The sequence below is a fragment of the Strix aluco genome, chromosome 14, assembly GCF_031877795.1.
Source record: "Strix aluco isolate bStrAlu1 chromosome 14, bStrAlu1.hap1, whole genome shotgun sequence".
NCBI classification, from domain to species: Eukaryota; Metazoa; Chordata; class Aves; order Strigiformes; family Strigidae; genus Strix; species Strix aluco.
Window position 1 is genome coordinate 19,138,388 of NC_133944.1, and position 72,089 is coordinate 19,210,476.

General features: G+C 45.3%; 2 protein-coding genes across 2 annotated transcripts; one reads left to right on the plus strand and one right to left on the minus strand.

The window, feature by feature from the left end:
• Positions 1-29,617: 29,617 nt before the first annotated feature.
• LOC141929622 (uncharacterized) lies at positions 29,618-48,612 on the minus strand. The gene is made up of 6 exons (XM_074839355.1): positions 48,473-48,612; positions 46,137-46,479; positions 45,611-45,666; positions 40,357-40,523; positions 40,008-40,130; positions 29,618-32,628 (listed from the first exon to the last, which is right to left on the minus strand). The coding sequence occupies exons 1-4, from the start codon at positions 48,610-48,612 to the stop codon at positions 40,376-40,378; spliced, it is 687 nt and encodes a 228-aa protein (XP_074695456.1). The 3' UTR covers positions 29,618-32,628; positions 40,008-40,130; positions 40,357-40,375.
• Positions 48,388-52,001, plus strand: IRX5 (iroquois homeobox 5). The gene is made up of 3 exons (XM_074839420.1): positions 48,388-48,859; positions 50,058-50,463; positions 50,740-52,001. The coding sequence occupies exons 1-3, from the start codon at positions 48,611-48,613 to the stop codon at positions 51,504-51,506; spliced, it is 1,422 nt and encodes a 473-aa protein (XP_074695521.1). The 5' UTR covers positions 48,388-48,610; the 3' UTR covers positions 51,507-52,001.
• Positions 52,002-72,089: the final 20,088 nt, after the last annotated feature.

The window sequence follows — 72,089 nt, forward strand, 5'->3', positions numbered from 1 at the left end:
TTCCCTATTCAGAATATATGTATAAACACAGTGCCAGTGTCCAAAGAGCATTCTGTTTAATGACAGTTATGTAATTCACAGCCCTATTTCATGCATCACTGTTACAATTCAAATAGGAATAAGTCTTCATGCAACATAATACATATATATTTATTACCTGGATATATATTAGATACTGGAATGCTGAACTGTTTCTCAGTGGGATCTTGACAGCACTCAGGAAGCCACGACTTTGCCCATTCTCCATAAATAAATGGGAATGAATTGGAGGAGACACCTGTCTCCTTCCACCTGCCCATTTAACTAGAAAGGTTCACAAAGCTGGCAATCAATCCCTACGGTTCAAATTATTGCCAACAACGTCAACAAGATGCTAAAAAGTTTACTCAGAGTGACCAACCTAACCACACTCATTTGCTTTGTCATTCTCAAATCCCTTCTTAAATGACCCAATATTTCTTCTATTATTCACATTTGGCAATGGTACTATACCAAGTGGGAGTAAACTGCTATTTGTTTCAACTTTACACTGTTTATATCAAGCTAATTTCTCAAAGGTATTTGAAGAAATGTTCTTTTCCCAGATACTGGATATACTCAACTATCTATCTGCGAGCAAAGATAATAAGGTATCTGAGCAAGTCAGCTATTTTACTCTTTCCTGTTACCTTAAAAAAAACCAAACCAAAACAAAAAAACAACCCACAACACAATAAATGCTGAAGCTGAGTGCAAGGAGTAAGTTCAAAAGTGAAATGTTCCCCAAATCCAGTAGGTATCTGTAACAGCAGGTTTCACTTAAAGTGGATATCACTTTACTGGTTTTAACAAACTTCAAAGTAAGTGTCCTAATGCTACTCATTTTGTGTGTCTGTTTTACATCAGTCACAATTCTGTATCACGGTTTCACTTCTGCCTGATACTTATCATAAATTTTTGTAACTGGAAAGCACACTTAGTGTATGGATTAAATTAAGAATGGTTTTACAAAGCAGCATGATAGCAGACATTTATGTTATTAACTCACTTTTTTACATATCTGATGATATGTTGTTAGGGCATGTTAAAATATGGTATGGTAATCCATACCACATACATCAGCAAGATAAACACATTTAACTGAAATAGAATCAGAAATCAGTTTTATGGGGCTCATTTTCAAGTCACTGAAATATAGAAAATTTTTTTCAAAAAAGACTATTAATTTTTAATCCAATATAACACTTTAATTCAATGGAAAATGGCTAATTTTAATAAAACCGACTGTCAGAAGTGGTGGTGAAATCTTACACACACAGAAAGTTAGTCTCCTAGGAATGCAGCCTGGGAGCAATACCTTGAATACTGAAAAGGTGTTCCCCAACATGGAAATTTTACACAGCCTGTACATGGAGTGTTCTGGATGATTTCATAGCCCTTGGTCTTTTTCACTTTGAGAAGCAAGACCATGCGTAATGTCAGCATCTGCAAGGCTGTTTAGGAGAGTTAAGCACACACCTGCCAGTGAACTCCATGAACCAAAGTTTCTTTGTTCCTTTAGAAAAAGTCAATCTCACAAGAAATGTTGTGGGTCTATGTTCTATAAGGATAAGAAACAACAAATGAAGAAGGATCTGGGAGTAGGGGGCTGCCCTGATTCTCAATTATAACTCATTATTATACCTCAGTCTTCGACCCCTCAGTCCTCTTCTAAAACTAACATTGTTGAGTTCCCCCAGTGACCTTGCTGTTTTGGGATAGTGAATGGCCAGCACAAAAAGTACAAACTGGATTTAAGTAGCTGACATTATGGACAAGAGAGTTAACACATCTGACCCATGAGGCACTTTGTGTTCAGACATAGCCTTGAAGAAGTGATAACAACATAGTGAGCAATAGGGAAAAGGCACACCACACGCTCTGCTAAAGGGACACAAAATCATCCCATTTTTTCAGTCACGCTCCAGGTGCCAGCATCCCTCAGTGCACATATCCACTGGCAGGGGAAAGCAGCGGAGGTACATTTTGCTCCATTTCCTATGCCTTTGATTCAGTCTAGATGGGATATTCATTGCTGTCATTCAAAAATTTCCCTTGTTTCATCTTGAAACAGTTTTTCCAAGGCTAAGGAGCATGTCACTCTAAGCAGTTGTTCACAAAACAGTTTTAACCTGGAGAACTTTTTTCCCAACCATCTCCCAGAATGTAGGCTCATTAACAGATGGCGTAATTAAATCTACTGTAAAGCCTGTAAATTTGCTAGAAATACTTGATTCTGCCTGGTCCAGCTATCCCATTTCCAACTCCTCCAGGACATGCACGCAGTATACACACAGTTGCTGGTCACAAAGGATCAGTAATTGTCATTTGTAGAAGGGAAGGTAAAAATCTTGGTGATCCCAGGAGCAAATGGTCTTATCAGATGCATTTCCAAGGCAAAATTAAATTGTTCCCTAAGGTTGTAATAAAAACCAGCCATTGGAGCTTATTTTTGGATCAATGAAATGCTCCTACAGTATAAAAAAGAAAGGCTGAACTCCATTAACGGAAAAATTTTAGCAGGCGCACACATATTTGAGCTGCAGGACTGAATTGTATTCGCCTCTCCTCTTCCCCCTTAGTACACGGGTCTTCTCCCTGGAAGCAGACAGAGGTCTCAAAGGCTGAAAGTCTCCTGTTCAAATGCATACGCTGTGCCACAGTGCCATACATATTTGTCTGCCTTTATCACAGTTATGCCTCTAAGGACTTATGTGGAGGGACCTAATGAATAACAGACTGCACCGAGGCTGCAGTGTTTAATGCCAGCTCTGACACCAGCAATACTTGACCACAGGCTAGTTGTCCTCCTTCCTTCAAGTACACATAGGGGGGGAAGAAGAAAGACGACTCTTCCTCCTTGCAGAGGTCCTAAGTGCTGCAGTTTCCTCTGCAGTACAGGTGAAACAAAGGACTACTTTTGACTTCAAAAAGCTAACAAAATCTAGGTAGCCATCACTGCTGTTTGCCTCCATCCAACACCCTTTAACTCAAGTTGCTGCTCAAGCACTGGCTGATTGTACAACAACAGGAACACAGCCATACTGTGAACATGCAGAACACACAATAGCAGGAATTGTAATTATTTTCCTCTGCCCTCCTCCAGGTATGCACAAGTACGGTATTTCACTGTCAGACATCAGCAGTTAGACACAACCAGAAGTCATAGTTGCCCCCATCCAGGAGGGATTATGATTTATTGTAATTTTTAAATTATACAACAGTTATTTAGTCATTTTAGAGTACAAACAACTACTTTAATAAGCTTACAGATAAGTTATTACTGTGGTGGTGAACTCCTTTGAAACAGTAATTTAATTACTCCCTCCCTTGAAAAATCTACAACATCTAGCATACATAAAAGGAGGTATCTCATGTACCAACTTGTCCAACAGTTATAAAGACATAGGGAGACATGAAAAGAAGATGCTGAAATATGTATAACCACAGAGTTCCACAATAATAGGAGTCAAAACGATAAGATATCAAGGATCTTCGCAGTCTTTAAATACCGCTAGAGGCCACATTAAAAAAAAATTTTTTCAACTGTCGGTATCAGTACTTTGACTCCTATTTAGACTGAATGTTTTTCAGGGGCAGATTCATCTGTCTTAGTTGTATGCTGCTCCACATACTGGGCCCCTAACCCATAACTAGTGCTCCCAGATGAGTTACTGCAATATCTATATCAACATCTATCTACATAAATGAAAGAACACTAATAATAACGATAAATCAGTTGCAGGTTGTACCCCCTTTTCTTACAGCACATCTACACCAGCAGCAACATGCCTTCAACAAACATATCCCAGGTAGAGTGAAACCACCTAGAAGAGGTCCACAAGGTATGCAACTGCAGTAGTACCGGGCTCACCAGGCGCTAACCGCCCAGTTCTACGGCCCACTCAGATACAGCGTTAGTAGAAGCCAGCGTGGCTCTATCCACACCACACGTCAGACCAGTAGTTATGGACCTCCTTTTTCAGCTGCCCTTTGAGATTCTGTTTCTGCAGCCTGTTCTTAAGGATTACTTTTTTTCTGTCCCACACCAAGCTGCAGAGTCATGTGAACAGGTGGGAACACAAAGATACTGTAAGATAAGGACAGCAAACTTGCACAACTGACATAAGGTGCAAGATCAAAGAGTAAAGACAATGCTTTCAAAAGCTGAGATTTATCTACTTCTACAGTCCCATTAAAGCAAAGAATTTCTACTGCTACACAAGTAGGGAATTAAGAGAATAATTTGCAGCCCCTTTTAAAATTCAACACCAATGCCAGACTTTATTTTGGAGGCTGGTTTAGGACAAAAGCAATTGTCACCATCAGCATTTGAATCCATTCCAGCAGAAGTCAGAGATGTGCATCCACCCCAAAACACGGCTGAATTTCTCAGCTACATCATGGCTAGAATCGACAAACAAGACTGTATAGACAATCCTGTGCTACATAAAACACAGGCTACCCAAATGACACCCCCCCCCCCACCCCCCCCCCGCCAAGGTTATATCCCTGTGCTACACTTACAGTGTAACATAATTTCCTGGCTCAGGCACTATTTCTGGTGCCCATATGCTTTGCACTAACCACCCACACCAAGAGACTTACTGTTTGGAGATACCTGTTTGCATGTGTAATTCATGACATGTACACTACATCAGTAAGAGTTAACATGTACTAAGTGCATAAATGCTTAACAAAGACAAATACTGCTTTGTGCCCAAAAGGAGGGAGACAGACACTTTGAAAGCAGATATGTTCCTCTGAAAGATAAAAGCACATTACAGTAAATATACATTCCTATTAAGAAGGCATGCTATCATTTATAAGAATATATTTAAGAATTCGGGTAACTTATGTGCAAGTTTATATTTTCTTTTAAAAACAGGAAATTCCATTGTCATTCATCGCTAGGTCTTGAATAAAAACTACTAATGATTTGGACCACAACATCCTGCCTATCAGTGTACATGAATAGGAAAAGTAGTGCTAGACAAGGGACTTAGCAGCCCCTGACTACATGATGCACCCTCACATTAAGCTCCTCAGCCACAGACACCACGGGATACACAGTCCTTGGTGTACCCATGGAAAATCTCTGGGGAACAGCTGCTAGCTTTTAATAAAAGGAAGGGAAAGTGATGCAACTGTGAGACAGTAAATGTCTTTGGCAAATGTCCAGTATCGTTTTCCCTGGGCTTTTGTTATCTTACAGTCTGCAAACCTTATTTCTTGTTCTTACTATCCATGCATCCAACATGGCTCACCAGGAGCCTTGAAGGACTTGAGTGGCTGGCATGAGGCAAATAAGCTGCTCCATCTTTAGGGATAACCCTGAATTCAGAATTCAGTATCTATTTTGATCAATGCACCAATAAATGCTCAGTCTTACACTGACCATTGAGACGAGTGCTCTAGCTGCACCTGGACTCCAGCAAAACTCCAAATTCAGCACGTTAGGAACTTCATCAGATATTCCAGGTGCTTTCCTTAATGAGCTATTGCCGACTGGACCCCGTTCAAAACAATCTCATTCATAACTCAGCTGCCATCAGGTACTAGGGAAAGCAGCAGACTTTCAGTGACTTAGTCAAACAAGATAGTTGCCCAGACCCCGATAACTTTATCAGTGGAGATCTTGTTGCAAATTCTCTCAGGGGCCCCATAAACTTAAATGACTCTTCAGATAAGGATCAGCAGACTTCCACGTGATGCTAACCTCAGAGAGAAGCATGTTGGGAAGGCGAGTCAATCACAAGACACTCTCTCCTCCCACCTGTAGGCAATCCAGTACCACAAGATACAGAGAACTGGTCAACAGCAAAGTTACTTCTTGCCCCAAACACCCGTAAAATTACAGAGAAAATAAACGAAAGTTATCCAAAGGGAACTGTAGCAATTAATTATATTTTTTATATTTCAAGTATATAGTGGTAAAATGGAGAGCTTATGCAATTCATTTGGATGCAGGGCCTCCATCTGTCCCAGAGACAAGAGCTCCACTTAGCAGTACCTTGTAAGATTAGGTACTTGCAATATGACTTCAAAGAAATTCTTGACAAGTGTTTTGTCAACATTTCTGAAAACAATATTTAAAAATGAACCTTCTGTAGAAACAATATATAAACAAACAAACCTGGTAGGATGAAAAACTAATCTTAACGCTTAAAAAATAATTAAATGAGGCAAGGAATTCTGGATTTGTTCGAAGAACTAAACATTAAAAAAAATATTCTACTTTCCAGGTGAATTTTACTAGTAATTTTTACACATTTGCAGTTTTCAAAAGCCTGCAAATACTACCTTACAGGATACGGTAAAAGAGAAAGACTAGATCCATTGGTGGAAGCTGAGCATTTGATACACATTTTAGTTTCTTTTTTTAAACTCAAGTAGGATAGTTCGCTGACTGTGTAATAGTTCCTCCCAAGGTAATTTGCTATGATGCTAAAAATGGTCCCAGAATATCAGAGGCAAGATTTTTATTTTATGATAAAACTAAAAAGCGTATAAATTATGGTTGGCAAAATAACCAAGGATAACACTAATTTATGTAAATATGTACTATACAATACAAATAAATATTCATTTTTGAGGAGCATATAATAAGATTAAAAATCCCGCTGATTAAAGCAAATAGCCTTTTTAATGTATTTTGAGTTAGATGGAGAACGTTTCCAACATGAAATAGAATTTTGCTAAATTCAAAATATAAATAAAATTAAAGAATTAATTAGAAACAACAAGCTGTATTTCTGATCACAGCCAAGAATACAAATCAGATAAGATAAAAAGGAATTTTATATCAAGTATTGTCTATCACCCACCTCATCTGCCTGTGTGATCACAACTTCTGGGATGCTGCTGCTGCTGTCATCTTTTCATCTTCATGCTGAGCTTCTTCTGTTCCTCCATGAACCAATAGATCCGAAGAACCACAGTCTAGCACTTCACCAACCAACTCCTCATCTTCGGGAAAGCCAATGCTGACTAAAGTCTAACGTCTTCTACAAAGGCTGACAGGGACTCTTTGTTAGCACCGTGCGCACTGTCAGAGGTTACCTGAGCCTCGTCAAAGGTCTGGTGTCTCAGGATGACAAACTTTGTTCCCTGTTGAACAAAGAAAAGACAAGACATAAAGGGCCTTTCAATAGGACACTGACTTCTTTAGCTTTGCCATGAACTATATTTGATACATAAGGGATTCTAAGCATGTATGATGCCGGAGACTATAACATTTCAAAGCTTGTACAGTATTTTTCTCAGGGAAAGGATACTGCAAAACAAAATTATTACAGCAACATTCATCTATTTCCACAGAGAAATCCTTCACACGCACCAAAAAAAAGAAACTGCATACATTCTGTATCAAATAAACCAGCAAGTCTCAGCAAGAGGAAGAATTTTTTGAATGCGCTCACTACTACCACAAGACTCGGACTAGGCTCCCAAGTCAGAGCATTGCAGGGCTTTCTCCCCCGCTCCAAAACACCTGGTGCGGGCTGCTGCTCACGGCGGCAAGCTGAGCTGCAGCGCTGTAATCCATCAGGGAAACAAGTTTGGCTGTCTAGGAGGGATGTCAGAGGGGTATTAGTACTACAGCTAAACTCATCTTATTAGCATTGTGTTTATATACAAAATATAACACATTGCGCATCCAAGTAATTCAAGCTCAGGGCACTGTTATTAAACTCCTTCCTTTCCCACATATTTGATGTTCCATGTCCCACTAAATTCCAAGTTTCAGCGTTGGGAGGATTCTCATCTAGAGCATGTAGCGTACATCTCTTCAGTCTGCAAACTTTTATTGCTGGACATGTGAGAAAACACATTGTTTTTTAAAGCAATACAAAGATGTATGCTATGCAACCCTGCTATCCAACATTGGATTATAAAGAGAAATTATTTCATTACAATTATTATTCTATCGTTTCTACTTCTGGCCTTGGAATAAAAGAACTTGACATTATCTCCCCCCCACACACCCCCCCAAATTGGCAGAGTATGACTTTACAAATGACACAGGACATAATTTACTACAAAAGGGAAATGTTCTGTGACTAAAATGACATAATGTTGATTTCCATGCAAAACATGGCCTCAAGGATTTACAGAAAAGACAAGAATGACCACATGTAAGTCTAGAGTTTCACTTAATAAATCTGTGTAGCAGATTTACACTGGTCGGTTATATACCCCAGAAAAGCCATGATGATCACCGCTCACTCAAGAGACCAAAATTGACATCTACATTTGGGAAAAGTTCAGATCTTTGGGGACAGCAGAATAACCTTGAATACATGGAAAACTCAATATAATGAGTGAGTTCCTCTTTCATAACAGTAAATTAGCAAGGTCTATATGTTCACTCCTTTATATGTGCTGTCTAGCATCAAGGTTACTGGTCAAAAACCAGCTCTGTTTAAAATCTGAACAGCGGGTACCATTGATCTACTACATATTTTCATGGTACAACTTGCAATTATGTCATATCTTGACCCACAAAATCAGTATAAACTCAGACTAGATCCATACAGTATTTCCTCAGGATGCTGCAGATGCCCAGACACTTCTGACATGTTCAGAAAAGCAACACACAAATTGCAGGACCAGCTCAACTTCTTAGAAACAGGTCCAGTTGAGTTCCTGCCATCCACCAACACAGATACCAGAGAGCAAGGTCTCCCTGGGCTCTGATGTGCAATACTAATGTTGTAGCTGTGATAGAGTAAGGCTATGAGTAAATAAAAGCTTGTAGGAAGAAGTACTGTCTTTTACTAATTAACTGATGTAGCAAGTTCTGAACCGGCAAGCTTCTGGTCATGGAAGTCCTCCTCCAGTTCTGGAGCTGAAATGTCAAGCTGAAGACAGCAAGGAATGCCTGCTCTGAAGGAAAAGCTTCCTAAGGAATTGAGGACAGACTAGTGCTGGGTTGCTACCAATAGGTTTCCATCTTTCCTCACTCTCAAGTGAAAAGAAAAAAAAAAAAGCAATGAAGCAGGAGTGTTTAAGAAAATTTCACAGCAGAGAAAGAGGAGGAGAAAGAAACCTTATGCCAGTTAGGTAAAAGCTCTCTGGGCTGAACACTCCCTGTGGCCTGATCAGCAGCAAATAGCTGCTTGAGTGGAGCCCTTGGCTTAGCTGTCTCAGTCGAGGTGTCCTCACAGCACTCTGGTGCCCAGCATTTCACCACAGAGCATCACCAGCTACGCGCTCATAGGCGGTAACTGGTGCAAGCTGGAGAAAAAGTAGCAGTTTCCCTGTAACTAGAGACAAACTACATACATCAGGTTCAAAGGAGCATGATGCCTGAGAGATACTCTGCTTGCATATGGTAACAGCGGGCATCTGCCCAAAATCTCCCCTTGCACAGGGGAAAAAAAAGGAAAATAGCGATTAAAACTGTGCTACATTTGGATCTTTTGTCTTTAAAGAAATGTCTTGGCCTCACCACAGACAATCAGGTAAGAGCTATGTCTTTACATTTGACTGTAACTTTAGAACAAACTGGTAAAAGCATCATCAGGGAGACTTTAGTGGGTAATGCATTAATTTTTCAAATGCCTAAACCCTAGACCATTTTTTTTCCTAGATGACAAAAAATACTAAGCAGAACCTGCTTCTGCGCATGGGCTTGATGTCATGCTTAACCTGCAACAAACAGCATCTTATTTTTATTCATCTCAGTGAGGAAGTATTTTCAGACAGAAAGCACACTTTTCTTAAAGACCTATTCAAATGTACCAGAAAATACCTTCCTAATTACAAGCTATTAATTCCATAGTCTGTTTTGCACATGAATTGCTACTGAAAAGCATCACAAAAACCTGCATTGGGCACCTCAGATACATAAAGTAGTTTAAACTAAATTCCAGGCTTGTGTAAATGTATTATTTACACCACTTCTGATCATGTAATCTGTTTTGATGGGCAAGTTCACTGTTAAATACTAGCAAATCATATGCCCTTACATCTCCGTGAACGATCCCATTTGCTGTCAATTGTGTAATAGGGGCAACTTTCTTACTAGTCAAGCGGAAAAGATGGGAAGGGGGGGGAATCCTGCGCCCCCAGTGTGTCATGGCACTGGAGGAGTGAGCATTAAATTAGAGTGAGAGGTTATAAGTCTGACAGAAACCTGATCTGTATTCCCTAATTATGGAGGCTCACTTCCACAAAACTGACACAAATGTTAAGCCAAATTAAATGTTGTCTAATTAACTATCATATACAAGACTTCAAAGTGGGATATCTACATGTTATTTAGCGAAGTAACTGGAACACGAGGACTCGCGAATTATCAGTCAAGGCAGAGCTGCCATCCCAGCTAACAGTTACAAGGTTAAGCCATTTCATTCCCACGCATCCCTCCTGTTAGTGCACTGCTTGTAATATTTACAGAAAAAGGCAGAGCAGTAAACAGTGTCACACAGTGAGGTGGGGGAGTTGGTAGGGCACGATTCAATGGCACTTCTCTCCCCGATGAGCTGCCAGAAGCCGTTATGAATGGCCCAGCTGATGGGTTGATGACTGATAAAGAGGAAAAAAAAAAACCATCGGTGCTGGTAATTCATGAAAAACTACACAGTGCCATGACAACTACAAGTGCCAAGTGACAGCTGTCAAGGTAAATGGAGTTTGGCAATCTTTCTTTCTTAAAGGATCATCTACACATACGTGTTATTTTGGTGGGGGAAGGGAAGAATTTAGCATGCAGATTTTCCCATCTATTCCCTCTCTTGGGACTGAGAGGAAAAAACTAATTTATGATGCTCTTAATTTCAGTGGAATCACTCTGTATTTTGTATGGAAAAGATAGAAAAGTGTTTACTTCCTTTCTGATCACTGTTCTTGTGCAGTGCTAAGACCTTCACATGGCATCAATACAAGGAAGAGCCTCGAGTATGGGTGAGGCTGTTTAACTAGGTGACAAGGTGACAAGGGCTCTGGCTGGAAGAGCCCTGGGTGCAGAAAGGGAGAGAGGTGGAGGCAAACCACTGCTATGATGCAGTATGGGAGAGCAGCAAGAGATGCCCTTAATGTGGGCTGCATTATCTGTAAGAGAGACATCCATCCAGATTAGTCTCAGTACTAATGGATCCTTACCATAGTCTAGAACTAGGAGGAGCTGAGCAATAGACAAAGCAACATCTCGGTGTGGGTCAGCAGGCCTTGGCAAGACTGTTTTCCCACCAGAGGGGGGAAAATCTCGGCTGCCCCTCTGTGTGGGTAGCGGGGCTCAGCCAACATGGATCCGATTGATTTGAAGAGGTTTTGTTCGTATCACAGAAGGAAACAGCTGCAACAGTCCGAGCAAATCAGGCACCATTTCCCATACAAATCACTTCTTATCCTGTCTTAACTTCCCAAAAACATGATTTTGTTTGTTTAGGAGTAGCCACATTAAAATGCAATAGCCAAAGCACTGGAAAATTGATTTGTGAAAATTTTAGAAGATCTACATCCAGCCATGATTAATGGATAACACTGATCATACACAATACACAGAGCTCTACTGTTTACGTGCTCTTGGAGCATGGTACGAAAGGCATGTCAAAAAAAAAAAAAGGAATATTGGGCAAGGAAAGTGTGAACAAAGCCTGCTATTAACATAATTCTCCCTAATTGTTTTACAACTCTTAAATTGACAGCATAAAAGGCTCTGCTATTATTACCAGCTGTAGTCTATCTCTCTCTATCCACCCTAAGCTTCCAAACACTCTAGTTACTCAAAAACAAATTGAGCTAAACATTCAAGCTGAAGTCAAACAAAAAGGAGGATCTTGGAAGTTTAACACCCACCTACCCCCAAGAACAAATACAACCTTGCAAGGACCTATCTTTTCGTGTTATCTCCACTAACAAATCCCTCTAGGCTGATTAAAGTTTGCATTGAGCATTTCCTTGAACTGCAAGTCATAAAATTCCTGGGGCCTCATTCCTACCAGACTGCAGCCAGAGACATCTTTCCACATCACTGTCTTCATGAGGTTGTGTGTTAGGAGCTCGTTCTCTATTTTCACTAATCATCCTGTAGCCTGAGGAAAACCAACGGTGCTACAGGACCCAGCTTTAATACTAAGCACTTGGACTTGCCCACTGGCCACTCCACAGCGGCTTCTCCTGCAAGTCAGCTGTGGGGCCGAATCCTGACTCTTGCCCCCAGACAGGAGGGTGGCATCCAAGTTCCACCGGTACCACACGATCACTTCACAGAAAACAAGCTATATTATATTAAATGTAACATCAATGTTGCATGAAGAGTGGTTGAGCACAAACTATTAATAGAGGGGAGCCCACAGGCTAATTACAAAAGATGAAGCTCATCTCCTCTTCCCATCAAGGTTCAGAATAACTTCAAATGTCTGTCTAAAGAAACCTGTCTGAATGGGATGCTGCTGACAGCACATGAGTGAGATCATGGCCTGGGGAGCAGCTGAAGAGGTTTTTTCATTCTCTTATGCCCCCCCAAGTGATTATTTCCCCATTGTTGGTAACACAGGGATAAAGAAGTGGTGCAGGTCTGGACATTTTTATATATGCTGCTGCAGCTTTCCATTTCTCAACACGTCATGCTTACCAAAACTAAATAAATACATAAAATTGAAACCACTTTTGCTTTTAAATAGATGTTCTATAAAAACAACGTCTGACTGCGCAAAGTGGAGCAAGAAGGGAATAAGGAGAAGACACCTATCTGGGGAAGTGAAATAACAATGAAGAAACAGACAGCATAAAAATGAAAACAGGGGTCCATTTTTTGAGCCAGGCTAGAGTTTGCCTCCTCTCACAACCCTGAGACTTCCAAGATCAACACAAACATGCAAGCCTTTTACACCTGAGTATCAGCATACGTGACCTGACTTGTCAAACAAAAGAAACGTTAAAAAAATAAAAGCATTTTCTCAAGGGAATCAAACACACCCTTGTTTCCCCTTTCACTGCAGCCCTATGCTCAACTGCAGGGCCTTGCCACAGGGACCTCTCCTCTCCTTCCCTTCTCACACACACACCTCCCTCCTCCTTCCCACCTCCTCCACCCTGTGAGAGCTGCAGTCCTCTGCCTACCCCTGCCCACACCGTCTCACAGCTGACAGCCCCTCCTAGATGCATACACCCTCACCCTCCTTCCCCTAACATAAGAGGATCTAAAAATCTTCCTCTGTTGTGTGTTTGCCAACCATGCCAATCATTTAAACTCTGTTAAGGCAGGGATAGCAGACTCGCCCATTGTTCTCTTCCCCATGCTTGAGATCCTACATCTACATTGGATAGCAGACTCGCCCATTGTTCTCTTCCCCATGCTTGAGATCCTACATCTACATTGTACTGGAATTACTCAGGAGAATGTCAAATAATGGACAACTAATAATAGCATAATCCAATATCCAAAGTGCTTTGGAGAACAGACCACTGACAACTCTCAAAATCCCTCTGGACCCATCAAATACATTTGGTGTTATGACTGAAAACACTTTTTTCAGCCCAATGAGCAACTTACTGACATTTGGGGTTCCCTGGCTGGTCTTTCTTTTCCTCCACCAGAAATTTTTATCCAGGCTCTGAGCTCTATAGCTTTCTCCAGACTCCCCAGATATCCAGCAACCTGATCAGGACCCAGATCAGATCATCCAGGTTCAGGTCAACCCTCCTGTGTCCCCGTGGTGCCTAGGGCTTTCTAGAAATGCTCTGCTCACTGCTAATGTTTCTTAACAAAACAAGTAAGTATTTTTCTGTCTAGCAGGTTGCAAACAAATGTGGCAACCCACTGCTGATCTGCAGGTTACAGTTGGGAATGATGAGAATAATATTTTTTCAATGAAGGACCCAGAAAAGGTCCTTTCCCCGTTTGCAGCCAATATCTTCTGAATGATATCCCAGTTTAAAATATCGCTTCTATTTGGATTAGAGATTCAATGCAAAATTAGTAACAAGGTATTTAGACGATATTGCATAATGACTCAAGTTGTGGTACAAGAAACTGTGGGAGAAGAAAATTGGGTCTTCAGATCATTCAGAAAAGAAAAAAAGTTTTTAAACAAATTTTAGAAATATATAGCTGGGAGTTTGTTTTTGCCAATGAGCATTAAAGAGGGGAAGCTGAAGAATTCTCATGCATTTGACCCTTTTATAAAGACACAGCAGTCTACTGAAATTTTGAAATAACTTCAGCTTACAGTTTGCACAGACAATCCCAAGATCTAAGACACATAACATAGCATGTACAACAGAAATCTGTTAATATCTGTAGTATTAAGAAAAAAATGGCTGTTTGAAAGCCTTCCTGCAGTGAAAAATTGCTAAGGTCACCAGCCACCAGTATACACTCTGTAGGAGACAGAGGAAACACACTGCAGCCAACCAGCAGTCCTCGTGCTAGTACCTGGTGGCTGAAATACTCTTTTCTCTTGAAGCAAGAAGCAAATAAAGTGTGTCCCTTTTACCTTGTTCTTCAGAACATCATTGTTTTAGATTTTACCTCAAGACAGCAACACTACTGTGAGAATTCCATATCCATGGGATCGCATTACAAAGGAAGCCCAAGGCCAAGCTTAAGGAAGGCTGTGCAGTGATCTTCTGTAAAAACATCCTGCCCAGCTTCAGCAATCCTGCCAGTAGAGCAAATTTTGTACCCTGAAAATGTGTTTTCTTAGTGGCCATGATATCATCCCCCTTTTGGCCTCCTCCCTCTCTCCCTCCGCCTTCTCCCTTTCTCCCCTAATCTAAGATTTCTCAGTATTGTTCTGTGCAATTTTTTTCCTCCTCTGAACACTGCAAGCACAACAGCCTCAGATCATCATATCTTTCAGGACATACACTTAATTTGGTTTTTTTTTAAATTTTAGAGAAACATACCTCAATGTTTACAAATTAATATTTTCAATTTATAGATAGCATGTCAGTCCTCCTTGGCATGAACTCAGAATTTCTATGGAGAATAACATACCAATCCATGCACTTTTCATTCTTGCGCAAATGATGTGCCTCTCCTTTTCCACCCCCCCCCCCCCAAAAAAAAAGATTTAATAGCAAATCTCAGCCACCCAAAGAAGTTTGTAACATTTTATTACAAACTTATTTCAACCTACAATTACCAAATAACTTAATTGTCATAATTATATATGAAGCTTTACTGTAAATTAAGATTAAACTGGGGTGCTGAAATAAATGCTAATATATTTAATTGTGGGATGAATTATCTTGGCTTCATTGCTATTCCTCAACAGCAAATCTTCCAAATAAGCATGACTGAACAATGTCTTTACATAGAGTTACCAAGGCTCATCATGCAAACAAAAGCAATTTAGTGTTTCAAGCAGAGGGCACATTTTCTCTGTGTACCTTGACTTCTAGTGAATAGCTACTAATTTCCATGGGAAACTAAAGGTTTTTCACTTTTACCTTCAAAGTTTAAAATTAATCTGGTAATGGTTGAAACCTATTCTCTTCCAGCTCATTACTGGTAGGCACAAGGAGATCCTCCTTGAAGCAGAGAGATTGGAAGAGGGCAGGTCTGTCATATATCATGTTTCTAAAGTTGAGAAGTTACAGCCCTAACAGAGCAAAAGGCAACAAGAAACAGTTATCAAACACGCTTCTACCTCTGCTCCATCTTGTCCAACTCTGCAGCAAGCTGCCTGTTCCAGTACTTATCTTTCTAGAGCTGAAACTGAATTCTAATTGAAGTTAATAAAGGATATTACAATGTACATGGGAAGAGGTAACTATCAAACAGCTTGTCCCTCATAACCTCTTTCAATGTTTGAGCACAGATCTCTGCCACAACAGCAACGCTGTGTATTAGCCAGTGCCTGATCTATGCTGTTAGCTTGTTTAGTGTATGTTAAAGGTAGGTATGGTAAATTTGATTTGCAACCCGTCTCGTCTCATTTACGTGATGAAGCCATTGCAATAAAATACTTCTGACATATTACACTGGCCTATGACACGATGCCAATGGAAAGTGACATGCCCCACCATGCTGAATATGATAACATTTATCTGAATAACTAATATCTCCTAATAATTCTAAATTTAGCCAGAAAACATAGGAAGATAAAATACAGATTGAAAAAAAAATACCTCTTTTCTCAGCATCTTCCTCATCTCCCTTCAAAATCAGCACAGGGCTCAGCAGGTGGGGTCAAGACACTTTGAAAAAACATTGGGAATTTTTTATATATCTTTTCAAAGCAAACATACATGCACAGTTGATCATAAAATAGAAACATTTCCATATTTATTTTCAATATTCTTCATGAATTTTCTTTTTTGCAAGTCCTGGAATAGCAAAGAGTAGATTTAGGTCCATGATAAAAAATGAACTTGTCAGCCATGGTCTTTATCTCAGCTCCGGATAGTCAAGACCCAGGCCTCAGAAGTTGTACATGAATCAACATTAAGACTTCATGGACATGCAGCATTTTCCTCTAAAAGACCTGAGAATACTTTATAAGCACTAATGAATTAAGTGTCCAGCACTTCTGTGAGATAGGGAAACACCATCCTTCTTTTATGGACTGTGGGCAGAAAGAGGTTAAGTGATTTGTACAGGGTCACAAAATAAATCTGCGTAAGGCAGAGCAAAACTCATGTATTCTGTCTCCAAGTCACGAGCTCTGGTGCGAGACCATTCCTCATCTCCACCTCGATCATGCGAGGGCTAGTGCTAGAGTCACCAGGTGTTTGAGACACAGAACCTCTCATGCACACAATCCTCATCTCCTCCTAATTACTCAGATTTTAGAAACATTCCCACTTTTACATACTTTTGTCCATGACAAAATTTTACTAGCCTTAGAATTCGCAGAAAGGTCAAAGTAATTATGTGTAAATGTGTCATACGTGTTATAACACCCTACAGAAACCAGTCAGGACTTTCGAAGGCCAAATGATGAGGACTCTGTAGGAAACAAGAGAAGGCTCCATCAGAACCACTGTAGCCTGGTTGTCGTCTGCAGATATTTCCCTTGGAGACATGCATGTTTGCAGACCACGTAGCGGATCCCAAGAAAGCAACAAACCCCAATTCTGAAAAATATTTTTTTTTTCTCACCAGCTCCAGTAATGAGATTAAAGGAAATTTTAAATTGAATACCCAGGGCAAGAAACCAACTTCCTGGTACTCCAATGTATTAAGCAACGTAATCTCACAGAGGAAGTGGTAGAGCCCAGATTGCTCAGAGCACTTTAAACCAGACAGGACCAAACAATTAGTTCCCTTGTCCTAACCGAGACAGACAATTTCTCACCTGCAAACGGGCATTTTTCCAGCAGACAAGCTCAGCCTTTAACAAGATAGGATTTTTTTCCCCTTTGTGCACTTAGAAACATGACAAGGCAGGCACAGCCAGTGGAAGGGCATTTGGACTGCCAACAAGGATCCTATTAGCTTCCCCAGTGCACCCACTCCAGCACTTACCACGAGCAGATAGGTTCACACACTGGGAGGTGGGACACACTTGTAGATAACAAAATTTGTTAGAGAAGCAAAGCAAATCCACATAATCTTAAGTGAAAAAGCTCATCCGTTAAGTGCCCATGTGATGGTGTGCACGCACTCAAGCGAGATTCTTTTAAACAATTTTTATTAACTGTCTTGCCATATTTAATTGAAAACATTTTCATTCCTCCAGTTTTGTTAAATAATCCATTACCTAGGAAAGACCAGTTTAGATTTACATTTCAGTTTGAAAGAACAGAAGAAATCTACTTGTAATATGCTAGAAAAAACAGAGCAGAAGAAAGAGTGACAAAAATCAGAAAAAAACCAAAACAAAACAAACCACCAATGCTGCTATTCTCGCTCCTGGCAAGCCCAATATATTTAAAACACATGCAGAAATTCAGAACTACTTACAAAGTGGACTTGAGCTGATGCTGGTGAATATCAAATGAACTATGAATGGTTTTGCAGTATGTAAAAGACATACTAGGAGACTGCTACGATCTGCCAGACAAAACCAGCCGTAGTAAACTGATCCCGAGAATCTCAGGGACCCAGCTGCAGCACTAAACCCCACCAAGCAGTGTGGGTCCTGTTACACCCAGCTAAAAGGTTGTGGCTTCAGATGTTTGGTCTTGCACAAGATTTTAGAAACCTGAAAGAATTTCTCAGATGCTTTTTCCAACAAATGTTTTAGCTGGGAAGGAAAAGAAGGGAAAGCAATTTACGTGATGCTACCTGGTTGGTTGGGTTGGGTTTTTTAAACTTAAAAATGGTCACTGTGCATTATTTACTATGACTTTTTCATCATAAAGTTTTGTCACACCAATTGTTCTCAAGCCACAAGGACACTTGCACTAAAGCATACCTTTGCTGGGGAAACATGCATTGCCTGCACTCCCACATGCATGCTCCTGCAAAGGTAATTCTTGTTTGGGGACTGCAAGGAGAGGAAACAGTACGATAAGACCAACTGTGAGACTTACAATAATGGGAGTTTTCTACCACATTGTTTTTGCACATTCTACTGGTCACATTCCACAGATTATCTATTCAATCATTATTTTATTTTTCTTTAAAAATATTCACTGTTAGATGGCAAAGAAGATCAGAAACAAAAATCTAAGAACTATAGAGCATCCTGTGCTGTTGGTGTCCAACTCAACTGGAAGGTCCCCTGGTGCACTGCCAGAAAACATCACCTTTCTTCTGTCTAAGCAGCTCTGACTAGGTAAGGCCAAATAAAATGTGGGACCAAAACCCACGACTACAAATAACATTAGCCAGCCAGGAAAAGAGAACCCTCTGCTTTGGCAACATAGGTTGTAAATGGGTCCTTTGCATGCGGGCTGTCTAAAATGGCACATTGCACCAGCATGCTTAGTGGCATTAAAGACACCTAAGTGCAGCAAATAAATGAAAACAGAGCAGACAGCACTGTTGAGGGAGGTCATCTGACTTCAGATGTAAAATTGAGGCTGTAAACTGAATTTGGCAAAAGCCAAAATGGGAGACAAACCCAAAATCTTTTTATATCTTTTATTTACAAGCTACTGAGCTATAAAGTGGGAAGTGCAGCTTCTTTCCATGTATTTCCAGAACTGTGCTGAAATGCAGACTGAGGGCACTGCACACGCAGGTGTTTTTCAATACCTGAGATAAACGGAGCCCAACCATATCCTCCCACCTTTCAGCTTCAGAGGGGCCTTGAACTGCAGCCCCACCGTGAGCTGCTCAGAGCTGAGCACTTAGCCGTATGATCAGCCCAATAAATGGTTTTATTATCTCCTCTCCCCCACGGGCACCTAAACCACTACCAAATCCAGCAGACAGGGCTCTGAAATTCCCCCCCACACTTGCACATCTCCCTGCTGACAGGCTACGTGCGTGGCGGTTGCACAAAGGCCAGGGGTGAGGAGGTACAGCTCCTCCTGTAGTGCTGCCCTGCCTCAGCCATCGCTCTTCTCCACAGTGGCACCCGCAGCATCCCCAGGGCTGGTGGATCCGCCTGCCCACAGGCTGTGCCTGAGGCACGGTGTCCTGTCCTGCAGCAGCAGGGCCGAAAGCAGGAACACAGCACAGCCGGAGGTACCTCATCCTGGCCTCCTACTTCAGCCTTCTCTGTTTCAGAGAGCTCAGCACAGCCGTACGCAGCTGCAGGAGAAGCCAGGCTCACTCTGCCACAGAGCTCACCATAGGGTTTATACCACAAGCACCTATCCAACAAGCCATGGGTAAAAAAGCCATACGTCTTTGCTTTCCCCCCAACCCCAAAACAAACCCACCATCAGAAAGTGATTCTGCATGGCTTCAGCAGGTAACCCAGAGGCAAAAGCCCAGCCAAGCCCTCCTTTCAGTTCACTGAGACTTCACCCACCTTGTTTTCTCAATTCAGGTTGGTTGCATGATTTTAGCTATTTCAGAGTTCAGCAACAAATGTGTAATGCTTCTGTCTTTCAAGCATAATCAGTTCCTTTGCTATAACGTGTCTGATGGGTCAAACCCCTACTAAATCATGTTCATTGTAAAGCGATACTACCGTCACATAAATTTAAGCCTTTTAGTGCAGGGCTTTCATCAACTCATAATGCTGTCCATGCAGCAACATCTAGACACTTTGGAAAGCCTAATTCTAAGTTCAGGCTATGAAATGCTCATTTTTCTCTTAAAACCTCTTTTTATCACCATTTCTTGTTGCCCTATGGTGTATATTGATTTTACATATTATACAGCAGGAGAGATAATGGCGTGCAAAGAGCTGTGTGTCATTTAAGAAAAAGGAAAAATAAATAAGTCTGTTTGGCAAAACCATGAGATGAGCTGAGTGAGTAGATTTCACTCTTCCCACAAAAGTACACAGCAGTTGCAGGCTCTGCTGTAATCTAAGTTGTAACAATTACAAAAGTAATCATTAAATTACAATAATACATCAAACTCACAGACCTCCCAGGGACCCTGTGCATTTGGCTAAACAATAATCTAGCATTCGTCCATCCTCTGCAGTAAAACGAAAGGTGGGTGTCCCCTTTGTCAGTATATCATGAAAACTGGACCAGGTGGCTAATCCTCCTCAGGGAACTTGAACCTTGGCAAAGCATCTACCAGAGGCTGAACAGATGCTTAGGCACTCATTAACCAATTCATTTCATCGTCACACACACGATGGGAGTGTAACATTAAGAGCCTCACAACCCTGCTTCCACCCCCACATCCGAGAGCCGAGACCAAAAACCTGCCCCTCGCTTGTTCAATATGACCCAGGCTGGTAATGTGAGTTTAACTTTTCCAACTGTCTGGAAACACGTAGCTCAGCAACACAACACAGCAGGAACCTAATTTCAGAGTTTTCTGATCAGTTGGATGTACGTTTTTGAATGTATTTTTGTGGTCCAGCTTTCCTATTTGTAATAAAACAGCAGCAGTAGGAAAGCCCTCTCTCCCTGGGCCCAATCCTGTAAGCACAGGCGGGTGAGCTGCCACCCCTATTGCACCAGCAGGCTCATTGCTGCAGGCCAGGTATCTGCCAGCAGCCGCAGAATCGGGCCCTAAAGACTGCAGATAGCTTGAGGATGACTTGAAACTTCACATTACCCTTCAATGACAGGGGGGCTCTAGTAACACTAGTAACTGCCCGAGGATGGGGTTTTTTAAAAAGAAAATAAAAAGGGAAAACACAACAAAAGCCCTTGGAGATATTCAAAGGAGATCTAAAATACTGGGGGGAAAGGGGTGTGTGTATAAAATATAATTTCAATAATACAAATACAACAGGGGATATGGGCAGCAAGTCACAAACAGCAAAGCTGATTTTTTTCATGGCATAGTTTTAGGAGTTTAAGCCATTCAGAAAATAAGAGGCAATATCTAAAAGTGACAGAGAAAAGAAATTAACTCTACCTCAACAAGCTGTTGAAAACAGAAAAATAGAAAACCTCTCTTGTCGAGCTGCTTCCCTTTTAAGCTGGACAATAACTGAAAGAAGAGAGTCAGTACCAGCAGAAACCACAATTTAAGGAGAAACAACAAGGAAGAGACTCCTGTACGCAACCAGACTTTGCTTTCAGCTCATTTGCTTTCTTCTGGCATAGCACCAAGAGAGAATTGCTCCATTACCTATGGAGCTGAAGGGAGCTGCATCCCTGGAACACCATTCAGTACAAGACCTTGGTAAAACCAATGTGCAATTGGAGAGTCATTCAACCAGGGCTGCAGGAAAACTTCCAGCAGTGCCCACGTATTTTTGAAGTTTAAGTCTCATTTTTCACACTAGGTTCACACTTGTTTAAACAACAGAAACATCCATCAGTACAATGCTGTGATGTTTGGTTTGGTCAGTTAAGAACCTCTGAAAATCTTAGCTACGACTGATACCACGCATTCACCTCTGAGATGGGCATCTACTTGAAAAAAGGGAAGCGGTGTGAGTCCAAGCTCATATTGAAAAACATACATTGAATATTTTTATCTATTTTTATTTTCTGAAAAAAATTATCTTAATTGGTGAAATGAAGTGTGCTAAAGTTAAATTCTGCCTTAGGCATCAGAGGATGTTAAACCTGGCAAGGCTGGACTGGCAGCAGGTCCTGGGGAAAACTTCTGTTTCAGCTCTGCCTGCCTACTTTCTTCCTACCAGCCAGAGAGCTCATAGCACACTGCCATACTTGCCAGGCAGCAGCCAAGGTTATGGAGAGCCTTAGAAGTAACGTTGAATGTCCTTTGGCTAGGACTAACCTTCTTTAAAGTTTATATTTTTTAGTCTCTGTTTCAAGGTAGAAGTTGGTTATGGAGTAGTTTGTGACATGCTTCCAAAGGTATGATGCTGGTGGATTTTGGAGCAGAAAAGGGCATTTTATCCTTGACTTAAAGGATGAAAAACCAGCAAGGGCCAGAGACTGCCTTTGTGTGTTTTACAGCACCGGGCACAGTGGGTACAGAGATTGGAAGAAGAGATGCCAAAGAACAAAAATAAAGCAGAAAGGAAAAACGCCTTTACAGCTGCCAATCTCCAGGCAACTAAAGCCTGCAGCCCCCCTTCTTCCTCCATCCTCAGAGAGAGACCAACTGCTGCAGGACTTACAGGAATTGATCCTGGCAATGACAGACAAGATCCAAGCCTCAAAAACCTTGAGAGTAGAACAGCTTTGTAGAAACAGGCTTTAAAAAAATAAATAACTGACTTGTCCCAGGCCAGAATAGAGACTTCTTAGATCCCAGATCACTGACACAATAGTCAGCAGTGATGCTACTATCACATCAGTGCAGCTGCTCGCTCATCCACACGAGAGGCTCGGTGCAGCTTTTAGATGCCAGGACAAAAAGCCCAGTCCAGGTGCCGCTTGTCCTGCTGTGAGTCAGGGCTGCCAGCAAGACCCCAGCAGTACTCCCGTGCTGTTCAGTTGCAGCAAAGGAAAAGGGATGGGGGGAAATGCCACGATTGTATTTATGAAAGTAAGAGCTGATGACAATTATTGACACCCAGCAGTAACTCACAGTTACATCAAATGTTTGGGAACCCCAGTTCTGGGCATCACATGAGAATTACAGAGCACAAGGGGTTTCTAGTTGCAAGCAGGGAAAAGCTCAGAGAGCTGAAGCAAGGTGGGCACTGGGATGCAAGCACCCAGGAACCTCAGAGACACCCCACATGGCTTTAGTGTGCACATGGGGTGCTCCTTCCTACACTTTGAGCCCAAATTTGTAAACCTGTTAGAGAAAAGCTAATTTTATCAGAAGCACTACCTGCTCAGGAAACATGCAAAACTGAAAGTCCTGATCCCTTTTGACTATTGCTGTGCCCCAACAGATCATCAACAGGAAAGAGATGTTTATTTGTAACCTTGACCTTGTTCATAACCATTCTGCACTTACCTGAACGACTCCCACAGGTTTTACTGACTGCAGCCAGGTACCTCCTAGGTCACCACTGCTCCCCGTTACACACTTCCATCGGTGGCTGCTTGACACTTCACTGAAGTTCAGAAACTTCAACTAAAACCAGACAGTGAGGGGAACCTTCAGCTAACAAGCCAAAACTACTTCTGAAAGCCAGGCTAAAAAAAGAGAATTGCTTTTTTTAAAACAACCAATGGAAGCCCCTTCTTCACAAGCTTCCCCCACAGCAGACAGAAGCAGCAGCCCGAGCTGTGCTGGCAGGTGCCATTTTATACCCCCAAGGTGGGGGGGTGGGTGCAATTAGTGCTAAGTGGGTGCAGCTGAGAGGCTCAGGGGCTGGGCAGGCTGATGGCAGAAGCTCCAGCATCTGGGCTGGGGCAGCTTTGCCCCTGCCCTAGCTCAGCCCATGGGCCATTTGTCCTGCTATTATTTTTTGAAACATCTCAGGACAAAGACCCTTTTAAATTTCAGAACAAGAGATACTCTTACAGGCTTTGACACTATTTGCCAAGCTTTTTTTTTTTTTTTTTTTTCCCCCCAGCATTAAAATAAACTTTCTCTGCAGAGTGACTTGCAGCAGAAACAAATGGTTGCAAAGCAGGTGAGTGGCAGCTGGGGCATCTCTGCTTGTGCTGGATGCGGCACTGCACAGGCACAATGCTGGACCTTACCTGCTTCTGTCAAGAAACAGGCTGTCCTGGTCCAGTGCTGTCTAGACAGTATGTCCTTGCTACGTGTTCAGCTTGAACACAAAATCTATCCTCCAAGCAGGTGCCAAGTGGAACGAAAGCATCTTCAAAAACAAGTATTCCACCTCTCCTGCCTGATTGTCCTATTTCTAGAAAACAAATCAGTGCTTTAAAAAGGCAAAAGCATGCCTTGCCCAAATACAGCTTTTTTTATTCAAGAGAGGCACAACTGGCTTCAAGCTCTCCTCCTTCTCCTGTCATCCCAGAAAAAAACAAACCAGAACAGAAATGAAGTCAAATATGCTTTATTACTTATTAGCTGGTAATGTAATACCTTCTGACAAGCTGAACAGTTGTAGCAGGCGGCAGTGGAAGTCGCTACACGGCCTGTTTAGAACGAAAACAGGAATGAGAGACAGCTCTGAAAGGGAGTTTTTGAGCACAGCTCAACCATCCTACCGTGCCCAAACCAAGTACTTTTATGCAGTTAATTTAGTGAATGAATCCCTCAGGGTCTCCAGCCATCTACCACTACAGCTCATTAGAGGCCAATATCCGACTTTTCATGTTGTATCACTGAAAGCACTTACGCTTAAAACGTAATTAAACTTAAAACAAACAAGATCTCTTTTCCTCCCTCGGCAGCCCCGGGACCTGCCCCCACAGCCCCTGCCCGTGCTAAGGCACGCACCTCCGCAGCGTTATTTGGGAAAACACTGCACACTTCCCCCACTGACGGCCTGACATTTGCCCAACCGTTCATCCTGTGAGCAATTAGAAATCTAAATACTGGGTGTAATGCCTGGCTACTGGGATTTAAACTCGCAGATCTCTTACAAACGAGTAATGTGGTAAGACTTGCTGTCCGACGAGGTGTCTTATTGAAATATCCCAGGCTGGTTCGCTTGTCACAGCTGTCGTTTCAGCCATTTGCACTTACACTGTATTGCTTTCATTACAAAAATAGAAATTTGTGTCCTAAGTGCTGTTACATTACTAATGCTAAATATTTAATTCCCCGGGGTTCTAATTATGGTTGAGCACTGGCAACACTGATTCTACTTTTTAATAACAACTGTAAAAGCAATTTGAGCATTTTTCAATTAATTAAATACATAGTGTACGAGTAACCTCTTGTCATTTTGCCCTCCAGGACCTGAGCTAATTTGTGTGGAATAAAATGTTTTGAAAATTAACTGATATACTAGTCTGATCATTGTTGTTCTATTAAATTATAGTCTGCCAAATGAGCAGTGTATAATAGTTACCATACCGTTTCCTTATTTATGATGGCATGGTGGTTTTTTGAAAAAACTTCTTCAGTGCATTTCTAGAGAGCACACTGGAGAGGCCTAATTAGCAGGCAGGAGATGGTCTATGTACACGAGCATCAGCAGATGTGGTGAGTCTTCAGCGATGAAAAAGAAAGCCTCTCTCCGTTCTTCAGACACCATTTTCACCTTCTTTCACAGCTGAAATTAAAAGTGTTAATTAAATTACTTTCTCCTGCATAAACTCCTATGGATTAGTTAGTAGTTTACATGGGAATCGACTTGCAATATTAAAACACACGAGTCGTTTAGAAACCAATTTTTCATCTTCAACTTGCAGAACACAATATGAAAAGATTTGCCCGTAAGATGAGTTTGTTGGAATAGATGGACAGTTAAAAATACCTAGCCTGCTCACGCAGACACCCAGGCATAAAACTATCTTCTACTGCATATCTAACATGATGTTAAAACTAAAAAGTATATTTTCCATTTATACAGTCCTAGAACTTTAGAACACCAATACACAACAGCACCTTATGTATCCTGGTGAGAGAAACTAACCTCCTCTTTTCCAATGTCTCACATCAAAAATAATGCAAAATCAACTGGGAAGAATTAGCAAAAAACCTAAAATTCTGAAAATATTTTTTCCACATTTTTATTCATAGCTGATGAATAATGTTCTAATGTTTTAATAATGTAATAATGTTTTAATAATGAATAATGTTTTAATAGTGTAATTTTTTTTTATAGCGTGCAATAATAGTAAGTCAAACATGTTGCTTGAAAAGTGCTTAAGGTTTAAACATCCCAAAATATACAGGTGAACGTTTGATGGTTTTAGCCAAATAATTCAACAGTAAGGGCAACATTCTACTTTGAAATCATACAAAATATGGATGATAGATAAACAGCCAGTCCAGAGTACACTACTAAGACTCTAACACTGACAAAGCAGTTCGGGAAGCAAAAGTGTCTTACTAACGTACACTGGTACCACAGGCTTTCCAGGTGAAAGTTGCCTGTGGCTTCATTATTGCTATTTAGAAAGAAGATTTTGGAAAAGGCCTCTCCAGGCACCGTGCTATTGTATGGAGACTTTCTGTCTTAGCAGGGTAATGGAGATGGCAGCAGTCTAAACGGGAAGCATTCATGAAAGAAGAAAGAGCGCATCTGCAGTACGTTGCCTGGTTCCTGCACCCCGCTCATCCTCGGGCTGCCTCTGAGCACCGCTGGCAGCCACCGCCGCTCACCGCTGGGCCCTGGACCGGCTCAACCTCCGCGCACTGGCCACAGCTTCCGTTTGAAAGAGGTGGGGCTGCTTCTGATAGTGTTGGTCAGGCTCTGGGGTCACTCAAAAGAAGAATCTGTCCCTCTGATATTTTCCAAGGCTGCCCCCTCTTTCAGGAAGGTACTTTGTGCCGGTATCTATACCGAGCACGGACACTGATAAGGCCGTGTGCTAAGCTGCCTGCAGCTCGGAGCGCTCAGGTCACACTGAAACCCACGGGAGTGGCAAGAGTTCTCCACACCATGGGCCATGTAAACAAAATACATGTAAAGTGAGGTTAAAAAATGTTCTGATCTTGAAACTTGCATGTTTGTTAACTCTGCCTGAAATGCGTAATTGTAACTTTGAAAAAGGAATAGCAAAGATGCTTTAAAGACATGAACTGTTACCAGGAAAGGCAGACTAACCGAACGTGCTCAGATGGACGTAAAATTGTCCAATACACTGGGAAATCAAAGGAAAGGAAAAGAAAAAGATCTTATCACTAAAAATTACAATATTGGTAATTATATCTGTTCAATAGACTTTTTGAGGATATTAATTTATAACATGTTTGGTCCCTATGTGTTGTAATTACAAGTCTATTTTGTCACAACTGGCAAAGCATTATGCATACGGAAGATTGCACTCATCATACATGTTAAAATGAAGCCAAGCCTCAGTTTATGTTAAGTAAGATTCCTTACTTGCTATACAAAGACACTCACACACTAAAAGCTGCGATTCAAACTAAGTAGGATTGCATTTCAATTTAAAAAAAAAAAAAATTAAAAAAAAATCAATAAACTGTGGATTTCTTTTGGCACCAAGCAAATTAAGATTCTCAGTCAGCATTACAACATAATTATTTTCCAAATAAAAACTAAATAGAATATACAATCACTGTCGGATAAAAGTGTTCAGGTCTTAAGCATTTGTGTGTAGGTGTGTGCGTGCATACATAAAACATACATGCGCACAAAATATGAAGAACAGGAGCAATGTATTGCAATAATAGCTCTCTTCTTAAAGAATGATTTATGTAACAGTGTAAAACTCAAAGTTATCTTTACTACTATTAAATGCTCCCCAGTATCTCTAGGTGTCTGACTTCAATATATCCTGAAAACAGAAAACATTCTGCTCACATACTGAGTTTTAAGGAACGTGCAGCATGTGTCACCTTCAATAAAAGCAGTACAGTTCTTTAATTACCCCATTCACCCAGCAGCTGCTTTAACAAAGTATTTTTCTGAACATGTAAAAATGTAAAATACCAAAAAAATCAGTCATCTATGTGCAGCAACTACTCAGCATCCAACAATAATGGATATACTGAAGGACATAAACCTGAGTCATGCCAAGCCCATAACTTTCAGTGACTGACTGTAAAGCACTTATAGTCGGCATTAAGCTTTCAAAACTCTAACCCTAATCAATTGTAAACAAAGAAATAAAGACCTCATGGTTATTTTAAAAATCCTAAACACTAGCACATAACTTCAAATAATTGTTCTGATTTTTCTGATTCACACAGCATTCTTCCCAGACAAAATACGTACTTCTGCATGAAAACAGGCTAGTACATACAAGTTAAAAAATAACAACACCTATTTAAACACATGAGTTAATTATACCCGGCATTTTGGACTTCAGTAGTAATGCTGCTTGCCATAGAGCAGAAAACATCCCCATTAGCCAAAACCAAAGGCGCAGAAGATTCAGAAATCTAAGTGCAGACAAACTCTCCCCTTCTCCAAACGCTTATGCCCTCAAGTCTTTTCATGGTACAGAAGAGCCAACATCATCTCCCCAGGCTGTAGAGAACTTGGAAACATACACATTTATTTCAACCTTGGTGACAGCACAGCAACAAAAAGCTCATTAAAAAGAAAAAAGGCAGATAACCGGATGCGATCAACTTGCGATCATTTTTTTGTAACGTGCTAGTGAATGGGTGCCAGCTAACTAATCTTAGCAGAGAACAAACCTAATTTATACACAGCAGGATGCTGTCAGATTATTTTAAACCTAATAATTATTTCTAGCAGCACGGCAACACTACACTTTGTAGAGGTATACACTTTGTAGAAGTCATTTGCTCTAAAAAAAATGTTCACATGCTGATTAATTTGGGAGAGGGAGGATGGAAACGAAACGAAAGAAACCCACCTAAAGCCAATGACACATAACACACTGCAGAACCAAGCAGTCAGGTGAAAGAGGATTGCTGAAAAAGGCACAGTGTAAGGAGACAGGAACCTTGTCACATCAGTCATTAAGTGATGCCCCCCCCCCCCCCCGATCTTTTTTTAGAGAAGTGTAAGTAACTTCGAGTAACTTTTCAGTGGAAGCTGCTATGCTGTGAAGATGTTTGTTACACCGAGATGCCTTCCTCTCTTCCAAGCCAAAAGGACATCTAAGGTGACCCAGTCTGACCCCAGGTGTAGCAAAAGCCACAGAAGCCCACGAGGAATTCCTCTACCTCACCCAGCCATTTGTTCAAGCGTGTACCTCTATAAAAACATTTCATCTCCATTCAAAAGATAGAAAATCTACAATTCCCTTCCTAACAATTTCTAATGATTCATTGCTCTCATTTAAAGTTTGCACCTTAGAGTTTGTCATTAACTGATTTTTATCTCTGTATATTGTTAACACATATTGCCTTGAAAATGTTTTGCTAAGTCTGGAGTATGAAAACAGTCATATAAAATCAACTGTCATATTACAGATGTAAAGATTATTTTCAGGAATGCACATTTTGTTCAACCAAGTTTGAACTGAAGTTAAAGGAGTTAGAAAGTAACCATATAGTACCAGTTAAGAAGGTAAACTATGTTTTGTCCAACGTATTTGTGGAGAACATACATGAAAATCATGTGTTTATAATAGCATAATAATAAACACACGATTATGTGTGGAATCCTGATAGATTCATACTGAATGCAGCAATCACCAAAGAGCCAGGGAGTCTAGTTGAAACCAACCTATTATTTGGAGTATTTATAAGAAAAAAAAAAAAATCTGTCTGCTCTGAAATTTTATTTTGTTTTATTTTTAGAGGTACATAAACATTATGACAACCTTAACTATAGTATTTGATCATTTTAAGTGCTTGGACATAAAATTTTACTCGTGGGCGTAACACATTCATGACAGTGCTCTACGTAAGATATATGTTATTTTGCAATACTGGTTTAACTATGTATTACCACTTAAGCAGGCAAAAAAATTATTAGGCAATCACAAGAATTTCATTAAATATTTTAACCTCAGTACTACAATAGTCCATATTAAGATAAAAGAATTATATGAATTACAGGCTGTCTCAAAGAGCTGTGGAGGCTCATTTCCCCTTAGCTCATGGTCAGGGGAGACATCTGACAGCCCTTTGGAGGAGGTGCATCACTTCTGAACTCGGCACTGATGTCGAGAGCTCAGCCACGGCTTGACCCCAGGTTGCCAGCCCAGGGCACAGCTCCCATCCCTGGAGCCACACCCACTGTTGCAGAGACTGGATGGGGGGCAAGTTGGAGATTTTGGAAACTATGTGGTTGGTGCTTTGCCTCCTTGAACTATGCATGCACCAAGTACTACGCTGCAAGTATAGGCCAACAAGGGTAAGAAAGAATTTGACAGAAGAGTCCAACACTTTCTCAACATAGAGCAGCACACAGCCAAGTTAACTCAAAACCTGGCAGAAAAACAATAGGTTTCATGCTCCGTCATACCATAGCTACTTCCTTTTCACATATTATTTAAAATATTAGTGCCTTCTAAGTTTGTGCACATACCCAAATCTCTTTGTAAGCCATAGTCCTAAGAGCTGCCATGCCTCATCTCTTCATGTCACTATTTTTCAGACCCCCAGTTCAGGGAACAGCAGATGTGGTCTCTGGTCTGAAGGCATGTGATAGGGTAGTGCTGCTGAGGATGAACCAACCAGGGGAGGCAAAGCCACCGCCTCCCCTTACACACCAGGTCCTTTCCAGATGTAGTATGTTATTTTCCTTCCTTACATATGGCACATGAGAGAGGCCACTTCCTCATTCTTTAGCACAGGGCCACTTAAAAGATACTGGATGCCACACTAGCTGAGCTGGAGGTGCAGTCCTTTCTGTGACTGAACTGAGCTCTTTTCATCTAGCAGTGCCCCAAGAGGAGACACAAGCAGCATTGCTGCTCTCAGGTTTCTGACTGATCAGAAAGCCTCTTGGTCTTTGTACACCCAAGCCATCTCTGGGACAGCACCTACACTCCATGGCCTTCTTGCAAGAAGGGTCAGTGTTGAAGGAGCTGTTTAGTGTGCTGTTTTTACTCAGTATGCCTTCCAGTACTAGAGATCATCCACACCGTTCTAATTTTAGCACGGGGAGCATCAAGAGCTTGGATGCCTCACCCAACTCCAGCATCTGCTGATGCAACATCAGACAGTGAGGCAGCAGTAGACAGCGTGGCCTCTCCTGCTGGAGGCATTCTCCCCTCTTTGAGGAGGCAGCTCAGGGCACCACCTTTCAAAAACAGTTCTCCTGAGGCGTGTGCTGGCTGAGGCAGACTCTTTGATAAGTAAAGCACAACAGTGTGTTCTCTAGATATTGGAGACATCTGTACAATTGACCAGATACATTTTCCTGAAATAGGTGTCCTGTCATGTACACACACAGCCCACATCTCTCTCTTCTCACACAGGCACGCACAAGGAGTAAGTCAAAGAGCACAGGTTTATTTTATATCATCCAGTAGGTCCCTGAAATGTGAATATTATACATGACAGAACTGCACAGGTAACACATCTGATTTTTACCACATCTTAAAGATGTAACTGCACCTGTTGAAAAGACTACCACCACCAGCTCCTCAACAACCCTCTTGTCAACACACCATCTTTTCCAGATACGTTGTCTGTGCAGCTGGTCCATGCATTCCCTGCCCATTCATCAAAATGACCCAGGGTGCTAGTTAACTAATATTTGATAAAATGATTAACTTTGGCTGAAATAAGTCTGTGTGTGCTCAGCGAAACAGTTCAATTTGCTTCCCTAGCAGGGGCAATAACCTGTGGGAGAGAGTGAGCAAGCAAGTGTGCATGAAGCCTCCTTCTTTAACCAGCACAGCTGCTGACAAAGGAGGCTGTATCTCTTGCCTTCTCTGAAGTTAATCCCAGCAGTTTAAAGCAGACTTGTGAAAAAAAACATGAATCTGAAGTTACTCTAAAACGCTACTCCAAGGACACATTAGTTCCACTAGAGGCAAAGTATAAGCCAGACGCAGTAGGTCGAGTTCTAGTCAAAGAGATTGCAGAGAAAGTAAGAGCTAATAATTCTTAATTTGGCATAACATGACATTCCCAACAGCTTCTGTCTCTCCTTCCAGTAATTGCGTCTTGGCAGTGTACATATTTAAAAAGTCATTGCACAAAAGACATTTTCTGTTGGGGGAAAAAAAAAAAAGCAAAGCACCTTTCTTTATAATAGTGTCATTCTGAAAACTGAAGATGCTTTCACTGAAAGGAAAAATATGCTGATCAAAACACGAAGAGGACAAAACCTCATTCATTCCTTATTTGTTTAAGAATTACTAAAAAGAAACAGTTTTGCGGGAGGCTAAGGCAACAGTAATTTAGACAATAATAAATTGAGCATTGTAAGAATAACTGTTCCATTGAATAAAAGAATTCTGGCAAGAAACTTTTCACATGGCATTCAACAGACATTCAAATAAATGAATGAAGTATGCAAGTTAAATTACTTCAAAAATAAAGACTTTCCAGCGGTTTACCATAATGACAACATTGTATAGAAAGATACAATAGCTCTTTGTAGCCTAAAAATTGTCAGTTTTATTTTACAAAGATGACTTCCAAAAGCATCTTGTCATGACAATTGAGTTTTGAAGAAAAAACAACCTGTCACTGATAAATAGATGAAATTAACCGTCATTAAAACCACTTAAGCACTCCTCCTTCCTGTTATCCTTCTCATCTCGGCAGTAACTGATAAGAAGATTTCAGGGAGGCTCAATCATTGATGGCAGGATCTAGAAAAGAAACAATTTTACATACAGTTATCATTCACATTCATAGCATCTACTTATTGTATTTTGCTAACCTACACTTAATGGGCTTCCTTCTGCCACTGGCATGAGCACAATGGACCATCTACTTCATACAAATAACCACTCACTGCTGCAATTACACCTTGTACCATGAAAATATTGTAGTGGTTGCATGCTATCACATTAATAGTGCATACAGAGGTACCATTAACAAGGTCCCGTTGTCCCACTAAGTATGACTAGCTAATATCAGCCAGTGCATTAGCCAGTAGGAATCAGGCATTACTCATCATCATGCAGTTCGTTACTTATGGGACAAGGTTGAACTTGAAACCAGTAGATTTCTCTGTAGCTTCTGGAAAAATATACCACTTGTCCACAGAAACATACCACCGAAGTGAAAGAAGGACCAGATGCAACCACAACAGAATTAACGAAGAGGAAAACTACAACTGCATGTTTTCCCAAAACACATTATCCAAGATTTTGTTTCGCTAAGCAAGCAGCTTCTTTAAGAGGACAGAAGGGCATGGATTGGTCAAAGAAAAAGATCTGAGCCTTGCATAACCAGACTAGCTCTGGTGCATCCCCAGAAGGCTGTATGCATGGCAACCCCACTTCCAACATACAAAGTAATTAATTGTATTCCCGCATTAAAGCTACCGTGGCACACCTCCACCTTGGCAGATTTCTAGCTGGCTTTAATCTTTTCCATCTTCCACATGCCAGGTTCCTCACACCAACTGGCCCTCAGTGACAGCTGAGTTTTTAATGCCATGCAACACCTTGACGCAAATGGGTTTTGCCCTTTCTTCCTTCCAGCTTTCACTAGACTACGCTGCCATTTAGTCACTGCACTGACGTAACAACTACACTTTCTTCTACTGCACTGCAGCTGTACATCTACTGACGTGACAACAGGAAGCGAGCGTCTTCATCCCTACCGGAACATAGCTGCCTTTTTGGTTAGCAACTTGCATCCTTTTTCATGCCGAGGACGGAGCATATGGTCCTTCGATGGGACATCAAAATAAATATGACAGGTCAGTGCAATCATCATACTGAATGAATTCAAATGATGCCATATCTAAAGTGAAATGTGTGCACATAATAAAGATTCAAATGACAAAAAAAAAATCCCCTACCCTTTATCCCTCTCTGAATTATTTATGAATTCTGCATCTCCAGCTGTTGCCACCAGCCCAAGGACATTACTTCATTTTGGGAATGACACTTCATATTAAAAGATAAGTTAGCAAAACAAAAAAAGGACACTGTGGACCCTCCCTAAAGGCCACAGCAAAGCATAATACATCTTTTCCCAGTATTTACAAAGGAAAATAATCGACAATCAATTCAGCTCATGTTTCTCAACTTGTTTCCGTAATTCCAGACACAGATTTCAACACTCATGCATTGTCAGCCATGCCTTTTTAAACCATCGCAGTTAGGCAAGACTCTCAAAGCGTCCTGTATCCTCCTCATATTTTTTAGGGTTATTTCCCTCTAACAGTTCACCATAAACCCTATGTCACCATACCAAGGACTCTGTGATACTACTGGCACTCAAGTTAGTGAATCCTAGTACATAATATGGTCATTCCAAGAAGATGTGAGTATTCTGCATATATGGAATTGCTTTTGATAAAAGCAATTATTTGTTCATAAATTAAAACAAAAAGAAACAACAACTTCAACGTGTAGTCTAGGGCAGAAAGAATTGGTTTCAACTAACCATGACATTTACCTTCGCAAATTCACATGGGGCTGTCTCCCCACTTAGGGACTGCTCTGATTCAGGTTCCATCACATATTAGTTCTTAGATTTCAAACAAACAAATTGACGGAAGGAAGGCTTAGCCAGTAAGCATGATTTCCATCACCTACCTTTACGTGCCCTCCCCCCTCCCACCAACTAAAGCAAGTTCATAGTTTATCTGTAGAGCAGAGAACATGGAGACAGAATAAACAGGAAAAAAAGGAATAAAAAAAAAAAATCAACCAGTGGTTTTGATTGCCACCTTATTCATAATGGAATTGGACAATTAAATAGGTATAGAGATCTGATCCATTACACGGAAACACTCACACCATTAACAAAGCACCAGCTTCCCACTACCAGAACATACTGCAACACTGTGTTTGTGTCAGGCCTGAAATGAACTGAAATGGGGCAAAATTTGCAAGTCCCCAAGTGTCAAGGGACATATGACCCCTAAATATTAGCCCGTCACGATTTACCAACAGACTCTTCTCCACCGCAAAGCGAATTACTCTGTTCTTACCCATGACCTTCATTTCAGTGTTTTCTGCTTTTACTTTTACCTGCCTGAACAGCAGTTGGGTTTATGCTCTGCTCCTAGGAGATCCCAAATGCCACAAGAACTTTTAACTGATTAATGATTTGGGATTGCTGTTTGTTTTGTTTCTTTTTTTTTTTTCCCTCCTCCATAGTCATCTGAAAGCGGACTAGCAATGGTAGCAGTTCTAACACTAAAAGGAAATGTGTGAATAATAAGAGCTTCCAAGGTACCATCATCAGAAATCTCCAGTATCACCCACAAAGCTTGCAAGCCATTTGTTAGCTTCCTGCAGCCGAGAACACACCATTTGCCACTAGTGACAAACACACAGTTTAGGCCTGAACCAGAATGCCAGGCAGGCAGGTAGTAAATAAGCAAACTCGTCTTTGGGAAAGGCAGCAAGAGATGTTACCTGCCTTACAAGTGAAACAAGCCAATGGCTCGCAAGCAGAGCCCACTTCGGTTTAGCTGTCAGCAGTACTTCCAGCAGTATCTGCTTTTGTTCAGTTTGGTACCACTGAGCTCATGCAGTGTTATTCAGGAAAAGGAGATGTAGTTAAAACAAACATTTATTTGCCCTTCAGTCTGCATCAGAACTGGCACCCAGCCCTGAACAGTCTCCCTCTTCCTCACGACTGTGGGAAAGCTACCAAAAGAGGACCTTCCCTTCCCATCTCCTGCTGTTGGCCAAAAAAACAAAAGGTACAGAAACAAAGAGAACAGGCAGAGAACCTGGGATGTGTAAAATACCACTGAGTAGTTAAACGTTACCAGTTGAACCTTAATTTCCATGAGCCCTAAATGCTCCTGTTGTCACTGCTATATATTTGAGGTTATTACTCCCTCACCGTTAATGATTCTCCACGTGTTATACACAAACCCTCTCAAAACTACAATTATTTATAATTGTAACCCGCTCAAAATGTGCATCACATTTTTCTTGAAAATTAACAAATTAAAAACAGGAACATATCTCACATTCCAGGGTTGCCATTTAACTCTCAATGCCACAGGTTCTCAAGTGCCTCCTGAAATACTTTCTAGCTGTGCTAAAGGAATGACATTTGGAAAAAATCACCTGTGTGCTGACAGGAAAACATCCTTCTGAAGATTTTCACAAGCTAGTTGGATGCAATTGAAGTCAGTCCTCAGAAAATAAGGAAAGTCATCTTCGTGCCCAAACATGCTCACTAAATGCTTCTGGCTATGACATTATTTCATAATTGACACATTATACACAAACACCTCAAGAAAGTATCTTTTTGCGTATGTCTGGATTACACAGCTATTTATACCCAGTGCTTTTGCAGAGCCTTCCCAACGTTACACAATGCTCTTGAATACAAATGACAAATTGATCCTTTCAGATGATAGGGTTTTTTTAGCGTTCGATATTTTTAATGTTAAAAAAAATTGTAGCTCAACGTGGTCTTTAATCTAATCCTTACTCTGAACAACTGAAGTACATCCGTATTAATCTATTAGATGCTTTTCCACACCACACCTATGGCACTGCATAAATTGCTATAATTTAAATGAATTACTGCTTGAAAATTCTCATTTGGTGAGAAACATGCAGCGTTACAAGGCACTGGAAAGAAAAATGTGCACTACAGTAACTAAGTTTTATAACACAGTATATCTAGGTTCTCATAAACCAGCTATTCTAAATTGTTAAAGGACAAGAGTATTAGACCGATCACATAGAACACACATCAATATGTCCAAGAAGTCAATAATATGAAATTAAATCTACGGTTTATTTAGATACATTTCCATGCCCATATATGCAGAATCCACTTTAAAAATACCATTAGGCTGGCTGAAAAATATTATTTCAGAAGGCATTAACACCAATAGTAATTCTATCTCTGCCCTGGATAACTTGCATTTTTCTCTTTAAACGTTTGATCTGCTGAAACACATCAAAGAAAAAGAACTTTGGGGGGGGGGGTGGGGGGTGGAACCCAAACCAAAAAAAACCGTGAATTCTTTTGTTACATTATTCCGCATATTACTACTGTTTAAGGATGACTTGTTTAAGACTGCACATTTCAACTACCTAACAGTAAAGAATGAAAAGCTTCTTGCTACAAGCTAAAAAGAAAGTCTTTACCATGCTCCTTGAAGAGCTCATTTTCACATTACTCAGGCTTCATTATGCTGAATCAATATTCGTTTAGTCACTGGGGTTATTGACATATTTTAAAATAAAAGTATACCCTTCAGCTACTGCACTCATTACGGGTAATTTGTCTTGTCAGGGAGCAGGGAATATTATCCCAGTCTTTCAGGGGCTGACAGCCCATGGAAATACCTCCCCTTGGTTACAACTGTAAATAATTTTAAGGTAAAATATTGAAAAATCAATGACTGTTTCCTGCAATCTGTCACAAACAAATCAATCATAATCTGCACAGCCAGAGAGTATGATTTGAAGGAGATGAGAGCAGATGTAATTCTTGGCTGGAATCTCTCATTTCAAAATCACTTCACATAATGGTGTCATCATTTAAACACTTAGCAGTCACTGCAACTGCCACTCATAACATCTAGTTGGACAAAACCGCAAGGAAGAGGAGGAGAAATGCCACTGCTGTTATGTAAACAAACACTTTATTTAAATGGTTGCAACATTAGCAAATTTCACAGATGTAACAGCTAGGCTTGTCTCTCCATGCAAGTCCAAGATGCTTTTCTTTCTCAATAGAAGATCGTCTATAAATTAGCCTCTCAAAATGCAAAGCACTTCAAAACAAAACTAGGCTTCACAAAAGGTGAGCAATAATATCTGGTACTAACACTATTTCTAAAAATATTTCAAATTCCATTCACTCCAAATCGCTCATAACAGAATTATGCATCAAATTCTCAAGAGATTAAGAAAGGAGAATTGTCTGAGGTACCTTTGTCTTTTTAAGAGCAATAAGGATTTCAATGCTTCTTTGTCCTCTACGTATTACATTTCACATGTAATTTTCATTAAGCACACACCGACTCAACTTTAGTGTAGGTAACCACTGCAGAGTACAGGGGAAAGAAAGTCATAACCTACATAAATTAATTGATAATATATTTTCAACTCGCACTCAAAGAGATTAACTGTTGTATATGGAATTACATTTGTATAAAGGATCAATTTATACATAAAGAATTAACTACTGTGCAGTCAAAATGCTATAAACTAATCTTTGTAAATGTGAATCATTTGTGTAAAACTAATCTATTTTTATAGAGTAACACTAATGCTCGGACTGAAATTATCTCCTCATTTGTTCCCCCACCTCACCCCAGACTACATTTTCACCCTGACACTGTACAGTGTTCGAGAGACTTCTGTGCACATCAGTCAAGACAAAAAAGCAGCAGACAGGATGAAACTGTTGTGCAACCGCAACCATGGGCCTGAGCCTGCATTCCTCACAAAAACAAAATTCGCGAATGCTCATGGAGTGTTTCATTCTGGAATCTATAATTTGAGCTCTTAATCTTTAATGTGCAGAGCCTGTTATCACATATTCATTTTAATCACATTAACCTTACCAACTCATATTTCTGAATATTTATCTTACAACTGTGAGACTAAGGAAAAAAGTGCAATCAAAAAGATGAAATTATTTTCTCTTTTCTTGAAAAAAAATCCCTTAATACAGTTTTTAAAAATGAAAGAATAGGGCATATTGTACATCTAAGTAAACCTCTCCAAGGTTTGCCTTCCTTTAAAGCAGGCTTTAAGTCTCTATCTTCTACATGGAAAACACACATCTCTAAGTCTTTATTGATACACATCAAAACCACTATTGTTTCTAGCAGCTGGACAAATTCTCTTTCTTCACAAAATAAACTAGTAAAAAAAGAAACTAAGATCTTAGCCCCGAAGAAACAGTTACTGCCTTAGAGGCTAACTAAGTGCAGGAAAACTGCAAGTAACAGCGGTGAAGTGAATCAGCTTATCCTGGGGAAAGGCCATTCTATTGTGAAAGGAAGCGGGAGGAGGCAGAGGGTGAGTAATCGCTAAAAACAAGAGCAGCTCCTAGAAATGAGTTGCAGTACCTCACTCTTTCACTGGATGAGATCTATAATGAAGCTATCCGATACAGAGACAGCCTCAGGCTCATCAGCCCTTTTAAATCTCCTCACTGGCCAACAGACGCTCACAGGGGGAAGATGCTGCTTACTACTTTAAGCCATTCTGAGAGGGAGAAGCAGTGTGCCATACTGAACGTGTCGGCATCTTCCCCCAGCGCCATTCTCCTGAGCCAAGTTGTTATCTCTCGTGACAATCACCTGATTAGGTGGGTCAAGAATCACAGAAGATAGAAAAGATCCGTTCCACCTACATGCCAGTTCTCCTGTTTGTAAAAATGAATGCAATGACTCTTCCCCTCCATTGTACGGCACTTAATAAATGTTAATAATAATTAAGTCAGTCACATCTCCCAGACAACAGTGACAGATCTTTTCTTGCAATATTTGAGAACTATTGGGCTCAGGAGGGAGCTCCCACAAGTTTCAGACGGAAAGACTCGCAAATTCCATCCTTGGATGCAAGAGGTCACAGGAGGCTGCACTACAGCGGACGTTTCACAACCGCTCCCAGACAAGGGAAGCCCTAAGAAGAAAGAGCAGCACATGCTGCAGCACTACAGATGTTTATGGAGAGTTCACAGGTCCGCACTATGAGTGCCATTTTCTGCTGGACAAAGCATTAAGATGCTGTAACAGCTAAGAGGACTGTGAAGTGTTTCTGGTTAAGAAGTTAAACTATCTTCAATTTCTTGAATGAAAGAGTATTTTTCTTCATTCCATCTTTCTCAACAAACAAAAGAACTACAGGTTATGGAAAGAGCTGAAAAAAGAAGAGACACTGGCTTAAAAAAAAGCTAGTAGCACTTCCTCTAGTACCCACCTTCCTGATCGACTGTTCTCATTCATAATGTTCATTTAAGCCACTCGTATATGTTCATTTAATGCAGCTCCACAGAACCACGAACAATAAAGCAGTGCAATATTACATCATGCTATATTACTGATATTACACTATTATCAATACTCTACCTAATGAAGTTTATAAAGTCTTCATGTTTGGGTGTTAAAGAATCCTGCTTTGAAATAGCTCCTGCCTTCCACCTCTGTTCTTCCCTTCTTCAGGATTGTTTAGACCAGGCTCACTGAGCTCATCTGGAGAGGACAAAAAAAGAAAGGAAAAAGAAAGAGCATACTTATTACAATGCTTGTCATCTGCACCACATGATTTTTTTAACAGAAACAGGACTAAAGCTGATATGTCTGGAAACATTAATTCTGCATTTTATTAGAGACAGAATCCAGTACCCCAAAGGAAAGTGCCACTACCATAATGCTTTACTTAATGAATCATAACATACACACAAAATAAATTACTTACCGTTAACTCTGAATGGGACTTAATATGGCCAGGAAGAGCTGCAAACCCAGATGCATTCTGGCTTTGTATGAGGTCTCTTCCTGTACTCAGGGGGGTGCAGGATAGGCTGGACTGCTGGATTCGTTTTCCCCATCATGGACCTCACTGCTTCTGCTCTTGGGTGCATTCTATAAAGGCAAAAAATGGACATATGAAGAACAGGGAAATGGAACAAAAAAAGATAGTATTTGTCACTAATTTAGTCAGGAGGTTTCTCTTACAAACAGGGATTAGACTGAGCAACGCAAGGCTTTCTTCATCCATTAATCTAGCACGTTTGTTCAATCCCACAGACACTATGTTAGTACCACATCCCACTGGACGGTGTTCAATTCTGCATTTTCTAAGAGGTGCACCACAAACAGGTGTCTATGGAAATCCAAGATCTGTGGAATATGGAAATTTAGTGGCATTTAGCTAATGAATCAGTGATAGCATTAATAACTGGTTTTCGCTCAAAAGCACAACAGCTTAATAAATTATATGAGTATGGACACCAATTTAAATCTGAACATTTCTGAGAAAAGCAAAGGGTTCCAGTTAGGTAAACAGAGGTACAGAGGTTACACGGACAAATCTAGGTCACAAGATGTGCCAGAAATTGAATGAGGAAAGCAGACCACGATTTAAGACTCCCAGACCCTTCTCTACTACCAAGTCTTCCCATCACCTTCTCAGTCAATATAAAAAAAGGTCTCAGCTGTCTGGGAGGAGGCTGCAGAATGGCTATCTGGGTGACCTCAGTTTAAGTCTTACTTCGTGACACAGTAGCACAGTTTATACCGCAGAGAGTATCAGCTGAATTTTAACTGAAGAAAGTAAATACTGAAATAAACTTAAAAAAAAGCAAAGAGTAAAAAATACCTTTAAAGTAACTTTTGAAACCTAGGCTCTACAAAGCTGTCCTCTTCCCAGGAGACATTCATGGAACCTAATGCCTCCAGAAGCTGGGATGGGGCAAGGTCCTCCCTAGACAACAGCCAGGCAGTCCACACAAACAAAGTATTTCTCGCACCATCAATATCATAAAGAAGTTGTAGGCACCTTTTTATAATGACAGAGTATTCTTAATAAAAGCTTCAAGCAGGTTTTATAGCTGCATATTATCCAATGAAACCAGTAATAAACAGCACTGTAGCGTTATTTAGTGCAACTCCGATACGCCAAGAGTCGCAACCTCAATTTTATTTATCACACAGGCTAAAATGTTAGTTCTTGGCTTTACAGTAGCAGCCAAGCCTGTAGCTATTTTATCCCAGCACACTGCCATCTGGATATTGATACTGCGCTACGGGATATGAAAGAAGAGCATAGTTACCTAATACAGCTTAATTGAAAACAGAGGACCTACATATTATACCATGCATTATTCTACACAAAATTAAATCTGAAGGGCATGAAAAGTTCTGTAGATGTCAGCAGAGAATATTTCAGAGGTAAACACTGGGTTCTTGATCTGTGACAGGAATGCTGAGAAATACTGTGAAAAAGATGTGCTTATGAAAAGAAAAAGCTAGTTTTCACTCTGTTGGGGGAAAAAAAAAAAGCTCAGGAAGATGCATCTCCTTTGGGAAAAGTAGGAGACTAATCAGTCACAAGTTTATCAGTAAACTCTGATCCACATTCACCTTGAAAGGTCCGTCTGGCTTCCTTTTTTCCTCAAACAATTATTTATATTAAAAAAAAAAAAAAAAGGAGGTTCTGGCTTTACAAATACACTCACTTTAATCTGCAGAAAACAGCTTCAAGAACCATTCGCACCTGCATTATCCACATTAAGGAATAGAAACTAAAAAACTCTAATATTAATAAAAATCAGAAATTAGAACTATTGAAAAGAATTCTTTGAGTGTAAGGCTAGAAAGGCTACCTGGCTTTACATTTCTCCTCAGAAAGGTAATGCTGAGCTTTCACAAATACTGGCCATAAGGACTGCAAATATATGTAAGTAAAACAGATGAAAACACAAACCCTTTTGAACACAACACTGCTATTAAAAGTCACCCACCTCTAACACCCACACTGGAGGCCAGATTCCAGCTACAGGAGCTCCCAACACGCTGCAGCACCTGCAGTCAAAAGGGAATCTGCCACCATATGGAATGCTACGGGCACATGCATGTCCCACAAAATGGCATGGGGAGCCACAGCCATCCTTCCCGCTGAGGTGTTCCTCTTTCACAATAAGGAGCCAACTAACAGTAGATGTGGCTTGCCTTGAGTGAAAAACTTGTTTAGACACGAAAAAGAGCAGTTTTTAATTTTTTTTCCACTAAAGTCAACCATTAGGAGAGTCGATTTTCTGCATATGCCCATGGAACTGTAAGCAAAATAAACCCTAAAGACATTCTTAACTTAGTCCATATTATGCCAACAAATTCAAGCAAATCATGCCATTTAAGGTAATTACAAGAAACTTCAAGGAAACTGAAATACAGTTTCAGGTTCTCCCACGATACTGTCAAGATCTTTAGAGTTACATATTCAATTCAATAACTATGTGCTTAAAAGGCATGCCAGCTGCGCTTCTGCGTATGGTTTTATTCCACACACTAAACAGGTTTGCTGACGCAATTTAAAAAAGGACTCAGACTGATAATCAGGTTTCTTTTAGCAGACAAGAAGTGATTTTACATAGAAAGGCTTGCCGAGAAAAACAAAAGTCTATCTAAGCTACCCAATACCCAATTGCTAGACACAGAAATGAAGAGTTATTCTAGGTGTTCGTGAGTTTACACCTCGGTCTCAGGCCGCAAACACAGAGAGCGCTAACGAGGAGAGTCTCGGGCAAAGTAAGCGCAGGCAGAAGAAAGAACAGAGGAGTTCGGGGTGTCTCGCAGAGCTCTCCCCGAGATCTTTCACGTAGGCTAAGAGCCACCCAACACCAGCGCTTCCACGGCAAGTACTGACCCTGTAACTCCCAGCACTTCATCTTAGGGAAGCCAGCTGCAACACACACGAGTTGTATCTCCAGGAAAGTGCCCTTAAGTTTTACTGCCGATGCTTCAACCAGTATTTTAGCTGAATTGTGTTAGTTCTGTCTCAGCATAATAATATATTGATTTAACATAGAAAAACACAAGCCCCTCCCTCCTCTTTGCACACTAATTAGTTTTACTTCCATGGTACTACAAAGGTGAGAAAAGGAAATAATTTAAAAGATAAATATTCACATATATTTATTTTGCTCTGTTATTAGTACAAGTTGTTACTACTTTTAAATACACTGTATAAAACACCTATTAACAGATGTTTCCAGCAGCGATTTCCACTACCATCTGAGTCTTAGTATTTTGTTTACAGGGACAGCTTTAAACAAAACAGTATCTGGGAGGGGGATTATTTTTAATGATTACTTTTGGTTCGTTGGGTTTTTTAAAGAGGATTCCCTTTAACATCACATACACATCTCTCGGTAATATATTCACAAATTCAAGGGGAGAAACAAATTATTCAATAAGTGTCTAAGGTCACGTATGCTGATAAAGAAATATCAAAAAGGTTTTGAGAAAACAGCCTCCTTCTCATCTACCACTGCAAAAAGAAAAAAAAAAAAGTTGAAATGATCTCGTAATGCATCTCCCTTCATAATTCATGCCGAAAGATGACATTTTCTCAGGATCTTAATTAAGATAATGATGAACACCTGTGTCGGCATTCTTTGGCAAGACAGCATTATCCATCATAATCTTTTAAGTACTCTCAAAAAACCCCAACAAAATCGTATGACGGAACCAATCTGTTGCCTCTCCTTGCACTAAGTTTTACATCTCAGACACACACAAGAACGATTAGATCTTTAAAGACTGCAATAAAAGCAGGCTCGTTAGATTTTAAAGTTTCAACAGAAAGTAGCTATTAAAGTAATTAAATTAAGGTGCATCATATCCAAGACACCCAAGTTTAACTCCATCCACTACAAGCCACCTGCAACCAAAGCACTTACAGTTAGAGCCTACCAACAGCTAGACTTTTACAATATAGTTTGCTGTTATTTTCAAGATCACCCTGCCTCCTTTTCCCCTCCTGGAAAGAAAATATTCACAGCTGATCCCTATTATATGTTCACACATTAATTTATTAAGCTATTTTATGATGTACCACATATGCTTGCATACCCTAAATGAAATTATGCAAATGAAACCAGTGGAGAAAAACAAATATGCAAGTTCAAATATTGCTACATTTTGGGTCACCACATTTTGTGCAGTCATCTCAAATCCAAGTTCCCCTTGTGTCAAAAACCCTACAGGAGTCTGACTACTAAAGTAAGCAAAGACCATTTTAAACAGCTTTGCAGGACCAGCCCATCAGACTGAAGGCTATAAAAAGAGTGACTTTAATTATTTATTTATACAAGCTGAATTTAAATTCACGAGACTTAATTTAAATAAAGCGAAGAGCGCACGGCCAGCCTGTAAATCCTACCCATCGTTAAGTAAGAGTTGAATGGTAAATGTTTCTTCTGTTGCATTAACGGTTTAGCTTCCAAGAAATTCTGAACAAAATATATAAAGTACAGAATTTTAATATCAGCTTGCACTTATATCATTTCACTGACAGCTGCAAAGCAAATAAATACCTGATACCAAGAACTTACCCATACTTTCAAATGTTTGTGCCTTCAGTAAAAATGAAAGGAAGCAACAAATGTATCCTCAAGCCCCACATTTGTTAGTAGAACTGATAGAAATACGTAAACAAGAATCTTGAAACAAACTTATTTCCCTTTAATCAAAGGGCTGAAAAGTCCTGCAAAGCAGATTAGTCTTAGGCTTTCACATTTTAATATGCTTCTATCAGAGGAAAAAGTTGCTGTGACTAGTCATTCAGTAGAGCTATCAATGTGCAAATAAAGCAGAAAATAGAGACATCCTTAAGAAATGAGTTTCAAATTTGATACAAAGTGGAGGTGACAGCCACAGCAATAGAACTATAAACTAAATGTTTCAATATCTTGAAGAATTATCTACAGTTCTTTTAAAACGGCAAAGAATATAATAATGGCATAATGTGGTGAGAATGTCGGTTTGATAGACACAATACTGATGGCATAAGAGTCCTATCGCTACCGTTTATTAATCAGCTCTGCTATTATGTTGCAATGCATGAAAGTATGCATGAACTCACCAGTTTCCAAAATGTACGCCTACAGAAGCAAGATTAGTAGAACATCAGAAATAAAGAGGGTAATTTTACATGACATTAACCTTACCTCTTCCTCGAAAAAGTCAGATGCCATGGGAAGACGGTTAAAACTTCTGCTTCTCCCTACAAAGAAAGGGGCAAGGAAAAGCGGTTACTTATTCTACTCACATATAAAATTAACGTTAAATGTATAAAACTTTACCAGATGATAGCTCACTCCTCGAACACGGGATATTGTCAGAGGATTACGACTGAAGCGCTTTTGAGTGGAAAAAGAAGTGCGGTGCTTTGGCGCGATAGCTGAAATTAACCCAGGGACAAACACCAGTGACACCGTGCAGCTGAAAACTGATGAAAGTGCACACCTGTGTGGATTGAGCATGTAAGAGTGTGCGGCCCGGTGTTAGCCCCTTCCCGGCTACCGGGGGCACAACCCACACGGATTTTAAAGAGAAGAACACGGTACGCTTCCACATTAAAAAAAAAAAAAAAAATGTATTTAAAAAAAAAAAAAAAGGAAAAAGAAGAGAAAGGAGGGAATCGCCAGACAAAGCGCTGCTCGACAGCGGCGCCGAGGAGGTGCCGGGACCCACCTCGCCTCGCCGGGCTTCCGCACGCCGCTCCCGCGATCGCCGCCTTACTGCGGGGCCCGGCGCGGCAGCGCCCTCCGGCCCGGCGCGGGCGGACACCGGCCCCAGGACCGCGGACGACAGCGGCTCCGGCGCCGCCGCCTCCCCGGGAGCGCCCGCGCGCGGGGCCCGAGCCACCGCCCGCGCGCGGGGCAGCGCCGAGGCCCGCCCGGCAGGGGGCGCCCCAGCGCGGCGGGGCAGCGCCGCCACAGGGCCCCGACGTGCCGCCGCGCGGCGGGAGGCGCTGCCGCCGCACCGCTCCCTCGCCTCGCCGGACGGGGCCCGTCCGACCCGCAGCCGCCTTGGGCTGCGCGGAGCCCGGCCGGGCTAGGCTAGGCTGGGCCGGGCCGGGCTGGGCCGGGAGGCGGCCGGCTCGGGCCGCAGCGCCTCCGCGCGCCGTCCTGTCAGCACCACCCCCGGCCTCCCCGGCAACCGTGCCGCCCCTCCACACCCCCTCCGCGCCGCGCTGAGGAACAGGTCTCCCGGCCAATGGAAGAAGGGGAGGACCCACGGCCGGCGGGAGGACAGCCAATCACATGCCGGGAGGGGCGGGGGCGGGACTGGCGGGGCCGCGGCCTGCTGGGTAGTGTAGTGCGGGCGGCGCCCGCCCCGCCGCCGCCGGCCCTGCCGTGATCCCCCGAATACGTCCCCCCTCGGCGTCCCTTCCCGCCGAGCCGCTCCCGGGCCCCGCGGCGGGGCTGCTCGGGAAGGCTCAGCCTGCGCCCCGCCGTTTGGCGGGGAGATGTGGCCACTGCCGCCAGGACGGAACCCCGGAGGGAGAGAGGGAGGGAGGGAGGGAGGGGGGGAGGGAGGGAACGGGGCGGTGTCGGTGTCGCCTCGTCGGCGACCCGGGGAGCTCCTGCCCCAGCCTGCCCGTTTTAAACCACAGCCTCCCTCCTCTCGTCTCCGCGTCGGTCCCGCTGGGGCCAGCGGCGAGAGGGATTAGGGCCGGGAGATGCAAAAGTTACTAGATTTAAAAAAAATAAATAAGATAAATCTAATTAAATCGCCCCCACCGGGACAGGCGCAGCGGGTGCGAGGCGGGTCCGGCCCCGCGGGTCCCGTGTGGCCGGGGGCGCGGAGCCGCGGCGGAGGGCAGGGTCCGCGGCCGCCAGGGGAAAAAAGCGAGAAGGGAATAAATCGGGGTCTCTTCCTGTTGGGAAATGTATCTGGTGGAATCAAAGGAGATTACATCTCCTGATCGGCGGGGATTTATCCCGGTTCATATGGTTTTAATCTGCTTTCGCCTCGTCCCTTTCATGAGCCGGGAGGTGTGGGGGGGGTTTGGAGGATACCTGGTGTACTCTTCAGATCCGCGGGCAAACCCTCATTCTGAACGATTTCTGCAGACCCATCTCCGCCCCCGCCGCTCCCACTCCGGATTCCCCTTCTCCCGGGACCGGCGCTGGGAAAGACTAAACCCCTCCCGCCCCGCTCACGGCCCCCCGAGCTCCCCGAAGCCCGCTCCTCGCCGGGGACCCCCCCGCCGCAGCTCCGCTCGCTCAGCCGCCGCAACAGGTCCGGCAGCGGGGCGGCCCCGGCGCGGCCCCCGCCCCGACGGCGCGACCGGCCGCGCACCCCGGCGCTGCCGGCCCGGCCCGGCGCTTCCCCGCCCCAAATCGCCTTTTTTGTTTGGAAAAGAAAAACTAACACCACCGCACACCCCCCATCCCCCCGTATATTCCACCTCCAGTGATTTAGTGGAGGGAGGGGCAGGGGGCAGAGAGCAAGAGGAGGGGTGGCTGCGCAGAGGGGGAGCCGGGCGGCTAATAAATCTTATTAAATATCTATTTTTTTTTCATATACTGATTGGTTTGCATTCCGGCGCAGCGCGGCTCCGCACGGTATTTAGCACATGCAGAAAGTTGGAGCTGATCTTAAATGGCTCGGAGGTGACTGCAATCCAGGAGCCGGCGCACTTGAGCCTCTGAGCGCTGGGGAGGGCCGAGGGAAGCGCGGAGCCCTCCCGCTGGTTGGGCCCGGCCGCGGCAGCCCAGCGGGGTCCTGCCAGTCCTTCCACTGACAACACCCCACGAAGGAGGAGCCTCGCCGGGCCGCGCAGAAGGCGTCAGGAGCTGCAATTTCCAACTTAGCATCTTGGCAGGACCCTTCGGAAAGCGAGAGCGAGGAGGAAGGGGGGAAAAAAAAGCCCCCCGGTGCAAGGGGGAGAGAGCGAGCGAGGGGGGGGGGGTGAAAAAAAAAAAAAAAAAAAAAGGAGAGAGAGGGGGAAGCGAGGAGGGGGAGAAAAAGGAGGAAGCGGTGCCAGGCTGCAGGCGAGCGCGGAGCAGCAGCCCCGGCACAGAGCAAGGTGCCGCCGCTGCCCAGCTGGCGAGGGCGGAGAGGCGCCCGCGAAGCCCCGGCCGCAGCGGCCCCAGCCCGGCAGCGCGGCGGCTCCCTCCCGGCGCCTTGGGCTCCCGGGTATATGTGTGCGCCTGGCCATGTCGTATCCTCAGGGTTACTTGTACCAGCCGTCAGCGTCCTTGGCTCTCTACTCCTGCCCGGCGTACAGCACCAGCGTGATCTCCGGACCCAGGACCGATGAACTTGGGAGATCTTCTTCGGGATCCGCTTTTTCCCCTTATGCCGGATCTACCGCCTTTACCGCCCCTTCCCCGGGTTACAACTCCCACCTCCAGTACGGCACCGACCCGGCCGCCGCCGCCGCCGCCGCCTTCACTTCCTACGTGGTAAGAGCAGCCCCGGGCAGCCGGCACCGCGCCGGGCACGGCGGCATCCCGCGGGCGTTGCCCCCCCCATCCCACACACACACCCCCCCCCGGGCCTGCTTTTTGTTCCCATTTTATTTTTGAGATATCGGGGACAAAAGGGAGCGCGGCTCCCCGCCACGCCGCCCAACTTTCCCGCATCGCCGCCCCGTGCTGCCGCACACTGTTGCTGGCGGCAGCGGCGGGCAGGGCCGGGCGACGGGGAGCCGCCGGGCTGGGCGGGAGGGCACCGATTTCATTCCCTTAAAAAAAAAAAATATTTTTTTTTTTTATAAAACAGTAATCGTAATTCCGCAAAAATTATCTTGTTGTGATTGAAAAGGGAATGAACCCAGCAGCGGCCGGCGATGGGAGAAATCCGGGCGATAAACCCAGGCAACTTTCCCCCCGCACGGCGATAATTAGGCTGCTTAAATATAGCAGAGCTCTAATCCCATGGCCGCGACCTGCTCCGCGGGCGCTGCGCGGGGAAGGGGAAGGCAGAGCACTGCGCCGCCGTGCGCGCCTGCGGGGCACCGCGGAGCCGGCCCGGGGCGCCGGGCATCCCCGCCGCAGGGCTGCGGCCGCCGCCGGTGCCCCGCAGCTCCCCCCAAAACCCGGGGAGTTTTGCTCAGCCTCTCCCCTCTGTTAAGGGTCTCGGCGGAGTTCCCCAGTTTCTTCTTTCCTCTTCCCGTCTTGCTTCCTTTTCTCCTTCCTCTTTTCTTTTCTCCTCTTTTCTTCCCTTTATTTTTTTCCTCCTCCCGCCCCTGGCCTGGCAGAGGAGCGGCCCGACCCGGCCACCTGGGCCCGGCAGGTTGCCCGCCGCGGTCCCAGCGCGGGGGGGGGAGGGAAGGGTCCCCCCGCCGTTGTCCGCCCCCACGCCGCGCTGCCCACTTGCTTTTCCGCGCCCGCATTTGGGGGAGAAGCGCTGGATTTGCTGCAGGCGGCCGGTGGCCTCCCGGGGCCGGCGCCTCCCGGCCCCGGCGAGCCCCCCGGCCCTTCCGCCCGTTCTCCCGGGAAGGAGCCGGGGGAGAAGCCGGGCAGGGCCCGGCGCTGGGGCAGAGGCGGCGGGGCGCGGGCAGGGGCGGCGGGCAGGCCCTGGCGCTGCCCTTGCCGTGTCATTGTCGCCCCGCGGCCGCCTGACCTCGCCCCGCCGGGCCGCTCTCCCCTCTCTCCCCAGGGCTCGCCCTACGACCACACGCCGGGCATGGCCGGCTCCCTGGGGTACCACCCGTACGCGGCGCCGCTCGGCTCCTACCCCTACGGGGACCCCGCGTACCGCAAGAACGCGACGCGGGACGCCACGGCCACCCTCAAGGCCTGGCTCAACGAGCACCGGAAAAACCCCTACCCCACCAAGGGCGAGAAGATCATGCTGGCCATCATCACCAAAATGACCCTCACCCAGGTCTCCACCTGGTTCGCCAACGCGCGGCGGCGGCTCAAAAAGGAGAACAAAATGACCTGGACCCCGCGGAACCGCAGCGAGGACGAGGAGGAAGAGGAGAACATCGACCTGGAGAAAAACGACGAGGACGAGCCCCAGAAACTGGACGAGAAGGGGGACCCCGACACGCCGGACACAGGTAGGGCAGCGGGCTCGGCCGGGCCACCGCGGCCGCGCCCTCGGGGCTGCCCCCGGCCCGGCCCGGGCGGTGGCGGCGGGGCGGCCTGTCCCCCCGAGCGGGCAGCCGGGGCGGGGGGAGCCGGAGGGCAGCGCTGCGGGCCTGGAGGCGGTGGGACCGGGGCGGGGGGGCGGGGGGGGGGCGGCGAAGTGGGTGGGCGGGTTTGGGGGCGCAGGGCGAGCCCGAGAGCTGCCCCCCACCCCTCTCCTTTCCCTCAACCCCCACCCCCCACCCCAGGAGCGGCGGATCCCAAGGCAGCGCCGGGCTGCGAGCGCCTCCAGGAGTCCCCCGGCCCCCGGGAGGCCGAGGGCGGCCTCAGCGACTCGGATTGCAAAGAGCCGGCGGAGGAGCGGCTCGACGGGCCGCCCGCCCCCCCCAAGGCGCCCGGCTCGTCCCCGCTGGGGCCGTGCCCGGCGGGCCGCGGGCTGCCGCCGGCGGGCGGCGAGGAGCCCCCGCCGTACCGCCCGCCCTCCGCCGCCGCCGGGCCGCCGCACGCCGCCGACCTGCACCCGCTGCTGCCCGCCGCCACCGGCGCCTCCGTCATCCACTCGCCGCAGCAGGCGGCCCTCGCCAAGCCCAAGCTCTGGTCGCTGGCCGAGATCGCCACCTCGGCGGACAAGGCGAAGGAGGCCGGCGGCGAGGCGGCGCCCCCCGGCCCCGCCGTGCTGGGCGGCGGCGGCCCGTCGCGCTCGCCTCCGCGGCCGCGCTCGCCCGCGGCGCAGTGCCCCTTCCCCAACGGGGCGGTCCTGCCGCGGCCGCTCTACTACACGGCGCCCTTCTACCCCGGGTACACGAACTACGGCTCCTTCGGGGCCCTGCACGGGCACCCCGCCGGCGGCCCCGCTGCCGCCGCCCCCGGCGCCCACTTCAATGGATTAAACCAGACTGTCCTCAGCAGAGCCGAGAGCCTGGCTAAAGACACTAAAATGATCCGGAGCCAGTCCCAAGTAGACCTTTGCAAAGACTCACCTTACGAACTGAAGAAAGGTATGTCCAACATTTAATATCGGCTTCTCCTCCTTACCCCCTCCTGGGACTGTGGTTTTGTTCTTTTTTTTTTTTTTTTTTAATTTATTGAGAGAAATAATAAATTGCTTTGGCAGTTATTTTTCCACTACCAAAAGAAAAACAAAACAAAACAAACAGAAAAAGACCAGCTCCCCCCTCCCTGCCAGCACCCCCTTCAAAAGTTTATAGAGTCTATTGGAAATGGCTGGGTGGAAACCGCCCAGAAATGTCTTAACCAAGTGAAAAGCAAATGAGTGACATGCTCTCTCTCACACACACAAAGAAGAAAGATTTGTATTAAATCTTATTCTGTATATTTAATGTAGCTTTTTGTATTTAAATTGATAATACAGTATCTTTGAAGTAAATTATGAAATCAAGACACCTGTACAGGCATTAATGTTGTTTTCGTAATATAAATATATACATTTCTGTGTCTTTTTCCGAATTGTTTCATAGTTTTAAAATATATATATACAAGTTTAATTTAATTTTTTATGCCTATTGTTTTTTTTTCTTGGGTGTGAGCTAAACTATAATGCAAAAAGAAAAAAAAAAAGAAATAGGTTATACTTATTAGATACAAAAAACTGCAGCCGCCTTTGTAAAATGCAAATATTTAATTAAAAGAGATTTTTAACAGAACCAAAACCACTCTGTTTTTGCAACGGGCAGATATGTGCATAGCTGCGGAAAAAGATACGCGTTTTAAGAGAGACGCGGGGCTCCGTTTAGGACCTTACAGTAGTTCCTGAAGCCCTTTTCAAAGTGGCTGACGGTCTCTAAGAGGTCGAGCTCCGGCGGCGAGAGCCGCCCGCGGGGCCGGGGAGAGGCGAGCGGCGGCAGCGGGGCCGGGGCCGGGCCGGGCGCGGGAGGGCCGCCGTTTCCGGGGGTAAAGGCTTAAATCAGGGCATGCACAAAAGCACTTGTTAGAAACACCAAATCGAAGCGCAGTCCCATCTTTTAACCTAATTACTTCCAATCAGTGTCGTGTTTTATGCAAAGCAATCAGCTGGTGAACTTTGCTAATGAGTTCGATTTTCTGCCAGATTTACCCCGCGTCGCTGCCGCGGCGGTGCCCGGGGATGGGGATTGCACAGGCAGAGGCGCTCGGTGCGGCGGGGGCCGCCTGGGCCCCGGCCCCCTTCCCCCTCCTCCCCGCCCCCCGGCGTTTTGCACCGCCGCCCGCGGCCCACGGGACGGCGCGGGCTGGGCGGGCGGCCGCGGGCGCGCAGCCCCGCGCAGGGCCGGCCGCGGGCGCGGTGCTTCCCGGCGCTGGCAGGTAGGTGTCACACTCGGCCCGAGTTTGGCTCCCGCCGCCCGCTCGGCGGTGCGGGAGCCCCGCGGGGCCACCGCGCTCCGCTCCGCGCAGCACCCGCCACGCCGCGGCGGGGGGCGGGCGGGGGCCGGGGCATCCCCGGTCTCCTGTGGTCCCGCGTGTGCGGGGACAGCGCCCGGAGCACAAACCGCCCCCCCCCCACACTCCGCTGCCCCAGGGCCCGGGCCAGGGGAGAGCGCGGCCCTCAGCGCGCTCGGTGCTGCCCCGCGGCCCCCGACGCCGCCAGCCACCCCCGCCGGGGCGGTGGTCCCCGCAGCCCGGGCCCCTCCGAACAGCCAACGGCGAGGAGCTGCTCCAGCACCCGGCCCCCGGGACGGGTTTGCCCCCGCTCACATCGGCTTTGGGGTGGGGGTTGTACGCGGGGGTGTTAACGTGCTGGGAGATGGGAGTAGCGCTGGGGCTGCTGGCGCCCAGACACCCCTCCGTTTTGTTTGGGTTTTTTTCTTTACGAGACAGATAATTATTTTGTAATCTCTTCAACTTTGTCAGAGACATTTATTAGCTGTAACGGGTTTATTCATGCATATTTACATTTTACGGGATTTTAAATAGTAGTTTGTATTTTATGTTTTAAAGATGCAGTCCATGTTCAGTTGGTTATACGATCTTTGTAGATAATCTGGTTTAAAATCAAAATTGTTTCAAGCTGAATGTGTAAAGAATCAGATATTCGTGGGATAACAGTATGTTATTTTGTCACTTTATAAATTATAAATGAATTTTTAAAAAACGCTCGAATTCCTCGGTCGGATCTTTTATTCCCCGTCGGGGAGACCTGCAGGACGGCGTATTTTTCGCACAGCAGTGAGCTGCACTGGTCTCACCTGCCTTGCTGAAAACGGGCGAAAGTTCGCGTGGTGAGGGGCAGGGCCCGGCCCGGCCGGGAGCGGCTCCGCTGCGCGGGGCTGAAGGCAAAGCGCCGCGGGTCGCCCTCGCCCGGGCTCTGCGCGGCCCCTCCGCTGCGGCGGGCGGAACGCGGGCCCGGGTCCCCCCGAGCGCCCGCGCTGCAGGAGCCGACCCGTCCCGGCCCGCGCTCCGGGGACAACAGGTCCCGCAGTGGAACGACTATCTCGAAATAAATAGGTTTTAGTTATTCATCTAGCTATGGATTTTTTTTTTTTTTAATTGTCGCTCTACCTTTCCCCAGCTGATCTTCCTATCTCTGAAAAAGCTATTTTGCAAAGCAGCTTAGGAGCTTCGCTCGTTCAAAAGCCCTATTCCTTATAATCGGGGCTATTTTGAATAGGTCTATCAGTGATCTCAATACGGTTTTCGTTTGATGTATAAATTCCTAAGGGAATTAACCGTTTCCTTTAGGTTGCAGCCCGTCGCCTTTTTTAAACCATAACTATTATTGTAGCCCCATCGATTTCATACTCCAATTTTATTCTTCACCCTTTTCCCCTGCCGCGGGAGATGTACTGTACAGCCTGTCTTTAAAATAAGCACCATTTTCCCACTTTCTTTTTTATAACGGAGCAGGGGGGAGGGGGCAGCGTCCGCCTTTTTTGCCTCTGGCATGTTAATTTGTTGTTCGAAAAAAAAAAATTTGAGGATGTCTTAAAATAAAAATAACGTCTGCTGCCAATTAAAGCCGCCGTAGGTTACTCGGGACCAGCCTCCGGAGAGGCCGGGAGCGACGCTTCACACCGGCAGCGGACCCCCGCCGGGGCGCCGGGCAGGGCCGCGGGCCGCCCCGCGGGTCCGCCGCTCCCGCGGAGGTTTGGGGGCGGGAGGGACTCGCCGCCGTTGCGAAGCGGTTTGGGGGCAGGCGAGGGGGAAGAGCGGGGCTGGCGGCGGGGCCCTGCGCGCTGCGCTCCCTCCGGCGCGCCTGGGAGCAGGTGCTTACCCACGGGCGCAGGTGGGAACGGCCCAGCCTCCGCGGGACGCCGCTCCGCGCCCGCGGGAAGCAGTTCGCCCCCTTCGGCACCCCCGCCGCGGCCTTTGCTGGGGCGGGGGGGGGGGGGCACGACCCTCCCCCGTGCCCGCCCCGCCGGCGCGGGTTGAGCGGCGCAGGCGGCCGCGGGGCGCGGCGGAGGGGCCGCCCCCTCCCGCAGGTGACAGGCCAACATCCCCCCAAACCCCCCCACCGCGGCCGAGAGCGTGTTGGCCCGGCTGCCCCCACGCGTGGGGCCGCAGGAACAGCTTCGCTCTCCGCGCCGCGGATCGGGACCCTGGCGGGGGCGTGCGGAGGCTCCCGGCGGAAAGCCGCAGCCCGGCGGGCACGGAGCGCAGCTCCCGTGGCTCCACGCCCGGCCGAGCCAAGCGCCCTCTCCCCGGGGAGGGAAGAGAAACCTCCCCGGGTGCCCCGGGGCCGGACGTGCCCGTCCCGGCGGGGCCGAGACCCCGGGCAGGGCCGGGACCTGGGGCTGCAGCCAGCGGTCCCATCCACGGTGAATTTCCCTCCGCCCTGGAGGAAACCGGACAGAGCTGGGGGTGCGGTTGGCAGCCGGCACAGCCCCCCGAGCTCCGGCGGGGGCGGCGGGACCCCCCTGTACCTCCAGCCCCGCTTCTCAATCGCGGAGACGGAGGGCGGGAGAGGCGGGGAGCCTGGCGCGGTCCGCAGCCCCGCTGCTTCCTCTTTCACGCTTAAAAACAAAACAAATCCTAATTTAGACCCTCAACACCCCGGACCGTGTTTACATCCCCCCCGCTGCTCTCCCCGCGAGTGTTGCTTTTCCAATTGTCCCGATTAACCTACGGGGCTCCCGCGCGGCGCGGAGCTTCCGCGGCGGCCGGGACGGCCCGGTCGCGTCTAATTGGCTTATTGGGCCTCTCCCCCCCCCTCGCCGGTAAGAGGATCTGAACAGCATCTTCTCGTGTCGTGCCTAGAAACTACTTGAAAGCCCCTCCGCCGAGAGAACACGGGAAATCACACGGTCGGCAAGTTTAAAGGAGGCGACTAAAAAATACCACAGGAGCTTGCAGTAGGGAACAGTACAGGAACTTCAACCCAAACCGTAGATGAACTTAAAAAAAAAAAAGAGAAAAAGGAAAAAAGGGCAAGCTCGGCCTCAGGGCCCGGCCGGCGCCCAGCGCCGGTCCTCAGCCGCGGATATTGCGCAGCCGGCGGTGCGGCGCGCCCGGCTCCGCGGCCACCGCCCGCCCCAGCAGCAGCAGCCGTGCCCGGGGCTCGGGGCAGCCTCGGAAGGCACGGCAGTGCCAGGGGAGCCCCCCCACTCCCCCCGGCTCCCCTCTTTCTGTGACCTGCCTAGATTATTAGTAAGGACATCTGTGGCTGGCAAGGGAACAAGTGTTACCAAAACCAGAACCGGCTGTTTTTCCAAATGAGCAATATGTTAATTCCTCATCCCCCCTCTGGTTTCTTTAAAACCTGGCACAAATACATCAATAGCGGAGAATAAGGAGCCTTTGCAGAGAACAAGTGGCAGTTTTGAATTTACCTTTTGTGTGCGCCTCAGATGCAATCTTGAGGCATTTTTTCCCCTCTCTCCCACAGAAAAAGAGTGTTAATCTGCCCTATCTTGGGACCCAAAAGGATTGGAGTGGAGTAGATATTCACTGGAATCACATAGGGGAATAAGGGTCTTGCTTTATTGAATCATCAAATCCCAGGAATGAAGCTCTTAATTAATTATGGGTGCTAAAAATTCAGGCCAGCTGTTTCTTTTTACTTGGCTCTGACAGAGAAAGACAAAGTCTACATCGAGATCTTCGAAGGCGCATTCAGCATAAATCAGCGCCCTCGGCGGCGCTCCCGGCCGCGGCGCGGCCCGGCGGTGACAGATGGCGCATTGTCCCCGCATTCCTCCACCGCGCCTCCGCGGGCGCGGAACCGGCCGCCCGGCGTCGCGGCCCGGCCCAGGGACCTTTCTGTGCGGGGAAAGGGCTCGCCCGGGGCCGGCGAGGGACGGGCCGCGCCTGGCCGCGGTGCCGGCCCTGCCTGACGGGGCGGCCGCGGGAGAGGGCTCCTGCGCGGGCGCGGCAGCGCTCCGCGGGGCGCTTCTGTCCCGCCGGCAGCCCTGGAGCGCCGCTGCCGCTCCTGGCCCCGCTCCCAGGCTGCAGCAGGAGCCCCCGGGCCTGATGCGTCCCCGGCTCCCCCGATGTGACCCCGCTGCAGCCAGCACCCTCGGCGCGACCTCCCCGGGAGCGCCTGACGCTGCGCCCAGGGCGCCTGGGTCCCCCCCAACGCGGGCGCTTCTATTTCTGCCCCAGAGCGTTTCTCTGCGCGGCCGCGGAGGCGCGGGGCGCCCCGGGAGGGCTGCGCCGGGCTCCGGGACTGCTTCCCTCGAGGGGCTGGAGGCAGCGGGGGTCACCTCGCATCCCGCGACGCGGCCCCTCTTTTTGGGGTGGCTGCGTTTGTTTACTACCCGTTACTCAAGGGGAGCGCCCCGCGTTACTCTCGCGGCCTCCGCAGGCGCGGGGCGGCGCGGGGCTGCTCGGGCCCCTCTCGCCTCCCCTCGCACGCCCGCGGGCAGGGAAGTCTCTGCCGGTTGAGGGCCCAGCGCGGCGGGAGGCCGGAGCGGGGCCGCCCAGCACCTCCGCGGGGTCCTGCCCGGCCGGGCCGGGGCTCCGCCGCCGGGCGCTGCCAGCCTCCTCAGCCGGGAATCGCTTCGCCTCCAACTACCAGAAAATAAATGTCCTCCGCACGGCGTTACTCATCTGTTATAATTAGAGCATGTGCGAACTCGCAGCGCGCCGGGAGCCCGGCGCGGGCTGATGCCGGCACTTGGGCAAGAGCCGCCGCCTTCTGCCGCCGCGGTGCTGCGCGACCGGCCCCGCTCGGGGCCCGGCTCGGGGCCGCCGCCTGCCCGCGCCCGGCGGGCTCGGCTCGGCCCTGCGCCCGGGACGGGGGGCGGCCTCGGTCCAGACACCTCTTTTCCAGCGAAATTGGCTTTTATTTGCTTAGAGCGAACCACAGACCTCTCCGCGCTCATGCCTGATGGATGCAAATGTAAATGTGCACTTATTTAATTGGATCAGGTCCCAAGATAAAAGAGATAAACGGCTCCCAGTTTGCCAAGTTATTTTCAGAGGCATGCAGTGATGTGTGGAGGGAAAGTTAATGAAGAGGAGAAGAGACACACTGTACTTAAAATACCTCGGGTCTAGACTCGGGCAGGGGGAAGCCTCGGACTCCGCCGCGGCGGGCAGCCCCGCGCAGCCCCGCGCAGCCCGGCTTGGCGGAGCCGAGGGTCCCCGCCTCACCGGAGCCGCGGCGGGGCGGGGGGAGACCGCGCCGTGCGGGGCAATTAATGCTCTGCCCCCCCTCCCTCCACCAAATTGTTCTCCGTGCCTGCTGTCTCCCCTTGTTCCTCCCCGTGTTCTACAGCCGTATGCATGAGGCATTAACAGACGGTTATTGATACAAACATAGTTTTTGTTGCTAAAGGCCTTCCAAAACAAATTCTCCGGCTGAATGCCAATGTATGCATGTTGGCTGGTGACAGCTGATTAGTGAAATGATTTACGGCCAAGTTAAAAAAAAATGATACTGTCAAAAGCAGCAATTTGAAAAAAAGATAAGACAGCACAGCCTCAAGGCTTCCCACTGTAAAGCCACCCAACAAATCTAAACCTATGCTACAAATACCTGAAACACTCAAGGAATCAATTGGTCGCAGATTAAATACAGTCTCTACTCTGACTCGCCCTGCTAATCCGCAGCTCTCCACAGGAGCAGCCCCTTGATTTCTGCCTCCAGACTCACCTGCGGCAGGGCCCGCTCCTGCCCGGGCTGCCCCGCCACCCCACCGGCCTCCCGGCATCCCTGCAATCGGAGATTTAGGCCTCCTTTTTGTTTCAAGACTTTTGCTCTCATTAATTGATTAAAAAAATCCCCCCTTCCCTCATTTCTCTGTAGCTCTTCTTCATAAAGAAAGCTTTTGCTCTGCAATAAAGTAAGAGACTTTGATCCCAGATCATCCTCTTAGGCCTTCCAGCTGAAATCAGTGGAGAAACTATGTGGAGTTATTGTTCGCACTTGCTGCACTTCTGATTCAGAAAGGGCTGATTTATTAGCTTGTCAAGGGAAGCATTGTTCAGGAAGGCAATCAAAAAGCACTTACCTAGCTAAACTAAAATTACTGCCTTTTCAGTGGCTAATTTGTATAACTCCCATGGAGGAACTTGGGAAGTGTTTGATGAGGCATAAAATGATGATTAATGAATTTATTGGCCTGCTGCTCATCAAATAGGAGTAGTATATCTTTCCTCTATTGGGCGCTGGGTCTAATGCTACATGTCTGTGTAAAGCAAGTCCAATATGATCTCCTTTTTAGCCCCCTTTTAACCCCCATGACCTGAAGAATATCTCCGTGTAACAGAGGCAACATCAGGGGACTGCAGAGACAAAGAGCCTGTTTGATAAAACGGTAAATGAGAAACGCGAGGAAAGTTGCTGCAGGGACAGATCTGCTCAGTTTTCAGCTTTCAATCACTTTGACTACTGAAGTGGGAAGAATGTAGAAACTAGATAAGGTGTGAGAAGCGAAAAGAAAATGACAAACCAATTTTAACTTTCATAAAGGATCCAGCCAAACAACTTCATTGCTACTTGAAAGAACGAACGAGTGCGGGAAGTGCCGGGATTCCCGAGCGATCAGGCATGCTGCAGCCCCTCACCACCCGGCCGTGCAGGGAGAGACGGGCAACGTGCCCCCAGACTGGCCGTATCCAGGGCTAGCCTGTAACCTAATCGGTGCTCTGATCAGATTTGATGCAACTATAAATTTTAAGCTCTTTTTCCTCCACAGAAATAGCTTGGAGCTTTCTCCTCTGATCAGTGTCTAATGCTTGAACCACTATTCTGGGGCTAAGGGCTTCTGAGAGAAGCGACATTCCCCCTTTCAAAAACCCATACTAAACTACTTGTGATTCAGTTGCCCACCTGCATACAGAAGTGACTGACAACGTATCTTACACTCTGCACACTGCTGCTTTGAACGGGTTAAGAACCCCAGAAGATCAGAAACATTGTTGACATTCTCAAAAACTTGTTAAAATAAATTTGCCTGAGATTTGGAGGATTGAATCAATTTAGCTCTTAGCTTCCACACACCGTTCCCTGCTCCTGCAGCTCTGAAGCTTGTTGAGGGATCTGCAACTCGCACATCTCCCAGCAAAGGTACACATGCCTTAGCTGGAGCCTGCTGCCAAAAAGGCAGCTTCTCTCGTTACCTTTTGGGGCTTCGCAGAAGTACCCTCAGGCCTGCATGTCAGCAGCCCACTGTGCTGAAGACTGAGAAGGTGCAACAAGAACATTTTGCAGAACTACCGATGTAGCGATCAACACTCGCTGAAACGATGTGATATTTCAGGCTCCAGTAAAGCTCAGAGGAGCAGGAAATGGTAGTGTGGAGGTGCCTGGCAATCGCAGCAGCCCGTCTTCCCTCTCTGCGCCTTCCCTCGGTGCCTCTGCTTGCAAAGCCAGAGCGCAGCCCGCTCCGCACTCCTTCAGAGGGGAGTCAAGAATTAAAAGCAGGCTCTAGGTGAAGCAGTGGGAAACGCCTTTCTTTTGCTGCCTCTTTGTGTTACCATTCAGTCTTGTGTATTTTTGTCTTCCTGTTCTTTTACCTGTTCTGTTCTGGGCTGCGTTAGAAGGTGTCTCTTTCTGACGACCTCCATGAGCTGTGTGGGAACAGTCTGAGGCTGGCCAGAACCTAACGCTGAGCCCACCAGCCCAATGGGCCACTGTACCTATTTTGTGGTCTGGATCTCAGTGCTGGAAGGCAGGAGAAAAGCTCTCATTAACTTTAAAGGACTTTAGCTCATATTCTCTGTGAAGGGTAAATTTGGCTGTCCCATGCTAGGTAATAATTGTGATTTCCAGCATTCTTGTTTGCAAAATACAAGGTATATAACATACCAAGAATGGTTCATTTTCCAGATCTGTTTAGAAATGGTTTCTGGAATGGCAGAAGGAATAAACTCCTGACCAACCTTTCAGTTCCCACCGTGGAGGCTGTGGGAAAAATCAAAACAAAACTTTCCTGAGACTACACGCTAGCTTCCTTGACAAAAGGAAAAAGGCACCCACCTTATGTTTACAAGATCAGAAAACATTTATTTTAATGCTACCAAATTGGTATTTCTCCGAGACACTTTTAGCTGAAATGATCCTCTGGAAAATAATGTTTATAAACGTCCTCGAACAAATAGCACTCTCCTGACACAAGCCTACCATCAATGTACCGCTCAACAAGTTTTATCTGCAAGTCCTTGACCTGTGACTGCTTTTACAAAGGCTCTCTGTTCATTAGCAATTTCAGGTCACTTTAAGTACTTGTGTCATGAACACATAGCACAGCTGTAAAATATATGTATTAAATACCAGCTGCATTAATATAGGGGCTTATTTTCCTCCACTTGGCTCCCAAAAGCAACATGATCTTACACGTTGATGAAAAAAGACATAGCTATATTTGCATAATTACAGCAATATTGTAGGTCTTTAGTGCAACAGATCTAAGAGGCTGATTTATGATTAAATATGTATGGCTAAAAGTTACCATGCTGGGTAGTGTGCATAGCATTAGACAATGACAGTTTTGGGGCATAATTGCTTTAATGTGGGCAATTAAGACTAAGTGCATGTGATTTTAGTGTCTGCCCTACATTCCTCTGAATGATTACAATGATCAATACACATGATTTGTAAGTCGCTTCCTATTGATCGAATGGTAAAATGTTTGACCTTCCTTTGAGGAAGTAATTTGCTAAATTATGACACCACGTAAAGTCTTTCTTGGTTCAGAGGTGAGGGGTAATGGTGCTCAGAATTAGAAAAAAGAATAAATCATTTTCCCCCCTTTTCCTGAATATAAGTCCCTGTAATGTCCCTGCCAATTTGCTGACTTCACCTGTGGAGGGAGGAGTCTGGCACATTCGTCTTTGAAATTAACAGAGGCAAAAGAACCGAATTGCAAACTCAGTCCACCTCTACAAGAAACCCTCTTCATGAACTTTATCTGTTTACACCTCTATGCCAAATCATCAGGAAGCTCTTGACCGCAAGATCTCTGTTGTTTGCGAGCGGCTAGAGAAAAATGTGCAGCAGCAAAGCTGGGGAAACAGAGCACTCTGCGAGCGCTGCGAGCAGCTGGGACACGTGGCAGGGCTGCCTGGGCTGCCTGCCAGACTTAATTCTGCTTTGCATGCACAGTACCGAATAGCCTTCGCTATATCACATTAGCAGGTACAAAAACAAAAACAACAAAGTGTTCATGAAAATATGTTAGCTGATGAACAGTAACTTAATTATGCCTGTGGCACCTCCTCCATGCTACAATTGCCATCCTAAATGTACACAGTAGCAAAGTAGATACAAATTAATACCTACCAATGCAGTGAGAGGTGCCCTGCTCCAGGAGCCATTCTGTGCTGCCCAGGGGAATGGTGATTCTCCTCGACCCCAGCAAACCACACGTACAGGGCAGAGCTACCACCAAAAAATTGTATTACCCAAGGGATTCTGGTACCCTGGAAGGGAAGACCCATACAGACCCCCTCTCTCCCTTTAGGAGCCACTTCACCAGAGTGTTTTCACATAGCAGTGCCTCCTGGCATGCCCTCGACCGAGTATACGTGTGTTTGACCAAAATCAGTGTTATAGATGTCATAGTTCAATACCAAAAATTTCCACAGTCCTTACCTTTTGCTTTTGAATTTTCTGGGCCTTAAGCTTGTAGCGCTTCACTCCCTTGGGGTCTAGTAGCAGTGCAGCCATGCACGGCCCTCCTCAGCCCAGCTAGACTGAGTGAAAAGGCCTAAAGTAGCCCGCTGCATCTTGAGTCTTGCAGTCAGTTGCAAAAGCCCCCTTTTGATTAGTTTTGTACCACCCAGGCAAAGTCAACTGTTTAACTGTCCAACTAACAACTGTCCAAAATCTACCTTCAAACTATTCAGATTTTATCTTTTCAATCTAAACCGCAATGTGTGTACAAACGTGCCGGATTTCATCCTTTCACATTGAACTGCTCTCTCACTCTCTCCACTGCACCTCACAGACAAGCCTTTACGAAGTAAGCCACTCTTCCTGCAGTAATACTCCAGCATCAACAAACACCTGCACGAAGACTTCCACAGTCATACTCCAACATCAACCAGGCCCTGCATCGAAAATTTCATGTTCTCCATAAGAGTCCACCCTACAGTAACAGCTGATGAATACACGCTGTCCTCACCAAAGCCAAACACAGCAACAACCGGTGCAAAGTTAAAATCCCATGTGCCATGTGATGTTGTAGGTGTGAACTAACGTTGGAGATGGGCTTGGAAGTTGCAAAGTGCACACCCTATGGTTTAATATGGCATTTTACTGGGGAATGTGTGCTCTCCCTCAGCAAACTGTACAAGGAGAAGCTGTTTAAGGACAAGATAGGAGAAAACAAGATGTTTTTCAGTTCTCTGACACAAAGAGTAGTAAGTGGTACCTGTGCTGTGGCATAGGGTTTTCCTGTCCATTTCCTTCCCTGCCCAGTCCAGTGCTGCGGAAAAGAGAGAGGAATATTTAGGCCAGGATGAACAACCCCAGTGCCCCTGTCCCCAGGCACAGTGACCCCAAGCCTGCGGACACGCTGGGAGGCCACAATCCTCCACTTTACCGGGATGCGTTACCTCAGCATTTTCTGCCCAAAACACACCATTGGCCCATCCGCGTGCTTCAAGGTTCCTACCCCACCATCCCCTCCCTGAGGTACCTCAGCGTTTCCCTCTGACCGCCCCCCGGCGCCGAGCCCTCCCGAGGTACCTCAGGGTTCCCCGCCGCAGCCGCCGCCGCCGCCCTCGCTCCGCGTCGCCTCAGCGCTCCCGCTCCGGAGCCGTCCCCCCGCGCCCCCTTCGCTCCCCTGCCCCGCCGTCCCCCTCGGCCCCTCCGCCATCCCCCGAGCCCGGCCAAGCGCTCGGCGAGGGGCTCCCGGCCCTTCCTGCCTCCTGCCGGCCCCGGCCCGGCCACCAGCATCTGGCTGACACCGGCGGCCGCAGCGGCCCCGTTCCCGCCCGGGGCGCTCCCCGCTGGCTCCCGGCCGAGGCAGCCCGCTGGAGCGGGAGGCTCGAGTCACTTGTGGATTAGCTTCCACAGCCACCCGACCGCACCGCACAGGCAAAGTCAGCTTTGTCCCCCTGCTGCAGCTAACAGGTACCTACAAACTGTCCAAAACCTGCCTAACAACTGCCCAGGCTTCACCCGTTCACATTAAACTGCTGGCTTACTCTCCACACTACATCTCACAGCCAGGCCTCCACAAAAGCAGCCGCTCCTCCTGCACTAACACTCCAGCACCAACAAACTCCCCGATGGAGCCTCTCTGCTCTCCCTGAGGGTCTGCGCTACTCGACCTGCTGGGCAAAGACACACTGCCCTGGCCGCGGCCAGAACACTCCAGCCACTGGTGCAAAGTTGAGACTGCACGTGCGGATCAGCCTGTTCTTTTCCACCTTACCCAAACCTGAGGCATCGCCAACCTCCCACGCTGTGCTCAGCCTCCCCCTCCTTCTCGCCAGCTTCCACGCTCCCGCGGCCCCGCGCCCCGCGCTCGGGTGAGGAAAGCAGCTGAACACGTGTGATCCTCGTGTACGGAGTGCTGGCTTCCGCGCTGCTGGTGAAGGTAGCATAATGGACAAGAAGGACAGAGACATGAAATAATTACAATATAGAAGACGGAAGATGAAACATACCACAAACCATGTACCTAGCGAAAAACATCCTATTTACCGGTTGCTGTGCCAAGCGCACATACCATTATGCAATGTCCCACTCTTAAATCCTTTTTGTAAGGAGAAGAGAGCATCAAAGAGTTCATAAATTCCCCCAAACAGCAGTATTGAACAATGAATTAAAACTACAAAGCAGTTAGAATTCATGGTTAGAAAAAAGTTCAGTCAAACAAAGGGCAGACGCTTGTTGAGAAACTGAAGGTAAATCTGCTTGCCAGACCTGAGAGGACAGCCTCTTCTAGAGCTCACCAGCCACTGCTGAAGCATCCCTTGGGGAACTTCTTTTTTCTAGCCAGAGATGATTCTGGGACACCAGTTACAGACAGACATTCTGGGATATACAGGGCTACTCTGGAAACTCAGCTCTGAAAGTCCTCACTTCCCCACCCCTAACCCTACCCCAGCGCTATGTCTGAGCACCAGGAGTGAAGCGTCCGGCTCTAAACCATAATCAGCTTGTATCTGGGTTTTGAACATTCCTTTTAGTTTTCTTTCAATGGCTTAATGATCATCACAGAAGCTTAAGGTTCCCCAGATGTCTCATTCTTGAGAAACCTTACAGAACAAAGTTATAACACTACACAATATACTATAGTCACTCTTTGCTGCAACTTAAAAAAGAAAGACACACCATGAAGAAATAGCAAATAAATAATTCTGTACCCAAGTTCCCATTTTCTTATTGATGGTGTCATTCCCTTGGCAGTAATCCATTCTCAGCAGGTTCCCATGCAACTAATATATAAGAATTTTGGTCCCATTTCTGGATGACCTGAGTTGAGCTAGAGCTGGTGGTTATCACTGGGGACTGCATCAGAACAAGAGGATGGGAAACTGGTGGTGGCAGTACTAATCAACTGTTAAACATGAGAAGAAAAAGAGTCCCAGGCAGGGTACCTTGGTGCTGAGAAAGCAGTTTATGCTCCATTTTGAAAATTTTCCCAGCACAATGTATTCAGATAGATGTGTTTTCATTACTTCTCATTTAAACTAATTCTTCTTTGGCTATCTCATTTTTTTTGCATCGGATGAGTGGATTTACTCTGCATTTGAATTACATGTTACCATTCTTATTCTAAGAACGTGCAGAGACTGAGATATCCATCACCTCTCGAGAGACCCGTTGAGGAACCAACACGAGAAGGTGAAAGCTGCTATCTGCAGACTAAGACAAGTCAGTAAGCACCCCCACAGGTCTCCAACCCATCAGGTTAAATCTATTGGAGGAGGAGGAGAAGGCGGAGAAGGATAGAAGTGCACCTTAAACAAGAACAAATTGAAATTGAGCTATAGATTGGCACTGGGGCTGCAGAAGGCCCAAGGGTGGTGCCTCAGCTGGGGCAGAACCCGGCACTCTGGGCACCAGTAACTGAGCATGAAAAGCAGTGGCCGAGGAGATTTATGGGGGGGACTCCTGCCACCGGCACAAGGCCAGCACAGGCTAGCAGCCCCTGGCACTGGCCAGGCCCTGGGTTGCAGGGGGAACCACAACCCACAAAGCAGCTTACACCACCATTGTGTAACAGATATATCTGTGGATAATTGCACAAATTGTACCAACCTGCTGGCACAGTGCACGTGAGAAAGATGAACAGCCCGGTCTCTGATGGTTCACTGAGGGAGGCCTCGCTCTCTGCCACTGAATCCCTGCCAGTGGAGAAGCTGGGAAAACTAAGCAGAGCAGAGACAATAACAGAACAGCAAGATATGTTCATGTTGTGGTATCTCCCTGCATGGGGAGACAGGAGGAGAAAACAAACTAATTAGTCTCACTCTGCCTTTTCTCATTGCTTCTCTATGGGCAAAACTGAATGTCAGGGCCTCGCTCGCCTTAGTAACATAGTTTTCTCCAATTTTTTTAAAATATTTTTTTTTAAACACAATGTGCAGTGGAAGTCCTGACCTTGAACTGGGAATCAAGACATTGGATATTCTTTCCTTAAACTCTCCAGCTGCTGAGATCTGATGTCAAGCTTTTCAATTTAAAAGATAAGAGCTGCTGCTAGTTTTCTCTGAATCTTTTTCCTAGAAAACATGTTCCCAGGTTTTGTTCAGCCTAAACCTTCCAGGCTCTGAATATGGTCCATTTTCTCATGGGCCTACTACATAGGCTCCACTTGACCTGGAGGCAGCACCTGCATCTGACCTGGCATTTGGCAGGGATTTGGTCACCCAAAAAGAGGCCTCTATGGCATCTTAGCCACCTCTGGGCATCCAAGCTATGCCCATGGGACATAAGATCTTTGACACCCCTGCACTGGTGGCCAGGGAGGTACTGTAGGGCGCCTCAAATAAAAGAAAAAGGTGTGAGTGAGTGAATCTCAGCCCTAAACACTTTTATAGTTAATAGCAAGAAAAGGCACTTTACAACATGATTCATTTCCTCCTAAAAATCAATGTCTAAAACTAATCAGAGGATTGACACACCGAAAGTGCTGATCTTGCTCTACTGACTGTGAGGAGAGCCGAGGGGGACTAAATCAGGTGTCTGTTGTGGACGTCTAAAGCCAGGTGAGATGACTTCACCCAAAGCTACATACAGATGGGCCCCTCCCTGCTAGTTACCTGTCTTCAGAATTCTAAAGTAAACTTCAGTGATCTGAATCTAATAAAAAATAGATCTACCTACTGTAAAATAGATATAGCATGAATTCTTTTTACTGATTCTAGAAATCATGTTTATGAGTATTTAAAAATAATCACTTATGAAAATCTTTACAGTCCAAGTATCTCTACTACATAAATTTAAGTACCATTAGAGTACACAATAAAATTGGATAGTTGCTATAATAAATGGACAAGATCTCAAAACTCTTAGTTACATTGGAACTTTACTCATGAACACTTCCATTGTTTTTTCCATCAAAATACTTATGGAATAAGATAAAACTCCCTGACCCTTACTCAGGAATGTCCATAATCACATAATTAGCTTTAAACATAGAGCCACTGAAGTAGATGAGACTTCAACACACAATCGAAGTGCATTGTTGAGTCAGGACAGGCTCCTCACACAGGACTGTACATAGGAGAATCTGGGCCAAAAATGTAACTGTTTCCTTAAGGTGTGAAATAACATCAAATATTTGATGAATCAAATGACTGCATTAAAACTAGCATTTGCATCTCTAAGTTACTAGTTATGATGAGAACAAAAAAGGGAAATATTAAAAGGTGTCAATATAGCAATGTGAAAAGAGAAACTTTGAATGCAAAACTAGTAGCAGGATTTGTGGAATTTTGCAAATTCAAAATGTAACTGACACATTTCTTTGTTGCTGTTAATTTTGTTTTGCCTTGGTATTAACTGCATCACTTTGATGAATATTTTTAAAAATAAAATAATGGCTACACTGAGGCTGCTTTGAAGTATTTCTGAGTTGAATGACTGGTAGCATTTATTGATTTCATAGTGTGACACTAGAAGGTTTGATATGGGATTTTAAAAAATGATATTTGAAGTTAAAAGAAGACATCTTGATTAAAGCCAGAACAAATTGTTTGGCTGAGATCCAAACTCTGGTTCACATGCCTTTCCAAGCTTGTAGATTCACTTGCTTCCTAGGAAAAGCCCATATGCTTTCAATGGATGAGTTAAAAATTCATGCCATGGAAGAGCAGGAAACTGCTTCAAAGTTGGGAACCAACGGAACAACTTAAACCATAAGGGAAATATATATTCATAGACATTAGATATAAGAACAAGGTAGAAAGGTCTTGTGTTTAAGCAGTTCAACTCTGAGCCACAGACAGCGTGACCTTGAAACAAATCCCATAGTCTTCTGTGCATCCGTTGCCCATATGCAAACTACTGATAATATTGTTCTCATCTTCTACTTTGCAGGAAGCTGTGAAGATGAATACAAGCTATATGATGCTGTAAGTCATATGGCTGTCTAGAGAGATGATCTGTTGGGTTATCAATTTAAATCTCAAAGAGACTGCGATGAATGCTACTGATCTGGTGGGTGGAATCACCTATTGCCAAGTCTTCTGGGTAATTCTAGTTCAAAAGGTACCTCAGAGACCCCACCACAAAGGGAAGCAAGTCTCTCTGCTGGCCTCTTCTACTGAAATGCTTGATGTACTCATGGCTTCTCAAGGCAAGGGGAGGACATCTAGAAAAGGACTGACCTATACCTAAGGGTTCTTAGTACTTCAGGGTCCAGCAAAGCTCTACAGCTGCCTCCTCTCCAGTCCAGTAAACCAGGACAGTGTCCTGTGTGGCCCAAAGAAACAGGAGTGGAAGTTCTTCAGAATGAACCAATACCACTAAATCTTCACAGAGATCATCTGCTCAAAAGCCACTTGAGTCCTTGTTCTTTAAATAAGTGACCTAAAGCACCTGCTCCAGGGCAGTTTCTGCATCTCAGGAGAAGACCATCACTTCTTTTCTCGACCTCCTTCCATTGGTGGTGTCACCAGGGATGAGGCTGACTTTTAAAGGAAACATTCACTAGTGCCGTTTCCGAGGGTCATGAAGAAAAAATACCTTGTCAGTTTTGCAATGGAAAATGTAATAACTCACCAGCAGGCTATTGACCGAGTTGTTAAACTCTGGGGGAAAAAAACCCTGTTAGGTGAGCTGGTTAATATCAAGGCTCACCACTCACTTCTGCATACTACAGACCATGTCAAAAGCTTTCCAGTAATCAGTAGAGCTTAAGAAAAGTCTCTGATTAACTTTTCTTTCATCTTTCTCTTTTCCATCTGGTGTTAAAGATCAAACCTTCAGTTCCTCTACTCTTTTAAGCCTTGCCTGTTTGACAGCAAACTTCTCATCCATCTTAAATCTAGTGTGGGCTAGAATGTCTTTCAGCAGTGGCTAGAGGGTAGATATATTATCAGATACTAACCATATTGCTCCTTCTCTTTTTACTTTAGCTCTGTATTTGTTATTATAGGATATATCTGGGTTTTCTGAGTGTTCAGCTTCTATCCCTCTACTGCAGGATAGTGCTGTGCTGCTAATGCTTTGTAAATCACTGCATCATCCCTTTCCAGTTTTGGAATGTCCCGTCTGTGCTTTGCATAGCTTCTCCCAACTTTACCAGCAGCCCAGGATACCTGTCTCCTGGGACTCTGAGCATCTGTGCACTTAAAGACACTACGATGTGGGAATGATGGCGGCTTTGACAGTGCTGGGGCTGTAAAGCTTTAAACTGCACTGCTACCGATTGCCTTCTGGGTAAAGACAGCAGCCTCCCCTTCGACAGAGACTGCGGTAGGACAGGGGTGCACAGCCACCCTTTAGAAATCCTTGCCTTCTCAGTGGGATATGGGTAAAGGCTGCTGGAACCACCAGGACTGACTTGGACCTGGCCCTGATCCTCCTCCCACAGCGCTCTTACAGCTATTCCTTAGTAGCAGAAGAAAAGCAACTGTAATTATTTGCTACGTGGCTTAGACAAACCAGAAAAAGAGATAACACCTCCCCAGCACATTGGGGACCATCAAGTGTCACCAGTTAATGATATACAGTATTTGGATAATGGTAAGTAGAAGACCATCAAGATGATTACATTTCTCATTATTTCAAAATTGGGAGTCTTTTCAGGAAGAGAAATTCCATTTTCTTTCTGGCTCTACCACCTAACATCACTTGCAAGCTATGACTTCATAGTCCATGTCAGTTACCAAATCCATTTCAAGCATGTTTATCAGGCTAGTTATTGTACCAGAGATTCACAAAATGTCTTCATGATTTTACAGTGGGAGGCAAAATGTTTGAAAAAGAAAGATGCTAGAAGATGTGGGAGGAAGAGGGAAACTGCCTCAGGCAGCTTGCACCAGAGTTGTACAAGAACAAGCCTGTGAAGGCCAGGTCTTTATTAGTGAACAGTGCAGCCCAGCAGTAGCAGATCTGCAGACACTTGCTGTATACACTATGTTTATCTCAGGGCATTTACTTCAGATTAGCTCTAGTCTGGTCCTGTGAACTGAATGAGTACGGTAGGTGTAGTCCTGGAAAGCATTTTCTCATGTGGTTTAAACAAAAGGAATAAATACAGTTTGTGTGCCTTCAGACCACTCCATGATATGAACCACAGAGTAGTAACTGGCAATAATCATGAATTTTTCTTCAGTGGTGCTCTCCTGATCCAAAGTTATGCACTAATTACACATTCTTTCTGTAATACCTCTCATAGGATATATTTATTAAGCATCTGTGCTCAACGGGCATGACACTGTATTGGGACAAAAGCAACCTACCATCTCCCTCAAAAATGTTGGCCTGCAACTCCATGCCTACGTAAAACAGGGGGATGTAAACATGATTTGCAAACCAGTTCAGATCTTAAATTTATGAAAGAAGTAATCGAACTGAACTTGAATACAGCTGGTCAGTGAGGAGAGTTAAATGGGGTCTTTGAGGGGAGAATGGTATGATGTCGTATGTTTGCAGACCTTTCCACCTTGCTGTTCTGAGCCTGGACTAAAGAATTTGGGTGCTATCACAGTGTGAGCAACATCCTCCTGCTAGGAAGAGTGTAAGAAAGCACCTTTGGAAATGATTGGTTTTGTGTCAGAACCAAAGTAGCTGTTGTCTGATGCTGCTCAGTACCTCATACATCAGGAGGCATGCAAAAGCACATTATTGGGCAGATGTAAACAGCCTGCTTTCATATCCTGCTCTCCAGTAGTTAGAGACTGATTTGCATTCTAGAACACGAGGTTCAATATCCTTTTCACTATTGTTGTATTAATTATAACGTTTATTTCTGATTTCCACATAAGCATCTGAATCTGAATCCTTCTAAATCTCAGTCTGAGCAATTTGCTGTGGCAGACAGGCCCACGGTTAAATCATGTGTTGTGTAAAAAAGCATTTCCATTTATCAATGCTGAATTTCATACCTTTAACTATCAATTTATCTGACACTGGAATTCACTTAAAACATTTCTCCACAATGTAATAGATCCTATATGTGTAAGTTCATGCTCATATGGTGAAACGGCAATCAATTGTATTTACAGTTATAAACACAATTGCTCTGCAGCAGCACCGCTACAGTTCCTGCAGCTCACGTGAGTGTGGAGGCAACGATTAATATTAACGAGGACTGAGAGATGGGTGAAAATAATAACAAATGCAAACGTTCTGATTAAACAGGAGGAGCCTCTGAAACTCTAAATCAACTTTGGAAAGGGGTAACTCCTTACAAATTTTGTTGGCTCATATCACTAAATTAGGGACATGAATCATCCGTCACTACAATATTTCAGTTTTAAAGCAGCACAGCTTTGATTGCGGAACAGTTCTGCTGATAGAAAAGCCTGAGGGACATAATTGTGGGTCAGACTTCCCATTTTTAAAAATTCGTTGGTTGTATGTTACATGCAGATTACAGACATGTTTTATGTTATGCAGTTTGCCAAATTGCATTTTATTTGCTAAAGGGAACTGAACTATGAAAATAAATGAGCTATTTTGAAGTTAATGATGTGCACAGGCTCCTGTTGAAATGCTTGGAAAATACACTACCTTTCCATATTAACTTTACTTCTGCAGATAATACTTGCTTGGCAATTCATGTCTTTAAATGCGTATTTATCATCTCAG

Excerpts from the sequence above, each read along its gene's own strand:
- IRX5 (XM_074839420.1), top strand. The coding sequence starts at position 48,611 with ATGTCGTATCCTCAGGGTTACTTGTACCAGCCGTCAGCGTCCTTGGCT. Across the intron at positions 48,860-50,057 it reads CCGCCTTCACTTCCTACGTG|GGCTCGCCCTACGACCACAC; the intron begins GTAAGAGCAGCC and ends CTCTCTCCCCAG. Across the intron at positions 50,464-50,739 it reads CCCCGACACGCCGGACACAG|GAGCGGCGGATCCCAAGGCA; the intron begins GTAGGGCAGCGG and ends CCCCCACCCCAG.
- LOC141929622 (XM_074839355.1), bottom strand. The coding sequence starts at position 48,612 with ATGGCCAGGCGCACACATATACCCGGGAGCCCAAGGCGCCGGGAGGGA. Across the intron at positions 45,667-46,136 it reads CGGAAGCCCGGCGAGGCGAG|GGAGAAGCAGAAGTTTTAAC; the intron begins GTGGGTCCCGGC and ends CTTTCTTTGTAG. Across the intron at positions 40,524-45,610 it reads CTGACTTTTTCGAGGAAGAG|AATGCACCCAAGAGCAGAAG; the intron begins GTAAGGTTAATG and ends TTGCCTTTATAG.